The 62,487-nt window shown below is 45.6% G+C and overlaps 1 protein-coding gene across 1 annotated transcript; it reads right to left on the reverse strand.

Moving 5' to 3' along the window:
- Positions 1–391: 391 nt before the first annotated feature.
- LOC146176068 (uncharacterized) lies at positions 392–40,628 on the reverse strand. The gene is made up of 14 exons (XM_084581246.1): positions 40,410–40,628; positions 30,348–30,606; positions 29,194–29,433; positions 27,480–27,587; positions 26,440–26,638; positions 24,674–24,807; positions 22,190–22,353; positions 21,446–21,582; positions 20,651–20,982; positions 14,655–20,028; positions 14,157–14,347; positions 13,586–13,644; positions 4,305–4,419; positions 392–2,235 (listed from the first exon to the last, which is right to left on the reverse strand). The coding sequence occupies exons 1-14, from the start codon at positions 40,626–40,628 to the stop codon at positions 392–394; spliced, it is 9,375 nt and encodes a 3,124-aa protein (XP_084437372.1).
- Positions 40,629–62,487: the final 21,859 nt, after the last annotated feature.

Genomic DNA, 62,487 nt, shown 5'->3' on the forward strand with positions numbered 1-62,487 from the left:
GCGACATGCGTTGCGACCACCAAGACAGCAAGGATGTAAAAACTTGCAAGGTGATGCTGAGTGTACTAGCCTCAGCTAATTCACTAATGTTTACTCGGAAATGACCTTACCATCTCACTGTCCCAAACAATTTTCTGCGCATTTGTCACTCGAAACGTTGTACACGTGATGTGACTCTGTAGCTGGAACGGGCGGTTATTGCATTGCTTATTAAAGATAACAGGAAACATAAAATAGAACCCTGTAATAACAAGAAGAAGTGTGCCTAAACAATGGTCAGATTACTATACCTCTAATGAGTTAAAAATGTGAAATATGGCGTGACTTTACGAAGTGTCAGAGCTTCTGTAGAAAGGAGCTCAGATGCTGGAATGAACAGTGCCACCGTCCTCTACTCGCGGTCAGTCCTGGCGACGATGAAGGTGACTTGCCACTTCTTGTTGTCCCTGATCTTGTTGGTCGGCAGCCAGAAGACATTCTTCTCGCGGCCGTGGCGGATCTCGAACTCGAGCACCCCGTCGTCGTCGTCGACCACGCCGCCATCGCTCACGCTACCGCCGTCACCGCTGCTCGCCGCCGGGCTCACCATTTCCTCCGGTGAAGAAGAAGGGGAACCACTTTCAGACACGTTGTCGGGCCTAAGCTGGACGCAGTTGACCACGATGTCCCTCCGGGCAGCTTCCAGGAACTCGCTCATGCGCACGGTGCGAGTGATGGCCTCGATCTGATCGGCGACTGCGGTCGGCGGCGAAGGCTTGAGTCGCATGGTGACCACATCTTGCGGGAGCACGTTCTTTCGCAGGCTCCGGCTCACTCTCTCAAGAAGGACCTCCTTGACCCTCTGGTCGTCCGGCAGGATGCCGTCGCCCTCGTGACCCGAGTCCGTCTCGCTCGAGTCGCCCTCGCGTAGCCGAACCTCCCGGGCCAGGGCCTCTGTCGCCGTGTCTTCCGCCGTAGCGGAAGCACGCTCGACCGAAGCAGCGCCGCTTCGTTGCCGAGCTTTAATCCAGTCCTTGAATCTTACGGCTTGCTGCTCGCCCAGTGAATCGCGCACGCCCGAACGGTGACGCTCCTCTTGGTCTTTGGCAACAACGTCCGTGCGGGCAGGATCGTGAGGTACCCAAAATGGCACAAGTGCCGAGCTTTTCTTAGGTGTCGCAGCCGTCGCTTCCCTTGCCTTAGAGAATGGTCGCCTCGGAGTAGTAGGTTCTGCTGGCCGGGTCCCAAAATGGGTGTCATACGGCTGAGATGATGACACTTCGGCTGTCTTTTGAGCTGCGTGGGAAGTAGTCCTTCTCTCTTGAACACTAGCTTGCTGACTCTGACTGATGGCAGAAGCCTCGGATTCCCTAGACTCCTGCACCTTGGCCACACTCAGTCGGCCTTCTCGTTTCTTGAGGTAAGGAAAGACAGGCTTGGTGGTGTCGGCAGTTGTCTGGGCCGCTTCCTGGACTTTGGAGTGGGATTTTTCTATGGGGGCAAGTTTCTTCTCCTTCGTTGTGGAACGTAGCGCGGGTGTTTCCCTGACTGCACTAGCTGCAGCGTGTTTCCCAACACGGGCCTCCTGGCCGCTTCGTCTCGCAGCGTCCCTCGTGAGAGAGGTGGACCTATACGTTTTCCTCGCTGACACCCTTTCCTCTTCTGACAAGGCACCGTCCGTAGCGACGGCTCTCTCTAGAGACTCCTCCTCGGAGATTCTGCGCAGGTTTTGCACGGATCCATGCAGGCGTGATGTCACTTCTGCTGTAGCCCTAGATGACATCTCCTCCTTCCTTTTTCTCAGACGTTCTTCCTCTTCCCTCTGCTTTCGAATTCTCTCCGCCCTCAGCCTGGACGCCTGGTTGCTCAACACCTCAGTCGTGCTGGTCGAAGCTTCTTTTCTTGCCCTTACTGTCTTCTTGGGCGACCTGTCCGACTCGGTGAGGTTGACTTTCTGGGCGGGCCTCTGGGGGAACACCCTCGACCGGACGTGGCCGTAGCCCGCGCGGGTGGTAGGCAGCGGCGGGGCACCCCTGACCACGGTGAACATGCTTGTTAGCGGGCTGGGCAAGATGGCTGGCAAGAGATTCTTGCGGCCGACGGGCTGCGACGGATGAATGTGCCTGGTCTTCTGGGAGGCAGCGGTTATCCCTATTTCCGTTCCAGCCTCTTCTCCGGGTGTCGTCGTCGCCTTGCTGATTCTTGCAACGTGTTCGGATTCGCCGCGGTCGGTAACTTCCGCCTCGCCGGCTTCCCCTGAAAAGTGAAAAGACACCAGGAAGCTTAAGTTTTAATTTTCATTCTCTTTTTTTTTTAATGAAAATTCGATAGGTACATGCCTATTGTTATTCCAGTAAAGAAAGGCTCTCAGTCATTATTCGCTGAGACTATCATGCAAATTTAGAATTCGCTTGACTGGTACGAAAGGATGTTAGGAAAAACCTCCGAGACATTTTGTGTCGCCTCCCACCTTTGTGAAGTTTTCTTAACATGAAAATGGCAGTTTCGTCGAACGACACAAATGAGAAGCCCACTGACTAGACCAAGCACGTTACCATCTGTCATGGCTTAGAATTTCGACCATCAGCCAACGTGGCAAAAGCCATATTAGAAAAGTTTAACATAACTGAAACGGTACTATAGCGTAGTCGTTTACGGTTTACGGCAAGCCAGCTGTGCATGTACAGTTCCCCACCTTGCTCCACAGATTACAACTGCGCGCGTGCAGGAGGCACGTTAATTCAGTACATTTCTACGGTAACGCGTTTCCGCTATATCAAAACACTGCATTATGAACATTGCACTGGCCGGATTCGAGTTATTTTGAATCTACGGAGTTCTTTCAAGCATGACATATATATGCAGTTTTCAAGCGTTATTTTTCACGCAGGCTAAATTAAACTGACTGCCAGGGTCGGCTTGGAACCTGCAAAGTCTGCAGGTCTCAGCAGCACGAAACAGCGTGGGGTTGATAGTCTCCAGGTCAGGGTTTGTTTTTTTAAGACAAAAGCCTTTCTAGGCTTATGGGTAATATCTAGCATCTGCGAGATGTGTTCGCGAGATTCCGCGAGGTGTGTCAGCGAGACTTCGCGCGTGTTCTGACGTCAACATAATTTCCCCGATAAGGACGTCGCAATAGGTTCTGACTACGACGCCAAAGAAAAGAAAGTAATGAAACTATAACGATTGCACAAACACGCAAGATAGAGGAAGAAGAAAAGAGGTAGACAGAAGAGAAGAAAAAGGAAACGGCTTCGCCATTAAGCTTTTAACTGAACCTGGGTGTGATCCTGTAATCTTTTTCTCAGCCCTTGCAGTGGTCACTTACTCAAGGAACGAGAGCTGGCAAAGGTGAAGACTATAACGTTCACCCCCACCTCACCGGTATTTATGGAGCTCAAATGGACACTGTGGTAACTTCACCCTATCAATCTTCTATAGTAAAGATGGATTCTCTGTGCAGCAGTGCTTCCTGGTTATATTTACGCTTGTCCGGCAGTAGAAGACGTATCCGTTGGTAAGAAAATATAAGATTATCCCTCTAGTCGGTTAAAACTTGCGACTTCATTATCTGAAATTGCGGGCTGTGATCATTCCTAATTGAATAACCCGTTCCCTAGCCTGTGATATATGTGCCCCTAAACTGACGTCCTTGCAAGCATCGCATAGTCGGATGCAACAAAACTCTGCACTAACCGCATTACACAATTCTTCCACGACAAAAAGTATAGTTCGCGGTTAAACCTTTTCTGGCTGCCTAAATAAAAGCTAACCCTCAGACCAAATTAAAAGCTCAATAGTTTTCAATGCCTCTTGCTTGCTTTTGTTTAGTGAAACATTAAAAAGTGGTATTGTTTGATGTTCAGCGGAGTAATACACACGCCGCGGAGTACTGTCCGTAGTTAGCAACTGCTGTTTTTATAAGTTGTATCCTACTATAGTTACGAAATTGGCTGGCGATGGCGCCAACTGTGTTTAGTTTTTAGTATTTTCTTATAAATGATCAACTTCGGTGAGATATATATTTTGTTAGAACTTCGTGCTCTGTAAATGTCGGCAAACTCCTGTTAAACCAACGTTCTTTTCATAGGCTCCATGAGTTCTACATTATAGGGCTGAAAGGTAAACTATGCAGCGTGGATACTTTTGACAAAGGCTGCACGCTGAAAGTCCAGCGTTCGAGACCACTGGGCTTATGGGAGCTCTGCGACACTGAAATCGGGAAGGGAGCACGCAGAGGCCGAGCCGAAGCGGAGCGATCACGTCGAATGACATACAACAAAGTGATGGAGACAATGTAAGTGCTGTCCGCCAGATGGGGCTACCTGTTCCGGCGCTGTAGTCGTCCGCGGGCCGGCTGCGGCCGTACGCCCGGCTGACGCATTCCAGCGGGCCATCCGAGACGGCTCCGGACTCATACTCCTCGTCGTCCTCTTCCCTCTGCGCAGATGGGTGTGCCTGCTGTTTACACTGGTCATCTCACTAATCTTGCATGGGTGATTTTTTTTTTATAAACACGAAAAATCAGACACAATATGCGAGGCAGGACTTTGGCGTGGCTTCCGTCCTTTACCGAAATCATAGGCATCGCTACTGACGTGAAGGCGGTGGAAGGCCACTGTATTCCGGAAGATATGGAAGTATCGCAATTAGTCCGTAATAGTTTGACGACGCATCATTTGATTCATTATTCTGGCTCAATGGAGCACAGATTCAGAGTCAAATCGTGCATATTTCGTTTATTCAGTGGAATAGTTAACCCGTCGACACGCAGCCGACAGCGAAAGAGGAGGGGGAGGGGAGGAGAGAGACATTCGGGGTTGTCTTCCTGTTAATTATGCATTAAGATAAAAAAAATCCTTTGAGTTCAGCTATTCTTTACAAGTAATTTTTCTATTCCAGCTATTCCTTGCAAGTATCTTCTCATCGTAAACTTATCATCAATCGCTTAGGGTATTTTCCCTCTTAAGGCATGTCGCTACCTTTGAAAAGGCGTTTTTTTTTTATGAAAATGACATTTTTTCTTTCTTCGAGATTTCGAGAATCCCCAAACATATAAAAATGTTTTGCAGCAAGAATCATGTTCGTATCTGATTTAGTTAAAAAGTTATAGCTAACTTTCGAAAGGTGGTGAACAGTTCTGAAACCGAAACTGATGTGGTTTGGTAACCGAAACTGATAACTCAGCGATAATCAGCGGCATATACTAGAACTTTTCTGGTATGCTTTAGTATGATATGTAAAGGAATATTCAAAGACAATTTGTAAGGTTTCGTTTTTTTTAAACATTGCTTTAAATTTCTGCAATGGGGATGCATGATGCTGCAAGTGTCTGAGTTGTTTACTTTGCGCGCTTTATGCTACCGCTTTGGACGCTACCGGATTCGCCTTTTCTATATGTATTATTTTTAGTAGCAACAGCAATAACACAGGCTGGACGTTTTTATAAGAAGGCATGGCCAGATTCAGGGCAAAAAGGCGAACTGAAACGGAAGTTTCTCGGCAATCGCCACACGATGAATGCTTTGGAAGTTGGAGAATAATTTTAGAGTGCCGCTGCAAGAACTTGTACTGCAAAGTAATAGCATTATAGATATGGAGATCCTATCATATGTATTTGAAAAATTGGCCTGCCAGGAATGCAAGAAGACGTCGCTCAGATTGGAAGAATGCTCGCAGCTTGAAGTGTGTTTTTATGACGCTGTGTGCCCCTTCAATGATGGCAACAGAATTAAAACAGATATTTTGATGGAAGCAGCCATCCAACCTGGCCACCACACCTTCGTAGCATGTTGCACCAGTGACCAGCATCGTGTGAAGAAGGCCCAGCGTCAATCAACGGGGGAGGTAAAACATCTCCGCGAGAAAAGACGGGCAGCAATCAAATCAAAAAGAGAGCTTGTGGCAACTAAGGAGAGCCCTAGCTATGAACCTGGTGGATTTAAACTTCTTAGGGCACGATGATCTTGTTTCTACAATGATTGAAAAACTTTAGTCTTTTTTTTTTCTCTCTAAACTTGATTTCTTGCACTTTCTTGTTGCGCAAACAGTCATAACTTCGAAATAAATGAATATTTTTAAATGAAACTTTGCACGCTCGTTTCTTTATTACTAACCTGTGCAACGATCAAGGATTGATGAAATCGAATGGTAATTTTTGATGTAATAATGTTTTATGTCAAGGAATGCAGGCAAAATTACATTTTTTTTGTTTTCTTTGGTATTTTTGTTATAACTTGATTCCCAATAATCAGATGGCAAAGATCCTAGTTCATTGCAGTCTGGTTAGTTTGCTAACTCTGTGCCAAAAGGTTTACAGTTCCTGCGCTCTATTCGCTGGTTATGAATGTTCGCGTAACAGCCAAGTTTGGGCAATTTTTTGTCAATAACAAATTCCAGCATGGCTTTTCTCACTCTTCTTTTGCTTTTGAATATCGTATAAAACGGTGCTTTATAAGGTCAATTTGAAATAAAAATTTAATGATCAAAATTAAAAGAAAAATTAAAAAAAGGGGGCAACATACTAACCGATGTTTGTGATGAAATGGAAAACCTTTTATCCGCTAGCTTCGAAAGCAAATATACGGGTTAGACTAACATCGCATCGGTGATTGTGGGTCCCGTAGCGGCTGCAGCCACTTTCAGTGTTTATTCTACACAAAGTGCATCTTCGTGTATGCGATGAATCAAACATGAAGTATGCATACTGTATTCATTGCATTCATTCTTGGGGCAGCTAACGTGGACAACGAACCACGAAATATTAGGACCGGACGCATCGACTGCTCGCAAATACGAATGTTTACTAATGTCCACATACTGAAAAGAAAAAAAGCTTCAGCTGTATACGGCGAATCCAGCAGTGACCTCAGGTGTGCATAATATGCTGCCGACACACCTTCATATCTGCGACGTGATATGAGCGCTATCCTACACACGCACGGCGAGCGCATCATGATGAATGGCGGAACGCACGCCCTTGCAGCTTTATACTACGCACGCGGAAACACCACGAGCCAGTGATCCATCCCCAACAATTGGCCTCCGACACCAAGTCAGCAACACAGCAGATTACAGCTGGCGCTATCAAAACGCTCACTTATGCAACCGGCACATTTCCCCGCATAACGAGGAAATGCGCGCGCGGAGCGGGCACACGTCCACTTCCGGTCGCCCTTGATTCAGGACGTGTGCACGATACTAACAGTAAGCAGGCCTTTGACAGCAGTTACGTATAAGACACTTTGACCGCGCTCCCCCTTCCCCCCCTTCCGCCTTTTCCGTCTGGACACAGAGCAGCCATCCATTTGTAATACACTGAAGCATGTGTAAGCTGCGACCTCTGGCGACGGCCATAAAGACAAAAGGCGAGGTATTCACTAACGGAACACTGGGAAATGAGGAAAAGAAGGTGTAGGGGGAGGAGAGAAAACGATGGGCAAGCAGAACGAGTGACCGGGTGTTGTTCTAACACAGGCGGCCATTCGCAACGACGCCTCGAAGACACGTATACATACACGCGTGCACATGGCACCGACGATGCAGGTCGTTTGGTGGAAACCTCAACTTTGACCCGTGACCTGCCCTCTCCCCAGCGACGCCTTGTTGCGAGGCCACCGGGGCTTCGCAATTTGCCGAACACGCGCCGAACACGACGCCGAGGCTTCTGCAGTTGCCTCCGCACATGACCGCAACTGAGACGAACGTTCCGCAAACACCGCACCTCCTTAACGGTCCTTGTCTCGGAGACCTCAGTATGTCGCCTCGGCAGTCGGGTCTCCCGGTGCGTTGTGGCCGAACAAGTTTTTTTTCTTGCGCAGACGTGCGGCTGGCCAGCACCACGGCTGTGCGAACGATGCATGCAAGGGCTTGAAGACTCGGCTTGAAGCCTCGGCTGAAGGACGTGCAGAAATCACCGCGATTTTGCAAGAAAGCGCGCCTCTTTTGCTTGTATATCTTTACTGTCGGCGTACGAGGGCACACAGTCTTTTTGAAGCCAGAACTATCACCACAGGACGCCAGCAGTCCTTAGCCTTGTCTGTACACAACACCTGCAAATTGATCTGTGTGCAAATGTCAATGTTTGAGAAGAAGAGAGGAAGGGGGTCTACTTTAATAAAATGACCCTCTTACACTTTCAGCTGAGTGTGGGTCATGTGAAATAACCTCGCACCCTTTGCCCGCACACTTCGCAATACCGATGGCTTCCATGTGCATTTGACACCGCGAAAAAGAGGGCGCCCGTTGGCAGGGCAATCGAAAGAGGACGTGATGTTACGACACTTTAAGAGAAAAAATATCTTTTCAAGTGCTGCTCAGCTCTTCCAAACGTTCTATAATATAGAGTGCCTCGCACTTTTCAGCGTGATCATATCTCCGTGGCCTATTGATTTCATCTCTCTTGACAACAAAACACGCTGCACCCGAAAACCTTGTAGTATAAGCCATAGACGGAAGTTGAACGCCTGTAACTCACTGGCTCCTCTTTGGAAACAAGGTCACGCTCGTCAATACTTCCCACGCGAACAAGCTAATGCTATTTAGTGCACAGCGTACGCAATACATGTTGCATAACTGGGGTTATGTTTAAATTTTTTTTTGTCGTTTACAGATTTATATTTTAAGAAACTATGAAAGATACGGGCGTGCCACCTGCGCAGCCACGTTTTACAGTAAGGCGAGCAGCACTTACGTGATAGAGAATAGTGATTAGAATAATAATTTCTAGAATTAGCTAATGAATTTAATTTTTAAACTTCGGAAGCAATATTACGTTGCGTGGTCGAAATCAGTCAAGGTGAAAGGTGAGCCCAGCCTTTAAATTTTCTTACTTGACAATCTATTTCGAAATATCGGGCATCAAAAACTCTGATTTGAAATTTCGTGCAGTGTTCTCGCCCGCATTGCATATTTTTAAACTGGCGTCGCTCACCTTTGTTACCCATCAAAGCCAATAAAACTAAAGCTATTCTCTTTCGTCCGAAAAATAGAAACGTGTTTATCAATGAAGATATCTGATATAATAATTCAACAGTAGATATCGTTAGCTCATTTAACATACTTGGTGTCGTTTTCACAGAACAGATGTCATGGGACGCCCAGGTAGATTACATTGTACACAAGTTGTCACGTGCTGTTGGCTTGACTAATATCAACAAACACACCTTCCTTACTCAAGTTAAAGTTGCTATATACAATGCACTGTTTCACTCGCACATAAAATATTGTCATTTGGTGTGGGGAACGACAACCCTAAGAAACATGCATAAAATACATCGACTGCAGAAAAAAATGTCAATAATTATATCTAATGTTCCTTATGACCATCCATCTCTTCCACTTTTCCAGAAACATAACATAATGGCGATACATGATATGTACGCTTATCACTTAGCTTTAGCCTATAAAAAGGAAATACGTAACAATGTCAGCTTTTTGAGAACTGGCTTGCCTGCAGAGAAAGGAAGTGCATTACCCTACTCGTAACTCAGACATATGGAACGAATTTCAATGCCGCACAAATTATGGTGAGCAGATGATTCAATGTCGCCTTCCAAAATTGTTAAACTTACTGCATAAGCATGATTTTCAACTCGAACAGTCATCGAAAGATGACGTCAGAGTAGTTTTATCAGCGACTGAACCTGTTTGTCTTTGATATGGTATTTTGAAGCCTTCAAAGTTGTTATCTTGATGTACTACCTTTGTGACGGGAATTGATTGCGATTGTTTTTCTTTTGTGTAAAAACTAAATTTTTAAATGTTTTGCTGTCTTTTCTTCTTCTTTTCTGTGTGCGACAGTTTGACAGTGCTATTATTATTACTGTCACTGCTGCATTGCTGACACTGCTATTATTACTACTGCTATATGGAAAGAAATTGGTCCTTTCCTGTTTTTTTACTTTCCCTGATCATACTGCGATCTCGCTTTTCTTTACTTTGTTACCGACTCTCTGTTCATGTGCAATAAGGTGCTGGTTCTTGTCAATTTTTTTATGCGCTATCATTGAACGCGATGTCTCGTCGAATGCACTTCTATTTATTTTATTTTACTGTTTTTTTGTGAACGCAACACTGCTCTGCCTATGTATATTTAATTTGTATTTTCTTCGGGGGGAGGGAGGGGGGCTTTTTCTCCCTGCCTCCCCCATCACCTTGATGGAAAATAAAGGTATTATTATTATTATATATATAGACAGAGTTTGCGTATTTCATGATTTTCAGGATGGGAATATAGTTTTGGCGCCAATACCACGGGCAGAGGTGCCATCTTATATGCGGGAAAGCCAACTCAAGTACCTCAATAAAGCATGTTGCCGGGCTAGTTGGTCTAACGTCTTTTAAAACTGGCAAAAAAATCCTAGCATCCCTTTTTTTCTCTCTTTTGTGTGCGTAAGTTCCTTGCGCCATGGTTTTTTTACCAGTTAAAAAAACAAACAACTCAAGTAGTTTTCAAATAGGCGTTTTCCGGCGTCCGATATTTTAGGACACATTGCAGAAAAAAAGAATTATGAACTGGGTTCACCGTCGGTGCTAGCGCCCATCGGTTTATAATTTTAATATTACCCCATAAAATAAAAATAAAAAGTTGATTACCTAATTGTAGAAAAATAATCGTCTAATTATTGCATTTATTACGGACTGCACAGACCTCCCCGACATATTTCTCGTAGATTTCAAAATAAAATTATGAACACGTCAAAAAAATACCAGGGCACACTGAAGTCTGCTTAGATGCAGTAATGCGAAAGCATTTACGTGCAGCCATCTTTGTTATATGTAAACATTTTTTTAGTTTTGTAATTTTTAATTAATTTATTTTTTATTTTTTATTTATTTATACATTTTTATGATTTATTCCTTTCATTTGATTTGTTTAGTTCTCCCAATGCTCTCCAGTGTTGTTACACGGGATGAGGACAAAAACTTACGAGGTACTTTAGCGACTTAAGTAGTTAAAGATGAAATCCTGAGTTCTGCATTCTGCTACGCAACTGGCGCTAATCAGTAATGAATTAGGTATTAATAATTATTCATATATTGCAAATAATCATTAAACAGGTAAATATCTAAAATTATTTAATTAGGCATTAACTCGGTAATTGATGAAGCACTTGATTAGTCAATAATTAGCAATTAAATCACTATATAGCCATTAATTTGTAATTGGTGATTGATTGACATATGGCCATATAAGGCACGCATTCGCGCATACCGTGGTGGTTCTCTGTGATTGGTCGACACATTATGACGTCATCCCGCCTCAGCCAATCAGATGTGCCGCAAAAGCGGGACACATTTTGTCCACGACAGCATGAGCCATTAAAGGCTTTCGCCTTAATATGGGCACGTTCGAAAGAAGTTGGCATACAGTAGTGTGATACAATTCGGCATACAGTAGTGGTTAGCGCGCTCGTCTGGGACAGCGAAAGATCGCGGTTCGATTTCTGGCATGGACAGGATTCATTTTTCTTAAAAGTGTCAGTTCGTGCGGAGATGCTCTGGAGACAGGCTCTGCCAACGCATTCTAGCGACACACCCCCATGCAGAACAAACTATTGTTTCAATATTGGTACTCCGTTGGTAATGCTCTGGTATATGCAGAACCTGACATTGCAACATAGCACCAATATTGGGTCATTGTTCGTGCTTCCTGGGCAGGCGACGCCACTTATTAGACAATGAATGCTTTTGCATTGAAATTACATTGCACACTAATGCTTCAGATCAAATTTACACTACATGCTGATGCGATTTTTTGGCCGGAAGTCTCAACCACGAACACACTTATCACGAGCTCTTTGGTCCCTTAGACGACACGCTTTTGCAGACCGCCCACGACATCTCAGTACGTTTCACCAGGGGTGCACAGTAATAAGGGAATAATTTCCCACTGACATCCACCCAAGCGCAGCCATGCGGCTGCAAAGGAAAGCTACACAGCTTTCTCAGAAACTTCGTAGTTAAAGAAAAATTCGTCGTGATCAGGGGATCGAACCCGGGACCACCGCCTTTTCTGGGGAAGTCGCTAAGCAAATCAAATGGTAGGGCGAGAGCGAATTGGTCAATAACTCGAAGTGGGAATGGTGTTGATCTAACATTTAGGAGAATCCCTGAAGATGGAGTAGATTTATAATAAGGGAGTAATTACTCCCTTAATTCATTCCGCATATACAAATCGGCTAATGTGTTTTTGGAATACAATGTAGAGAAGATTCCATCGCTATATATAGCGAGTCCTAAAGTAACAAAACCCTTTCACTAAATTGCGTTTGCTGAAAGAGACCCGTATACATGCTCATGTTTCGACGCTCCACTTGCGTCTCGGCGGATGTTTCGATCCTTCCAAGAGGTTAAAAAAAATTGGCGGTGGCTTAGCTTGGTTAAGCGTGGATATCGGAAGCGAAAAGGTTCGGCGACGCCATGGCTTAGCTTGTGGTTCCCTGGCGTAGTTGGTCCACTGCACACTCTTTCAAATGGATTGTCTGGGAAGCGAGGCTAAAACTCACAAGTAGCATAGCCAAGATCATTCACCCGAATTTCAAGGTCCATTTTTCTTAAACGGTTAACCTCATAGTCACATCCTGTGTTCTTCTCAGCAGCAAAACGCGCCCGTCTTGCTGCGTCACTCATACGTCTCTTTTCCAACCGCTGGGTACGCTGTTCTTAACTTTCCTCAGCCCGCCTCTTCCTCTTGTTTTCATTCCGCCGTGCAACAGTGGCTTCGGCCTGAGCAGCAGCACCTGGCGCCTCGTCTCCTGTCATTCTTCTCGTTCCCGGCATACGGTGCCACGCCAATGGCTTGAAAACCCAGCGCAGCATTCTTCTTCTTCTTCTTCTCCTGTGACGTCACGTGGTTTGCGCATGCGCAGTTGTGGCGTTTTCTAACGACGACACGCGAGACTCGGAGTTGACTAGCCTAATGAAGCTTTTCGTTTCAAAAATTGGATGCTGGACTTCCAGCTCAAGAACCTACAACGGCACTCCGCGGAAGTGGTAACTTACGTAAACAGTCTTCGAAGATCTATTCAGAGACTACGCTCATCGTTGGGAACGGACTTCATCTGCTCTCATGACTCTCTTCTCTCATGCATACGATATCTATGTCCTCTTAGTGGTCATCCGACCATGCGGAGCAGCCAAGCATCTAGGCAGGACAAACCATGCACCAAAGTTTGGGACTGTGTTGGCAATGTACGGTCATACATCGGGCCACTACTTTTCGAACGTACTCAGATATTGGGCCCATGATTTGTGCTGCCTGGGCAGACATTGGAATTTGATTGGCAATTCTTCGGGTCTTATCGTAGTGAGCCAGTTCGCAACTTTTGTACTAGGTGTCGCCGTCAAGCGCTGTAATTGGCGATGTAGATCGTCATAGCGATTGTAACCAACATTAACTCCCTTAGCACATAGAAGCGAAGAGGCGGACAGTATCTGGCACCAATTTTTAGTCGCTGTGCCATGCCCTACCTGCCTGCGCCTTCGATTTGCTTCTTATTGTATACCCAGAATGAACGAATTCTCGAGAATTAAATTTGAAAGTACTATTCCCGTTGATATATCTTGCTCGCATGCATACATGCATGAGTAATACTGCACTTACCTTCCTGTATTTGGCTGGCACCTTCCCGTCGTTTGACGTCGAGAGATCTCTCAACTGACCTGTAAAACACAGAAGAAAATGATAATGAATTCGGGCTTAAATACCATCAAGCCGTGTCACTCCGCCTAATTAATGTCAACCCAGGTGACATGACTAGCCACGAGCGGACACTCTTCCCTTTTTAAAAAAGAAAACCACTGACGTAACTGGCATAACCAGTCGAACAGATAGATAGGGCGCAGTTTATAACTTAACATTACGAGTCGTCGAAAACTTACGGGGAAGAGAGTACCGTATATTTTTATTTAAATTAAGCTAAGCCAATCCAACGAACGTGCGTTTTCTTAGCAAAAAGATAGAAAGTGTGGTGCACAATGTGCACCCAAATGAGATCTGCGAAAACATGAATAGATTGCACAGCAGGTATGGTACCTGGTCCAGCAAGGCCTGTACAACTATTTAACTCTCTTCAAGGTGTCAGCAATATGACGGTTGTTGAGCTTTGAGCGCGGTCTCCAAAAACACCTGAAGTAACCCATCTGTCGAGCGAGGTTAGCCGCTCGCCTCTTACCATAGAGGTAACGCTCGTAGTTGCGGAAGGTGTAGGGCCCCGAAAAGTCTCGCATGCCCGGAGCTAGGACGAGTTCTCGGAAGCGGTCCACAAGTCGTTTCACCAGCACGTTCTCGTGCGTCCGGCCGCTGCGGATCTGGTGCCGCTTCAACTCCTGCAGCTCGCTGAACAGTTGCCGCTCCATCCGGTACCTAAGTTTTGCGCGAAGCATAGCAGTACGGTCAGAGGAACCTGTTTTGTTACATCTCTTTCAAAACTTCTCACATATACTTCGCGGTTGAATAAAATGTACAAGAAAGTCTTCATGCTGTCTACACATAAAAGACAAAGCAGGAAACAAAGGCAACAGATAAAATTATCATGCTGTGTCTACTATATCCTTTTGTGCAGCAAGACGTTTTGCTTTGCTGTAAGCCTTTTATTAAGCTTGGTTTTATTACAGGCGCAGAAGTCTATTATTTTTAGAGCGAAGAAAAATCGGTAATTGCATTAACTCACTTTCTAAGGCTCTCTTGGACGGTCATGGTAAGGTCCTCGGAAACCTTCTTGCTCTCCGAGAGAGGCTGCAGTTCAGGCTTCCCTCGGCGCCTTCGCTGGCCTTGACCGCTGTCGCCCGTGCCGTTAACTTTTACCTTGATCTTACGTGGACTTTCAGGAGCCTCTGTCTGAGGATGCCGCATCTCAGATTCAGGCAGTCTCGCTCTTGTGCCGTCTTCAGCCACACTTCCATCGGTATCATCTTGAACAGGCGACACGTCCTCATATTCATCCTCTCTCATCTTGCGCCTAGAGTGCAGAAGTCTTCGTCGTTGTAACTCCAACTCCTGAGCAGCTGAGTCTGACAGGGCGCCCTGGCGATCAGTCCCGTCGTCTTCCTCTGCGGAAGACCCCCCAGTGGCATGCTTTTCAACGTCGCTGAAGCCAGAGTCCTTCAGCGTCGTCGCTGTGTAGTCAGAGCTGCGTACACTTGATTCTGGAGATCGGTCATGGTCGGATTGCGTTAGACTGTGGCGCTTGATTCCCACTGGCTGCAGGGATGCACTCTTTTTGTCCCTGCCTTCCGGAATGCCGCTTGGGCTGCCACGTTTGCTATCAGTATCCTGCTGTCCTGATGCAGTATCTGGAGGAGTGCTGGCCGTCTTTATTATAGATGGTAGCTTCTGAAGTTGGAGGCTATCGTCCACTTTCAGTTTGTCTGCGTTTGTACCGGCTTCTAGAGGTGATGCGACGCTACTTGTGGATTTTATCCGCTGGGCAGCCCGCGTTGGATGACTAATGTCTGGAAAAAGGAACTCCCTTGGTCGGATGTCGTCGAGGCTGCCGTAACCCATGGCGTCCCATGATTTGGTTTTTCGCAGCGGTCCTGGTTTCCGGAGTCGAACCACATCTTTCAGCATTTTTTTTCCAAGGGATGTTGTGTCCGTAGTCACAATGGGGCTGTTCGAGGCGTCTCTTGTTGGTGCAAACGTTGCAAGTCCTGAGTTGTCAAGCGGACTGGTGCAGCTATCACTCAAAGCAGGTTCAGCTTCTTTACCTTCCGTGGACGTTGCCCTAGTTTTAGCGAGAAATTCCAGGGGACTTGTCCCAGTTTCGGCAACTATCGGCTTTATCTGACTTCCGGCAGAATCACTTCCTGCAATGGTCCGCACTTCACCGATGGGGCTTGTGCCCGTTTCTGCGAATGCTGGAATCGCAGCGATGTCGGTCATAGGCGTCTTAGTGGCCTCTTCTATCGACGATGACCTCACGGCTATGTCTACTTCTGTAGAGCCACTACTGCTACGTGACAAGCGTGAGTATTCAAAGGCAACTGGGCTGCAGGATGCATCGGCGACTTCCACTTTGTTGGTCTTTGGCTCCTCTGGTGAAGTGCCAAGACATACATCGGCTGTGGCAGGTTTTTCAGAAGTGGTTACAGCTTCAGCCCGAACAAGATCTTGAGCGGACTGTTCAATGGGACTGCTGTAGGCGTCTTTCGTGTAAGTCTTGTGAGGGCTGCTTGCCTGCTCAACACCGGGTGTCAAAGGGAACGGACTAATTCCGATTTCTGCCGCCGGAAGGGTCTCGGGTGGGCTTGTAGCCTTGTCAGACGTGTCGTCAGAGATGCGTATTGGGCTCACCGCAGTATTGACGACTTCTCGGTCTTCAGCGGTAATATCTAATTCAAGCGGACTAAGAGCGATATCTCTCGTCTCTCTCCCCAAATCCACAACAATTGGACTGCACTCGTTATCTCTCGTCGGCTGCTCCATAGGAGACGTCGCAATATCAGACATCATTGGCATGCACGAAGCATCCGCGTTCATATTTTCAGATGAACCTGTCCATGTCTCTTTGTCATGGACTTCAACTATCATAGGACTTACCAACTGATCTTGTCGGAACAGGGCGATAAAAGGACTGGAAGCGCTGTCTATTTGATTAACGGTCACATCCAGAGGACTGCTTTGAGCATCAACTGTGGACGTAACATCAGCTGGGCTAGAAGCTGCATCTTCTTTCTTAGCTAACTGGGGGCTGCAGACTGCGTCTTTCATCTCTGGCGATTCTTCAGCTAATTCGAGAATGGGACTGCAGGCTGCGTCTGCTCTTTCTCGCTCCTTTCCCAAGTCTGTGCTAATCGGGCTGCATATTGCGTCTTCCACTGCCTGGACGATAGGCTCCACAGGGCTACATGATGCATCTACCTTTTGAACAGCAGGGCTGCATGCAACACTTTTAGTCTCCTCCGCGATAGTGCTACAAGCAGCCTCCGCTGTGTACTCTTCTTCCTCCGGGCTGACGCCCGTTTCAGCAAGTTCAACAGATGAATGTCTGGTACTGCATGCTGTGTCCACCAGGCCAATGTCATCAGATCCGCACGCTTGTTCAACTCTCTTTGGTTCCAGGACAGGGCTGCATGCAGAGTCTCGTGTGGAGGGTGGTTTGGCTATAGGACTCGTGCTCGTTGACGCAAGTTGCCTAACGTGGGCGAACAGGTCGGTGACTGCCTCAGCCACCAGTGGCGAGATACCTGCCACATTCACGTGTGACCCTTGCTCTTCGTCTTTTGTCGTTGTCTCCTCTATATTAGGTTTGTAACTCTCTCCAATAGCTGTGTCACCTGTGCGAGCGTACTCTGGAGAGGCGTGTCTTGAGCTTGAAGATGCTTGTTTTTCTCTCTCGTCTCGAGGCGACGACCGCTGTACGCGACTGTACAAGTCTACAACAGCTTCGGCGACAGTGCTAGAAAGTCTTCCCTCCTCAACTTCGTTGCTCTTTTCCGCTAAACTGGATTTCTGTGTGATTTCAGACGTGGCAAATTCACTCGATGCTACCGGTTCGTCGCCCTTAACAGTGATTTCGGATGTGCGTTCTGTAATTACTTCTTTTCTAGATTTTTCAATAGTTTCTTCAGAGCTTACGTCCTCTTCAAAGCGGTGTAGTCTAGAGGTTTCCTTGGTGACACTCACTGTTTCTATAGACGATTTCAAGTCTTCTTGCATGCCCTCCATCGAAGCACCACTTTGAACAGAATCAACACTTTCGCGTCTTTCCCGCCTAGCATGGTCACCCGGAGTATTTCTGTTTGCCTCCTTATGACGGCTGTCGTCTCCATTACCTTGATCGGACATCCTTTCCTTGCCATGTCCTTTTCGCCGTTCTTTCTTTTTTGACGACCGCGCAGTTTGGTCGTCAAGCTGTCTTGAGGTTTCATCGGCCTTTTTTGTTTCCAAGACTTCGATGACACTGAGTTCCGTGGCGTGCTTTTCAATTATCTCCTCTTCGCAGACTTCTGTCGTGATCATTTCTTCATCCGAACCGCTGGTTTCCTCGTCAAGGCGCTCTCCACGCTCTGGCCGCTCGGATGTGGGTGGTTTTTTCTTGTCAGGCTTCGTTTTATCGCTGCTTTTTCCTTTATCGCACGTTGACCCTACTCTTTTGATTTTCTTTGAATCTTGTTTCTTAGTTCCCAGCGTCTTGTCCGAAACTGTTCGCTTCGTTGAGTACCTGTCGTCTGAATCAGCTTGTTCACTCCTAGTTTCTGCAAGAGATTCACTGGATGACACTTCTTGGAAGAATTTCTCCTCAATTTTAGAAGAGTGTTTTTCAGTTTCGCCGGCCACAACCCGATCACGTTTTTCAGAGGCACCCTTAGAACTTCGTTCCACGGTGTTACGCGCTCTTGTATCGTGTTCCTGTCCATCCACATCCCCTTTACTAAGCATTCCAATTGGCGTGCCTTTTTTCTTCTTGCGTTCGCGAGGTTGGCTTGCTGCTGGTTCCTTCGCTTTAGCTTCCCGTGAGCTTTTGCGCTCTGTTTTGTCTTTGGTTTTAGGCAGTTCCTCTGCCGCTTCTGTCCTGGTGCTTTTATTCGGCTTTCCTGCTGGGATTTCTACTACGGTCTGAGCGCCCTCTTCCAGCCGGACGACGTGCCTATCACTTCTTTGCTCGAGAGCACTGTCAGACATACTGGTCTCACTAAAAAACTCCGCCATTGTAGCTTGACTCTCGATCTCTTCGTACTCGCGATGTATTTTCACTCTAGCTGCGCTCTCATGTCGCTCGTCTACTCTCACGGGTTCTTCCTTACTGTCACCAGTTCTTGAAGGTGCGCGTGGCACCGCTGTGGGTTTGGATTCAGAAATCTGCTTTGGCTTCGCTGTCCGCTTGCCCTCTTCGTTATGAGCACTATCTGAATCTTCTGCTGATGACGACGGTTCTTCAGTGCTCGCTGTCGGTTGTCGGTCGGGCATCCTCGTTTGCCTGTCGCTTGCTTTCTTAACGGAAATGGCGTCTTTACTTGACCTGGCTTTGATGTGACGTTTCTCCGGTATTTCTCTCTCCTTCTGCTTAGCTTTTCTAACCTTTGCTGTGTCGCTAGCAGAGCTCCGTTCTTGCTCAGATGCAGTGTGATCAACAGGTTCCGAATCCTTGGCACGTTTACCACCGTGTCGTGCGGACTTGTCCGGCTGCTCTCGCTTCACGTCAGTATCATCGGCCTCTCGCTGCCGTCGTTGACTTCCGGACATTTCTCTGGAAAGACTTCGAGGAGGACCCTTTGTCTTTACTCCTTTTCCCTTCGTTTTTGTCTTCTTAGAGGACTCACTTTCCGAGCTGCTACGCCCCGATGAAGAACTTCTTCCCTTGGGGCTTCGCCTCGCCTGCTTAAAAGTTTGCTTGACTTTGTCTTGAAAACGTGAAACCTTCTCCGTTTTCAGCTTTTCTTCCACATTTGCGGTCTCAGTTTTGCTTTCTAAACGTGTGGCTGTCTCCTCCACAGCAACCGTTTCACTGACCTCTCTCACAGTGTGTTCGCGCAAACTGTCCTGACCTTGCAGTCGGCGCCGACGAGCTGACAAAAGAGCAAGAAACCGCTCGGCTGCTCTCATGACGCCCGGTGATTTGAGCAGTTGACGAAATGTCCCTTCTGGAACCTGCCCTAATGCTTGAGATGTCACGGGCTCCTTGGTTCGCATCTTGGCCCGGGTGTCTTCTTCAGAGGAAGCTCGACCCGTCTCGCTGCTCTTTCTCTCGCTGAACGTAACCGATGTGAACCCCTCGGGCGTCGTCTCGGCGTTGTCTCGCACTTCGCCGCTTACCCTGACCTCATCACCTTCACCTCCGGAGGGCCTGCGTGTTATCCTTTTTATGATGTGACCCTCCATGCCGTCTCTCTTCTTGACGATGACTTCTTCGACGACACGCTGCGTCGTGGAAGAATCCAGCTCGACGTTCTTCGTTTTGGACTCCTTGCGTGCGGCGTCCTTCTGGGAGATGCCCTTACGCTGAGAGGCTTCTCGCTTCTCAGCACGTCGGTCTTCACCCGATGAAGAGTGGTCTTCTGTCTCCTCGCTCCCTTCCGGCATGTCGCCTCCTTTTCCCTTCGAACCTGTATGAATACCACAGAGTATTCAATAGCAAGAATATTAATGTTGCCGATGTCTGGCGCCACTGTAATGCAGTGACTGCTAGAAGAAGATCACCATGCTTAGGGAAGGCAATGAGGTTTCGTGATGACTGCATACCTGCCTTCTATATACATAGACAGGGGCACTAAACCTTGTAAATGTCATTTACCGTACTGATAATACTCAATAAAATTTGCTGATGTTTAAACAAACGCGGCTTAAACGCTGTCGTATACTAGAAAAAACTCATTCTCGATGCACAACAAGACACTGCGGGCAAAGCACATTTGAAAACCGCGCCCAGGAGCAGAAATAGGTAGTGACTGAGCGTCGAAAACTGACGCATCGAACTTTGCAGTCGTGGTGTCGGCAGATTTCCTGCGCATACTCATGCACCTGAGTGCCCAGAATGCCACCGCAACACTGGGCCCATATGAACAAGGTGATGGGTACAGTCCCGTTTTGTGTCGATGGGTGCAAGAAATAACTGATACTGCGCAGACCCGATTGATAGATTCTGAAGCGACAGGTTGTGTCAAATCTACCAAGGAGGTACTATACAGCAGCGAAGAAGGAGCACGAAAAAGCGATAAACAGACTCACCAGCTCCCCGTTTCCGCCTCGGCTGGTGCACCCTGGCTCCCCCGGAAGTCCTTACGTACACGTTGGTGATAATGGCCTGCTTAAGCGTGCGGCCTCCTTCGATGAATGTACCCTGTTTCGTGATGGCTTCTACGTCCCCCGGGAGCCGCTCGTTGTTAGCCGCGCCGTACTCTCGTGATTCGAAGTAACCCGAATCAGTTTGTACGGACGACTCGAGCGTCTGCACGTGCTTGACGTCGAGCAGCTGCAGCTCTCCCTGCTCTAGCGTCTCGGCTGGCGGTGCTTCCGAGTCGCAGAGCTGCTCCGTCTTGTGCATGTTGTTGATGCTAAAGCTGCACCCACAACCCGCCAAGCACACTTGATAAGGGCTAGGTATGTATTTGTATGACGATTTAGTCAGCGAATTCAGCATACACAGCAAAATAAGTGGGGTTAGGAACTGACTAAGCTGGTTCTTCTTTAGAAACACTAGCTTAAGAAATTACGAACTAATTAGGCAAGAAAAAAATAGGGCAGTTCGTTGTCATGCAGTTGGTTAATGGCTTTAGTCTCGTCAAACTAAACCTAAAGGCTTGCTTGTTTTCTAGGCAATTAACTTAATACTTGTACATAAATAATAAAATTTGATTTCATAAATCTTGATCAAAGCGCGGGAGTACTGTGGTAGATACTCTGTGCCGGCTCTGTGCATAAGTAGCTTCCTGATTGTTTTGAGCATAGTCTAACGGAATTAGATTCGTGGTTTGTCTTAACTCCAGTGTTGTGCGTCATTCAGTGTATTTTCGGGAGCCGAACCTGTGTTCCAGCCACCGGTCGATGTCGTGACGGTCGGTCATCTTGCAGAAGGGCAGGGCTCCGTGCAGTCGCAAGTACTTGGCACAGCCACGGTTGCCTCGCTGAAGGGACGCGTCCAGCGGAGTCAACAGCTGACCCTGCGCAAAAATCAACAGGTAAAAAAACTGGCACAAGTACTTAAGACATATGGAGGCAGTTTAATTTAAGCATTGTACTATCCTGCTTGCAATCATAGAGTTTCTTACTTAAGGTGTGTAAAAAACTCGATGCTTGCAATAGTTGGATACAGTGCGTAGGTGCCCGCTTCGCGTCTACGAATTTCATCGACGAACACAGGAAAATTGAATGGCATCGCTGGCTGCGTTCGCATGCTTAGTGGGTGTGACTGACAGGGAAAAAAAACGATGTGTAAATTTATTACGTCATTCAGCTCAGTGCACAATACAAAGGTGTAAATTGAACTTACAACAAATAACTGTTTCACGAACATGGGGCGCCGCAAGTAATTGAGTAAATTAAATTGAGTAATCTTTAACTGGCTTTCGCGAGGTGGCTAGGTCTGACTCACTAGTCAGGTAAAGCCTTTCCACATTATAGCTGAGAGTATTTTGTGGTGTGAGATATTGTCGTACTTCTTCAATGGACGCTCAAGTTACGATGGAGTACAATGATGAACGACTCGACTAGTGCGGTACAACTTATAAGCTGCAACATGAAAGTCTGACAAGCGAAGCGGGCAAATACCTTGGAGTTTCTCATGACGGGGTTGACCTCGGCTCCTCGGTCCATGAGCACCTTACACATCTCGACGCTGTTGGCCATGGCCGCAACGTGGAGCGCGCAGCGACCGTTGTTGTTGGGCGAGTTGACCGCCGAAGGCTGCAGCTCAAGCAGCCACTGGACCAGATCTGCGTGAGCAGGAAGGTGTTGTTTTTTTCCTTACACCAGTGCGTCACTGAGACAGACTCGCAGCTTCGAGGTAAGTGGCTATGGTCTCCTACCTAATCACAGCATTACAGAAAAACATATCTCGGAAGTCAATTTGGTCGGAATAGCATAGCTTGATTAATAAAGCCTGACTTAAGGGTAAAGAATCTTTCACGCTCTTTTGATGAACTGTTTCAAACATTTTTCATGCATTTTATTATAATACACTATGTTTCTTAGTTATCCGTGCGTATTCATTTTCACACTCTGCTTTTGCCGATCTTATCTAACTGCTGTTTGCTTTAGCCCACTTCCCTTTGATAGCCACAGCGCTGGATAGTACAATAAATAAATTGATTATTAAATTAACGAGTGGGTGATATTTCATTACGAAGGTACACTGCTTATAGTACGGAAGTAATTACTCATTATCATCTCCTCAAACGTAGCCATACGACCAGACAAGAAAGGTATGCAGCTTTCTCAGAAACTGCGTAGTTGACGGAAACTTTCTCCTGTTCCTGGGCCCTGGTCCTGCAAATCCGCGCCCAATGTCCCCTTATCCTGAGAATGGTCCATTCGCGGGAGCAAGCGAAAGGATTCCAATACGAGTGGATAAAAAAATAGAAACAGCTGTAGAATGCCGGAAGTGACCTCTGATGAGTTCAGCCGTCTATATTGAGGCTTTTTTTTTGGACAGATGCAAGTTTATGGGGCGAAAGTTAAATCTTGAGTATCGGCATGTTTACATGTCTTTTCCGTTAATCCTGTTAAACTTGCCAATGCACGATGCCAGGCGCCGGAGCGGAAGGCTCCATATTAATTTCGACTAGTTGGGGTTCTATAACGAGCCAGTTTTCGCGCCCCCTAGGATTTGATACCACATCCTTCGTGTAAACAGCTGAACACCATGGCTACTCCTCCAGCATGGTTTGTCAAACTTCATGAGAACGCGCTAATTAATTGAAATATCTGATATTCTGTTATGCACGACTTACTGGCTTTTCCTCTATGCTTCAATGAATGACGCGCAAATGAGCTAAACGAGAGAGCGGAAACTCCCAAGGACCGAAATGACCCGCAGTGGCGCCAACATATTAAGCATGACACCTGTTTAATACGTAGTTGCTGGCTTGTTGGTTCATAATTCTGAGGGCTACAGCGCAGTAGCAACGCGGAGGGAACAAGAGAGACGGACGCAAACACGGGCGTAGACCAAGTGACGGGACGAGTCCGCCAAAGAGCATGAGGACATCGGAACTTAGAAGCCTGCAACGAATTACCCTGATTAAAATGGCAAATCTTTCTTTATCTAGTATTCGAGCGATATTAACCACATAGCGAAAAATTTAGGGGACAGATATAGGCTCCGCTTTTAAGGTTATGACGCGAAACCAATAATGACTACCGTGTTCGTCACTCCTCCTTCGTCTATATGTACTTTGCTACACGTTTAATAATTCCTTAATTTTTGCCTGTTTATCTCGCAAATACTTAATGGCGTACAGTCCCAGGATGCCACGTTATGGGGAAGATAACCTGGCACGACCTATAACAACCTTTTAACTAAGTCATATGAATGTACCTGCGTGGCCTACGGTTTGCACGCCTGACTCGATATCCAAGGGTCTCGGGTTCAATTCTCATCTCCTTTCAAGTCGAACATATCACGTGGTCTCGTGACTTTCTTGCAACGCTCCGGCCAATCAGTTACCGGTCATGTCAACTGACTACTAGCACCTACAAGAGGCACGCTAGTGGTTTTTCGTTCACCGGCCCAATGCCGGAGTTTCTGCGGAATAGGACCTTTCCTAGGCAGTGCGAGTCATTGGCCCAGTATTGGTACAGTACTGACAATGTCCGGACCGCGTAAGACCAATTCATTTCCAATGTACTCCAGTATTATGCCTATTGTTTGTGCTGCTTGGGAAATAACGTTGTCGCATTACATGGACGATAAAGCACAAAAAACAGATAATTGAGTTCCACATTAAACTCTATTTTTCCAAATGCTCTGTTTGAAATGGGATTGCCCCTTATAGTCTGCCCCGTAAAGTATTTAAAGTGAATAAATATAAAAACAGAAATAATGAAATACCAATCTACCAAATTTCCACTCTGCATGCTGCCCCTGTTTCTGCTTTGATACTGCATTACATTACAAATTAAATGGGCCATGGGATTTACTTCATGGCATCTTGAAACATAGAAAACTTTTTAATTCTCGGGGAATGTGCCTATCTAATGCTCCAAGTTCGAACCACTGAATATGTTTGAGCAATATGAAGGACTCAAGTGTACCTTTCCGGCCGGACTGGACTGCTTCGTGGAGGGGCAGGTCCCCGCGCTGGTTCCGCATGTACAGGTTGGCACCATGTTGCCACAGGATCTTCAGTGTCTCCAACTGGCCTTTGGCCGCCCCGCAATGTGCAGGTCTGCAAGTCGGAGAAGCACGCCGTGATGCACGTCGTCAGCGACTTTCCACAAGTACAGCTATCTTGGAAATCCCTTTTAATTATGAGGCAGCCGCCATGAAGCAGCTGTCAAGTATCTTACTGCTTATTTTTCATTAAGTACTGTTTTAAGTATAATGCTGGAAGTGATATAATAGCCGGATGCGCAGCGAAACTGTATTTTATTTCACATTTTTGTAAATTGTCTACGCTCTTTCATCAAGTACTGAGCCCCCTATCCTTCTTTCTTGCTCAATCCCGTGGGTTAGTCTCCGCGCCTGCTCAGCGTCTGAGGGGGATAGTGCCTTCTGAATGGGGTCACAAGACGGAAAGCGCAGGAACTCAAACAACGGCCAGCAGCCTCAGTATTGACGACCAGGTGCCTCAGAGATCAGTGATAGAAACCACTTTGTCATTGCAATGACGCGTAGCGGAACCTAGCTACACTGAAGCGTGCTAACCAAGCGTTGTGGTTGGCATTGAATAACCAGAGGCAGTTCTTCACATTAAATCAGTGAGGGTGTGTTTTGAAGCAAAAGCTTCACTATCCCACCTTGAGCCAAGATCAGCAATGGCTCATGTTAGACCTTCAGCAAGCCAGAGGACAAAGTCTGGCTATAAGCAAAGACGATGCAGCCCCCATGTAGTGTCGCATCAAATTTTACCTTTGCCCGCCAAATTTGCCCGTCTGGCGATGAGACTTGCCAGACGGGCAAAACTAGTCATATAATTCAGGGCCAGATAAGAGCAATCAAAGCTCTCATTGGCAGTAGAAATGCGTAGAAACCAATCCTAGTAAGTGAGCTTACCATGTGTGTCACTTTTGCCCTTTTCTCAAAGTCCGCCAGCTTTCACTCAAACTCAGACAACAAGGCGATGTCGTGAACTGTTATCCCGCCTAAGGGTTAGACGAGTCAGTGAACTTCTTTCCAAAGGTTGCAGTCATTGAATTTTAATACCATGGCTGCTCATGAATATAGACATCAAAGCGTCTTGGAACAATACTTAGACTTTAAACACTTAGCACCCTGACGCATGCAGTAGCCCTGACGACTGCAACAGCTCTGAATTCTGTCCACCTTGTCTGTTAAAAAAGGAATGCCGCTTTTAGAGCGCCACTCTGAAAGCTACACCAACGGCAGCTGAGCCGTATCATCCATCGCAGATGCCGCTGCCGGTGTAACTGAACGAAATAGATTCACGAGCAACGAAGGAATCACGAGCCAAAAAGCATTCCTCAGAAGAAGAGAAAGAAGAGCAACGTGTTCTGAAACTCTCGACTCATGGTTCTTATTTCTCTTATTGCATGAAATTCACATTGGCTTGTGAGGAAACTAAAGAGTGCATTGTAAATGCATTTACATAAATACAAGCATCTCTCAAATTCTTTGCATCAATATACCGAACAAACGCTTAAATATCTGATTATAAATTTTGCGGAAGGGAGTATCGTAATCGTCCTTTGAATTTTTTGTGACGCTTTTGCCCTGCGGTTCCGGCATCTAATTTTTTCTTGACTTTGAATGCATACGACTAACACACTCGGATTGTACTTTAGAAACAAGGAGAATGACTACCCTGAAGGTAACCCGTGCGTATATAGGAACGACGTACGTTCTTCCTTTGTGGTCTTGTCGGTTGGGCGCTGCTCCGTACTTCAGCAGCAGCTGAGTGCAGTCGGCGTGCCCCAGTGTGACGGCGTAGAAGAGCGCCGAACAGCCGTTGCTATCCGCCGCATCCACGTCAGCGCCGCACAGGGAAATCAGCGTCTCCAGGCAGTCCACGTGGCCCCGGCTCGCGGCGCAGTGCAGCGCTACGTACACCGTAGTTATTTCACTGAACTGAGTAAACTTGATTGGAGCATACTTAGGAGGAGTGAAACTAAATTAGTCTTGCTGGTTTTTCTGAGTTACTTTCATCGCTCATTTAAATGTGTAAGTGAAAAAGCGAAATTACTCAGGTGCTACGAGCAACCCCCAAAACGACGTCTATTTTGACTCATGACTTGAAAAAAATTGTTGACTGCCCTCTCCTTCTACACACGTGCGCACAAACCCGCCGCAAGAGGTGACGTTAAAGACTGTACAGCACACGCCGTGCTAAGGAATGAGTGGATGAAGGCTCCTAGCATGCGGTATATACTAGTATATGCGTTGTTTTACCACCGAAGCAACGCCTAGCCTATATAATTTGAACTAGAGATTGATACCGAATGGTGTTCATGTGTATAGCAGTGAAGCTGTTGCTGCCAGCGCAGATACGCAGTGACCGCAACTGCCCAATTCTGATCAGCCTCGCATTTCCTCTCCACGAGTTCTTGCACCTCAGTTCTGTAAAAAGCGTAGGACGAACCGAAAGACTCAGTGGAAGTAAGAATTGATTGGTAGTACGATAATACTGCTGCAATTCACTTCAGCCAGATATAAGGTCAACTAAGGTCTTTGTTAAAGGTCATTGTTGAGAAGACACAACGACAAGAGAGAGAGAGAGAAGATGCAGACCACAAACACTGAATTCCGGGCAATGTCATATCGAACTGTAAAGCTTCTCGCGTAGATATGATGGATACCAACCTCGAACGCACCGCTCTTGTCAGAGGGTCAGCGCAAAAGAACAACTAAAATCAATGTGATAAGTCTTACACCGATACTGACCTGTGAGGCCGTCTTTGTCGGTGGCCCCAACGTCGGCTCCGGCATTGACCAGAGCCAGGATAGCATCGCTGCTTCCCGATGGGCAGTAAGTCTTGCTCGGGCGCGTCTCTGCATTTATAATACAGTGACATTCGCGACGGACTACACCTAATGTGAAGAATCAAATGCATCCTGAAGAATTAAAATTGACTTGATCCGTGCTAGCCAAGAGTATAAATGTGCACCATGCAGGGAATTTATTTTTACTCTTCAAATGGTGAAAACAAACTCAAAGCAACCAAATTAGAAAAAAACTTTTCTTTTCCTACAGCTGCTGTCTCTGAGCGAGTTTGACCGTCGCGGCAACCTTATTCGTTTCTGAGAATGAAGTGAAGAACTAATTTTGACTAAGCAGTTGCTAATTACTGCCCGCTGCGATGGCGCACTGGTTAGGGTACTCGACTACTGTAGCCAAGCATACCGGATAGAATCCCGGCCGCGGCTGCCACTTTTTGATGAATGCGAAAAGCAAGGCGCCCGTATGCTGTGCGATGTCAGTGGACGTTAAATAACCACAGGGGGTCGAAATTTCTGGAGCCCTCAACTACAGCGTCTCTCATAGCCTAAGTAGCTTTGGGACGTTAAGTCCCATACGACACCCCCCCCCCCCCCCCCCCCCAAAAAAAAAACAAGAAAAAAAAAAGAAAAAAAAAAACAAGAAAACCATCAAGTCTTTAATCACTTCATATGCAAGAATGGCTGCCTCATTGCACTATATGATTAAGTATTTGGTTAACGCATAGTCAGTGATGGCTCTCTAAAGCTGGTCTTTTTATAGTATTCTTCGTATCTACATATCTAGTCCTGTAGCTTGATGTGTCTCATATAGAAATCTTGTATACCCTGCTTAACGTTAGTTTTCTAGCTACAACGTTGTCATTCACCATGTTGGTTCTAATATTGTCAATTTGCGGTAATGTTCGGTATTTAATAATGCGAAAGCATTATATGACATTGTTCTGTCGGCACCATCGAGCTGCACCATTAGGCCTAATAAAACGCGACCATCACTGATGAAATGAACAGTCTATAGCCATTGCTTACGTTCGGTTAACTTAGCAGCTGGTGCCTTTCGTGCTTTCACGCCAATAACTTTACGAAGCTTTGTTTTGTGCTTAACGTCCCAAAGCTACCCAGGCTATGAGAGACGCTGTAGTGGAGGGCTCCGGAAATTTCAACCACACGGGGTTCTTTACGTGCACTGACGTCGCAGAGTACACGAGCGCCTTGCTTTTCGCCTCCACCAAAAAGCGGCGCCAAGGCCGGGTTTCAAATCCGCATCCTCGGGCACAGTAGTCGAGCGCCCTAACCACTGCGTCACACCGACGGGGCATTTTACCATGTGTAATGTGCACTCATAAACTGGCTGCAACACTGATGCCATGCTGCGCACTAAAGGAAGCAGGAGCCGGTATTTCCGCTTTTGAATTCGGTCCGGCAGAAGCTCATCAAGCTTCAGTATTACCTGCACTGAACATATGCCAAGTCTAGGAAGAAAAAAGCTTCACGAACACAATCCTCATCTGGCCATTGCCGTCTTTCCACCAAAACGTATATTGCATAAAAAGAGACAAGAATTTCACTCAAGTGCAGGATTACAACAGGTAACACACACAACCTACGACAAAGGTAACCCTAGGTGCGCGCAGCCTGCGTGCAGTTAAAAGCCGCTCACCGACGCTGGCGGCCCATAACAGTGGAGGCCTTCCGTCCTGGTCCCTGACACTGACGTCCACGCCCAGCTCGATGAGTCTGCGTAGCGCGGCAAGGCCTACACGCACATCGTTGCCCATCTCGCTGTTGGGGCCGCACATTTGGGCCGCGTAGTGGATCGGGTACGCCCCGTGGATGTCCGCCGTCGAAGGGTTGGCGCCCGCCGACACCAGGATGTCCATACACTCCAGCTCGCCGCACACTGCGGGCGGGCGCCGTATACGGAGGAGCAACACTTCAGCGGTCTGCTTTACTCTCAGAGCACGTACAGAGATGTATTTGCTTCGTTTATTACTCGGTGATAAAAGCCCGAGTCCGCGATGAAGTGCATTTAAAAAAAGTGTTTGTATCAGCCTCTAGGGCCGAACAAAAAACTAGACGCACAAGGTCATGCCTGTATAACTTTATACATTCAGTGTCAGCAGTTACTGAGCAACATTGGTGCAACATTATTTTTGTAGAAAGACAATGCAGTCCTGGATTGAGCAGTGAAACGACCTTCAAACATATCTATAGCGTATACGCAGGGCAAACATGGTATCTGCTTAATCTTGCACTCGCTGAAGCCGGGCAGCCCTTGCGATCAACCTGCTGCCCAGAATGGTGTTTATTTCAGCTCCTAGCAGAGATTATGTTCAATTTCTGCAGTATATGCGCAGAGAGTACGGGTCCGGTGTCTGACGTTAGGCGCTTTTATTCCCTCTTCATCCAGCACTGATTAGTTTTACCGGGAAGTTTCATTAGATCTACCTCTAAGCTCTTCGTGTATACAAGCTTCCTGATGTATACTATTGCTCCAAACACGAAATAATTTGTAATACGTCAAACATCTTCTAAGTACGGGAAAGCAAAAAAGCAAAGGTTGATTGCTTCCACAGCGGAGGAGAGCAGCATGAACTAGAAATTCTGTCCTCTTCCCAGTGCAGAGTAGTGGGCCAGATGTTCAACTTTCCTGTCGACTTCTCCCGCTTTCCAAGCAATAAACGCATCGGTCTATCTGAACCAAGAGCTGAACTGTACGTTTGAAACTCCACTATGATATGATTCACAAAACCGAGTAAAACTGCGAGCACTTGCTTGAGTAGCAGGGGTCCTAACAACTGTCATGTCTCTCACCGGTCGCCCAGTGGACGCAGGAGTGTTTCTCGTTGTCCACGCAGTTGACGTCGGCGCCGCGCTCGACCAAGAAGCGTACCATGGTGCGGTTGCCCGAGATCACGGCGAAATGAAGGGTGGTGTAGCCCTCCTCGTCCTGTACCGACGTGAGGCCCGGTTCATACAGCAACAGCAGCTCTGCGCAGCCCACCGTCAGGTTCTCGGCGCAGTAGTGTAGCGCCGTTTTGCCCGATCGGTCTCGGGCAGCAGTCAGCGAAGGCTGGAACAGATCCCGTAAGTGCACTTGAGTTTCAGAATAGATAGCTCGGCGACCGAAACGAAGTCTTTTAATAACGCAAAAAAAAAGAAAAAGAAAAACGAATCAAATGACCTGAGTGTCACTTTTATAACTTTCTAGAACCCAGAGACATGACTGTCGCGCTCGCCAGGATGCCCAACACACGGGCTAGTCTGCGGTAAGGTTTACTGACTGCTCGTCCGAAGGGTAGTTACTAGTCCACTTGTATGTCTATGCTACTGGTCGCAAGTACGCGATGCAAGTACTGGGCGGTAAATGTATTTTCTATTCATGCCGAAAAAAAAAAACAGATTGAACTGAATAACTTATAGAAAGCTGGTAGATATAGCAGCCTTGGATAGGGTTCAGCAGGATGTGCTACTGGACGTGGTATGGTGAAGTTAGCATGCATGTGTAGAAGCGAGAAATAAAGTAGTCAATCATCCTCTGTGTCTCCTTTCTTCGTCCCTCGCCTGTGTATTCGTACTAACGTTTTCATAACTTGCATATTTTAGGTCCCGTAGCAAAATAACTCACTGATACCTTGTATAAGGAATAAGGAGGAATTATTAAAAATTAAGAGTGGCAGACAATATATAAACAAATAGATTGACTGAACATGAGCAAAAAATGCCAGAAACAAATGTTTATATAAATATATATATATATATAGTTAGCACATAAAACATTTATATACAGGAGTAGTAACCATGCGAATAAATGTATACATCTTTGTGGATGATGCTACATGAAATAAAACGACAGGTGATCAAAAATAATTACAAAAATAAGAACGTAATGATCACTTTTTTTTTACTGAAAGGAATGGTTCACATTTGAAACGGGGAGGTATAGGCTATCCCAGCAACTGATTTCAGCCGTTCCACAGCTCTATATCTCTCTCTCTTTCTATCGAAATTTGTGAGCGCCCACTTTTGGTTGAGCAATATGTTGCACAGAAAGAAGCACGTTCAGATTATTGAGGCCATTTTTTTTTCTTATGATATAACTCGGGAAAGCGTCGGAGACAAAATAAAACTCAGCAATTCAAAATTTAGATTTATTAGCAAAACCATCAAAAGAAAATGAAGTTCATTGAAAAGCGGAGCTACACTGGGGACTACATACATTTATTCGCACAAAACGGTGCTGAGCGTATGACCCGCGCGAACAGTACGCAAACCGTGTGCGACGCCATGAAAAAAGCCAAATCTTGTATAATATTCATAGCAGATTTGTCAGAAGAATGGTATTTCACATAACGCGGTATATTAAGTGCTTCTCATGCGCAGGACACAGAAGTTACTTGAAATTTATTTGTAAGTCCCAAGAAATAATGAAGTAATTCAGAGGGCTATGAAAGAAAACTTAGCTAAAATAGCAATCGTACGGTGACCTTGTTACGTCTCTTGAAGAAAATGCCCCTATGTTATATAAAACCTGTGTTTAATTTCTTTAGTACGAACAGTGAACTTCAGAACTGTATGTCAAGCTCTGCAATGAGGAATGTAAAACGGCTTACAACTTGAGAGTTGATGAAAATAAGAGTTATGCTATAGTGAACTTGCTTCGCGAGATCACACACTTTAAGCTATCGAAAATTGGGGCACTGTGGATATTGATTCATGATGGATACTGTAGATCAAAATGAACGAGACATGTAAAGAAGGCATGCATGACAAGGCGCATATAGCTCGCCATGCATGGAAATAGTTTTACGCAGCCTTTCATGCATAGTAAGTTGTTCGTAGGCATATGCCTCTCGGGACTTTTCTGGCATCAGGAACGCCCGGTATGGTCGCGTATAGAGGAAGGTGGAGTCGAAATGAAATTTCATCTTCGAAGCGCAAGAGCACATCGAGTAACGGAAGAATGAAACCACGCGGACAGCTGTTCACCGTGTGGACGTCGAACTCACTCGCTAATTATAGTTACCTTCAGCCTATTTCAAGATGGTCGCCCTGGACACACTCTTCGAGCGGTGGCAATGCTTCTGCGTGCAAAATAAGGAGGAGTACTGAACTTACACTTTTCTTTCTGGGAAGTCCGTCCCACTTTGTGAGCGCGAGGGTCTCCGGTAGATTGAAGTAGAGTGATTGAAATCCGGAACTTCCAGAGTTCGGCGACATGATCGATGATTTGAGGCAGAAAGGGATGCTTCAGTGACAGCTGTAAATTCTTAGCAGTGAACTAATGGTCATGCACATATTTATGTTTGAGTATTTGCAATGTGAATTCCCTCAGTGGAGAAGCTGAACCTTCAGGACCACATGGGACGTAGTGCTATCCTCGTAGCTGTGAACGTCCGGGAAAAGTGCTTGGCTGCTTGTCCTCATTTCTGATGGGAACATGTACCTCAACATTCCAGCGTTCAAAAAATCTGTCGGTTCACGCAGTGCACGGATGATCACGAAACACTCTGCGAGGCGGATCACACCAAAACTTCACTCTACTTGCCACTCAGTGTAGAGACACAGCGCCACTCATATGCTTCGTGGTAAAGTACGGCGAAGCCTACGCCACCTTGCAGAAAAGGAAGATTCTCGTTGTCACGATCGACATATCTTTCACCGGAACAAGGACCATCACTGTAGCTTGAAACGTCAAATAGTTGACCTCTGTCAAGCTAGGGCAACTAGATCCACAGCATACACATCCTTGTCAGACCAAGATGAATACAATGCTTCTCACCGGGGCCTAAGAGCAATAAATGTTCGCTGCAACCATCTTCGGTGAAGTTTCGCAGCTAGCCCTTAAAACGTTTGAGACAAGACGAGTCCCCCAATATGCGCAGCGCAAGTCTATCCACTACTTCTGGGCTCTTCACTGCAAGAATAAGTTAATCATAGTGGTCCCAGGAGTTCAATAAAAGATCTATAAAATCTTCACGGATTGGGGAGTTTGGGAAGTGCTCGACAGGCAAGCGATACCGGTAAGCTGCCGGTAAGCGGCAAGCCACTGCGAAAGGGTCTTGCCGTCGGCAACAACGATGGCAGCGTTTTCACTTGCTCACGGGCGTTCACCTATTGACCGAAAACATCCTAATGCTAGGCTGTCGACAAGACCCAAGCGTCCCAGGAAAGGACGGGGGACGAAAGACAGCGTAGGAGAGGGAGAGTAGGAAAGGGCTTATGCTAATCACCGCGGGATCCTTTTAATTTATTACACCCGCCTCACTACAGTTAAGCATGCGTTTATAACTTCCGGGGAGCACGTTCCAGCCACCGTCATTAGCGCGCTCGTTGGACGGTCGGCTACTACTCATAAATGATCCGCACATCACCGAGCCTCGGGCATTTTCAATGAAAGCTGCTGTCAGACAGCGCCCTATAGCGACAAAAGGTGCGCAATAGGGATGATAGGTCACTCGTTCCACGCCCACGCCTCGGACGCCGTCTGATCACGGCAAGCTTGCGTTGAAATGAAGGGGGGAGTGGGGGGGCATGTACAGAGAGAGAGAGACAAGGAGAAAGAGAGAAGAAGGGGAAAAAAGAGACTGTTATGACGGGGAGACTCATTCGTCGACGCCATGCCATGCGTGTCTGGCCTAAGGGACGTCTGCATTAAGATCTGTTGTCCTCTTAAGATAAAATATACACCTACGTAACCTACTGTGGTTAATACTTATTTTCCGTTTTCCTGTGTCCATTCCGATGGCACAACTATCTCCAGATGCTGATGGCTTTGACTTCTAAAGAAAGTCTTTTTTTAGCTACAGATGTTCATTAGTATCTCTTGCTTACATTCTATATGTCTAGAATTGTGATGAAGCATGATATCCGCCGCGGATTATGGGGCAAGAACTATTGTAGTCGGTTAGTGGACTACACATTCACCATGCATTTCAGTGCGAAATGTGCAAGATAACGTTCCGAAGTTATCAGCAAGACTTACAACCCCTGTGAAGAAATCGCCAATTGAGCGAATGCACAAAACATTACATCAATATCTGGCTATCCATATTACAAGAGCTTTGAATAATAAATGGTGTCGGTATTTTATATGTTCGTTCAGTGATATTTAAATCCCTTTTCAAGTACTTTTTTTTTTTAAATTTAGCTAACTTTAGGTTACTATCAGACTGCTTCGCGCTCAACTCATGCCTGCGGTAAACAGGTGTTAAAAGTCACCCTCTGTGAATACGGCTCTGTGACATGTGCCTTTGCAAGTTGAGTATGAGAAGAACTTTTGCTTTTAGCACTCTGTAATACAATGATGGAAAGTAACCGCTATATTGTCAATATTTTTCAAGCGAGATAGCCTGGTGCATAACTATATAGAATTAACGTTGTACGTCGCACAGAGCTGCATTAATCCCTTTTTGCTGTTGCGTTTAAAAGAAATCAGGAAAGGTGAAATTGTTATTGCTTTTATAAAATATTTTCTACGCACCCGTATTTAATATAATAAAATGTAGTGCGTGTGTTATAGCCTACGTCACTTTGGGACGTTAAACGCCCACAAACCAACCCATAAAATCATGGCATTGCTGTCAGTCGTAAACCACTTGAAAGTGATCCGTGTGCGTGTACGTTTCTGTGATGCATATTGCCCGCAGCGCACCTCTAAAATTCGCAAGTAGCGCGTTTGTTTATAGCCAGGCGAAAAGCAACCCCGCTGCCTTGAATATAAACTAGCGCGTGCCAGCGGAGATGGCTGAAAAGTGAAAAATACCCCCTTCGATGCCACCGTGCGATGGCACGCGCACACGGCGCACGTGATGACGTCAGTTTTTACTTTTTTCGACTTCACCATTTACTCCAAAGAGCAAATACTAAACGGATATGAGGAGCGTATTGTCATTGCTATGCAAGCTACGGTTTGTAGACGACGCCCAAGCCATTTAGGCCGCACTTTGAAAACCAAAAATGGCCACTTAGGTCTGCCCATTTGTGAACAACGTTAAAAAGTAATTATATGTCATTATCTGGTGCATTTACGGACGTTGAATACAAATTCAGTTACCTTACCCTCAGTTACAGAAACAAAATTAACCGCTAATCTATGTGATACATAGAGTTTACGCTCAGATCAAATTACACGAGAGAATCGAAGATTTCATCAATAATTTTCGCTGTTCTAACGAAAACGCAGCGTCATTAATATTGCAAAAAAAAAAAAAGACCCTACTCTTTAGGGGCAGTGGTAGACGTTGAAAAAATATAACAAAATTATTTTTTTTTCTTCTGGACTTTTAAGCCCCTCGTCTTTAGTGATCGTTGTAAATGGCTGTCTGAGGCAATCTGACATACTGTAGTCGCTGAGTTCACAAATGTATCTTTACGATTCTGGCATCATGATACGTGCTCACTGAGGCTGTTGTTACCATCCTACACTTTCCCGCTCATTAAGGACAATTGTATATCATGAATAAAACATGCTCAACACCAGTTAAAATGCACATATTTTAATTTCATAAGAGGGGTATCATTATTACTTGTATACAGTATTTTACATCTATGTGTAGATATAAGTCGTTAAGTATTCAGTGTCGCAGTACCAATGAACAGGGAGCCAAATGGTTATTTGTGAATATACAGCTCTATCGCCAAAATTTGCAACGCATAATCGAAAGTATTAGCGTATATTAGAAGGACGAAAAAATAGAGAATATACCTCGTCCCTGTCCTATGTGCTAGTCTCTTTAATTAATCATGAGACGTCAACTAGCCCTGCCTTGTGCATTAGCACACTAGTGTGCCAGATGTCGGACTGTTTGTGCAACAATCTTGGCCCAGCGCTTTCGTATCTGCTAGCGTGAACACCAATGTTAACATACAATGCCTTCGCGCCTAGATATTAGCTCCAGCTGCATTAATAATTGCCTCCAAATAAACTGTGAAACACACGGTGGTTCCACTTGCGATAGAAAGACGCATGTATCTCGTGCTCTTCCATGTGACTCACTTTGCGGAATAGATATCTCTAAAAAGTACAGAACTTGGTCAAAAATACGACAAAATATCCTGTAGTTCTGTTGTAACCATCAGATTTTTCTGTAGTTCTGTAGTACTCTTCTGTAGTTCTGTAGTTTTCCTGTAGTAAAATTCTGTTATCTGTAGTTCTGTAGCACTTTTCTGTTGTAACCAGAGAAATTTCTGATGTTACTACTAAATGTTCTGTTGTCACAACAGGTTTTCCGTCAAAAACCGCACAGAAATTCTGTCGTAACATCAGAAAATGTTCTGTAGTTTTTTCCGACTGGGGATCTTTAACAGGCTCTGTATTTACCCAGGTGTATACAAACTGGATTTCGGAACAGCTGTGAAGTATTGTCAGTCGTAGCATGCAGCTTATATACGCAAGGGCGAAAGCGCATTGCAGCACAAGAGGAGGCGTTCGATCGGTAGCCTCTGCAGGCCACGAGATCAAAAATGTCGCAACCGGCACTCCGGAAACCCAGTCTGCTGGTGTCACATATGAGACAGTCTCATTACGCATGCAGTGTAGGGCGTAGCTCGCTCATAATCAGCGGAGGGCCTTCCTTCATGGACACAGCGGGGAAAAAAAAATCAAGAATCTGTCCAGAATGAAAATAAATATATGTAGGGCTTTCCTGCAAACCTATATATCTCTCGCTGTGTATGCCTGAACCCTGTGGCACCGCCTTGATTGCGACACCTCGCTGACGACCGGAGTACAGCTATAGAAAGAATAGTGAGTAACGTGCTGCGAGCAGAATACGATATGCACTCAGCGTACGTATTTATAGAGGGCGTGACATGCGGCAAGAAAGTGGCAGTCTGGTGAAAGCGCGGAAAGTGAAAGTGTATGGAGTGTACGACTCTATTTCAGCAAGGAGCTTCGGTTATCAAAGTCTCTCGTCGAGTCAGCTGAACACTGCAAAAAACACAAAGTTAACACAAGGTGCAAAAAATTACAGAGGTATACGTAACCTTCCACGTGCGGAGAATGCGTAAGCATGCCGAATTTCTGGTGTTCCCCACCTTAATTTTGTAGTCACCACTGAGTTCGCCATGCTCAGATTAGGTTAGACTCACAGTTTAGTAAAATTCGGACGACGTCAAATTTTGGGGGTCGAGGGACCAAATAGGGGGGGGGGGGTGGGGCGGACCATTCTCATTTGGAGGCCGTTACTGAATTGGTCATACCTTGAATTAGGTTAGATATTAAGTTTGGTGATATTCAGTTGAGATCAAATTTTGAGGGTCCAGAGGGCCAATGTTTTGGTGGTGGCCCATCTACCTTTAGAGTTCACCATTGAGTTGGCCATACTCGAATTAGGTTGGGCACCAAATTTGGTGAAATTAAATTTTGTGGCTCCAGAGGGCCGATTTCGGGACGCGGAGAGACCATTTCTGTACACACTTTCTGCACACATGTTCTGCATGACTCGTTCTGCGGACGATTGTTTGCGGCATGAGCTTATTAATGCTTATATTTATGCGCCGAGCATCTCGACAATTTTGATTATATTATAGTTTCTTTCTTGCTCACTGAACATAGTCTGCATGAAGGCATTTTTCTATTTTCATACACAGATGAAATCGAGACATTATCGGACGTCAAACATCACACACAGTACTCAGGAGGGAGGTAATTATCGTAAAACCACTGAGAAACCGGGCTCGGTGCTGTCGTTATTGCAAACCTTGGTTACAGAAATAAACTTCCATATTGACGAGCATCCTTTTTAAAGCCTGCGGGAAAAAATTACAAGGGTTCAACGCTGCTGAACCAAATATTGAGCGAAAGCATTAGCTGCAGGTGACCAAGGCTTCTTCTTCTTCTCTTTTTCTTCTTCCTCAGCCCACATATAAAGCCCCGCTTTAACCAAGCCATATAAACGTGCCTTAGTGTCCTATAGGGGTAACGTGAATCCCAGGGTCCTAGCAGGTTGATTCTGACATAACCGTCCCATGTGAAACGAGAGACCCAAGTTGGCAGCTCCTGCCGACCGCTTGAGTTGGTAGCCCATCTCTCACTCTAGTGTCACGTGAGGTGTGACGTCTCAGCGTCACGTGGGTGGCCGCGCTACGCTGAAGGCTCGAAACCTAGAGTAGTATTGCTTTCGCAATAAAATGATTTTTGATAAGCAAAGATGGAATTTCGAGGACTGCAGTAATTGGAGGAAAACTATGCGACATATACACATACCATGTTTGCTCTACGGTGACCACAGCACCAAACAGTACCCGGAATCTGCAAATTTATATAAACCGTGCTCTATGCTTTCAGTACACACCAGATTGACTCTAAGACCGTGTTGTCTAAGGTTGAATTTTCCATTTCGCCTCCATTTAATCCCAAGGCATTGGTTGGGTGATGAAGCCACGGAATTCAAGCATTTGAGGAAAGCGACCGCACCTCAGAGCTGACCGCACTACGCAGCCGGTGTTAAGGTTGCGCGTGTGGAGATGGCTTTTGTCGAGGTCGGAAGCCGCTGTCTTGTTGCATCTCTGACTGGCCGTTCGCTGATTTCGCCTGTCGCTGCCGTCATGATGATTCCAACCAAAACCAATACCGGAGGACCAAATGGGCCCGAAATGGAAAATGGGGTGTTACAGATTATGGCTTCTGATGTTTTCAGCGCCAAGAATACTTTAGATGCGGCTCGCAAGCTAACAATTGTTATGAAACACCTGAAATGCGTGTAAACTATGGTGTACAAGCATGTTTTGAATTGTAATGCAATCATAAATTATTGTGCCTCTCGATATTATAAAGATTATTAACACACATTTTGATGGAAGTGGAACAAACGAATAAAAAATGTCTAAAAAATTGTAAAAACATTTCATTCAAAGCCACTCGAGCGAGGAGTGTAATCGAATATTCATGATGTTGAACGCGGTTAGGGACGGTGAATTTCAAGCCTACTAGATGATGATGATAGCTGGCTCTATTACTCTGCAGCCTCCTTATTTGTCTCGAGGTAGTAGGAAGGCCGAATGCTGATGCAACAAACGAACGAATTAATGAATGCGACCTTCCGGTCACGCATCTCAGGTGGTGTTGCTGGAGTTATGAGAGAGCAATTATCGATTATTAAGGTCTGAGAACTACGTGCCGCATTTGCTAAAAGCATCCAGAATATGGTCACCACAAAAATGATAGCAGCAGAGGAGCACGATGATGATTTTGAATCCTAGCCTGAACAGGCTGGTAAATCAATTTGCTTGCCATATAGCTCTGCCATGCAACCATTGATAATAATCACTATTACGTTAACACGAGAAGCATTAAGCGCATTTTTGTTAATTTCATGAATGACTGTATACGTATGCTCTATGCTTTGAACGTTCTCTGATCGTTGGGTTTGCTTCCGGACATTGAATCATGGCTAGTATAACATCGGCACCCTTCAAATGTGTTACGACTAATTAAAGCGTACGCCCTTTTTCCTGTCATCTATAAGGACGCTACCACTGCTACCACACAAACTCGCTTCAACAACCGACTTGCTGGCTAGGCAGCCTAAGAAAAACATGGCTAGATCGGCCAAATTAATGCGTGTCCCACACTGCGCACTCAAAGGGACACTGCATTCAGCCCCAGCAGATAAGGAGAGATTACTCGAAGCACCTCGCACGTAAGAAAGACTGGCGACCGGCTTGTATCCGTGAATTCGGCCGTCGTTATAGTCCTGCATATTGCAGTCAAGGTTTCCTTCAAACGTCACAAAATGTTTCTAACATGTGAGCAGCTTTAAGAACGTGCCTCCTTTTTAGCTAACGCAAAATGTAAGTTAATCTTCAGCGCCGGCAAATTCTGCGGTAGAGTGCAGGCCATTGTGGTGGAGACCTTCACGTGGATGTACCTACCTTCCTCTGGAGCAGCGCCTTGACCTCCAGCTCGTTGTTCAGCTGGCAGGAGGACATGAGGGCCGTGAGGCCCAACGAGGCCGGCCTCACATGCTGCTGCTGGGGTTGCTGGAGGTGCTGCTGCTGTGGCTGCTGCTGCAGCGGCTGCCTCCCTCCGGCTCCCCCACCCAGGGTCATGGCGGCGTGGTTCTGGATCAAAGGGTTCTCGGTGCTGGCCATGGGCCGACGCTCTCCGCCGCCTTCTCACATCGCACGTCACCAGGGCTGCTAGGGGAACCCCAGTTCTGTCACTTACGTCGGTCGTCCTGATGAAGAGTCTCTTGTTTGGCTGTATAAGGTGCAACTGCCCATTTGCCTGCGTGAACAAGGTAGAACAAAGTGATGTAGCAAAAGGAGTTGTCAGGACATAAAGGCAGCTGCGGGCTCCAAGAATATGCTTTTGTGTAACCACGTTTAGAGCTGCAAACTGTTTACTCGCGAACACTGCGACGCCTTTTTGCAGAGACGCTTGTTGGTAAGAAGATGAACAAACCCACTATCTGAGTTAACAGAGCAGGTGCGTCACCTGATGGTGATGCACCTATTTTGTAGACAATCTTGTATAATGTTTTCGCAAACGACGAATATATTGTCACGACTGAAGTCAGAGGGAGCCGTGAAAGTACACGTAGCCAAGGGCCCGAGAATGAGGTCGGCTTGTCGTTTCGAACACAGAGTCACAGCGTCCAGCCCAGCGCGCCGCCCGTGCCAACCACCGCTTCGTTGTCGTCGGCACCAAACACGGCTGTCGCGCGGCGCTAGGCACGTGGCATTATTCCCCCCCCCCCCCCCCCCCCCGTGAAAGAAAACATCGTCCCGATGACAAGGTGAGAGGAGAAAAGAAAGAAAAAAAAATTAGGCGTGAGGTGAACTGTACAATGACGCAAGGTTTCACTTGCAGGGAACGCTCAGTCACGCGAAAAGTACGGCTTTAAGCGCACCACATGCACAATTTCAGGCCGCTGGCGTCGAACACTGACGGTCACAGTTCCATCTGGAATGACTTCGTAATTAACGTTGTTTAAGCGGCGTAGGACTTTATAGGGTCCGAAATAGCGGTGGAGTAGTTTCTCGCTCAAGCCTTTGTGACGCACGGGGGTCCACACCCACACTTGGTCCCCTGGTTCGTAGTGGGCCTCCCTGTGCCGAAGGTTATAGTGTCGAGCGTCGGTGGCATGCTGCTCCTTGATGTGCAAGCGGGCCAGCTGACGGGCTTGCTCGGCCTGTTCTGCGAAATGGGCGGCGTCGGGTTCGACCGCTTCTTCCCCGCACGGGAGCATCGCATCCAACATCGTGCGGGCCTCTCTGCCATATACGAGACGGAACGGCGTAAACTTCGTGGTTTCCTGCGGCGCCGTATTGTAGGCGAAGGTGACAATATTTTTTTACTGCCAATACCAGTCTACCTACAATTTTGCTCTCGCAGTTATTACTGGGTTTACTCCTCAGTGGCTTGTTTTTCATGTGGAAAAGTGCACTTGAAGCCATTTGAAACTCGAAGCCACTGTTGTTACCCATCTGGCGCTATGAATATGCAGCTTATGTTCAATTTTTGTTTGTTTCATTTGCTACACTAGCCTTTTTGTCCTTTTATCTATGCAAAGTTTTTTTACATCGTGACCATTAACCCTATCATCCTTAGCCAAGCATTCTGCAGGACAAAAGGTTAGTATATTGTACGCGCGTGGCGTTCGTGCGAGTTTTGAAGATGCGCGTGGGATATTTCACTCCGGGCCATAATGAGACTGCGCATCGATGAACTGATTATTTACCTGGCGTTTGTCTCAAACATATGTTCTTGAACTCAGTCCCGCCAAACTATTATTTAGAAAAAGAAACGACCGGTTATCAGTGGCTGAGTTTTCATCCTACCGCGCTTATCGACTTGCCGTTTTGGAATGATAAGACCTGCACCACTGACTGCTCCTGGCTTTCTTCCAAAATGGGCGCCTGAACTCATCCGTTTAATACTTCTCATTACATTAGCGACTCCGTTTATCCAGTTAATTTGTTACCTTGTGAAACCAGAAAATACCGCGCAGTATCCCGTACACGGGTGAAGCGGAATGAGGCACTTTTGGGTGGTCTACAAAAACTGATTATTTTGTCATCTAGTAGAGATCGATGCATTAGGTATACTTATATATGGGAAAGAGCGCATAATTGACATTTCTGATGTGGCATATAGGAGAACGTCCATTGCTATAGGCGCTGTTATCAAATTATTCTTGACTTCTAGCGAAAAACGCATGTTAGAAAAGACTAAAGCATAAAGAAACGAACGTGAAGCAATATAAGCTGGAGCAGTAAGAAAAATGCTTTCGCATTACTTCACCTAAGCAGACTTATGTGCACCCTTGAATTTTTTGTGCTGGCATTTCTTTTGTAAATCGCGGATGAATGGTGAATACAGATTGTGAACCCTGGTATTCCAGTTCAGTCTGAGCCACCTCGCCGGGTTGCTTCCTGTCCACAATTGCTGCTCGCACCACATATGATGCAAGTAAGACTTCCGATTAACACATTCGGAGCCGTACTAGGTTTCCTGGGTCACAGTGGCCTACGTCCGTCCCGTCGACCAAAGCCGCGTCGTTTTTCGCGGAAGCTCAGGCCGACGTTTGAGCGTCCTTGTACGGAAGCTCTCGACATCGGGCAAAGCGCGTGGGTATGAAAACGGGAAAGGCTAGCCTGAAAAGTACGCCGCAGTATCACGTCACAGTTCGTCTCGCTATAAGCGGCGCGTCCTTTGCATGACGCGATTGCTTCACACAGGCAGTATGGCGCAGCGATGCGGAAACAAGGTTGGTTATTTATTTTACGCACGCTTCACAAGCACTGTATGTGTCGGGGGCATTAGAGAATCGTGCTGCACGGAATGACGTCATAGCTTGTGAACCGCGTCAGCTTTTTTTTACGCCTGACAGCATCGCCACGGCCTATTAGTTTTCGAGCTTCCTCATACTGATTTGATTTTTCCAGGTTGGCTCTCGAACAATATTGTGCAGCGGGATTATCTTCTCTACTTCCGAGTTTTTACAAGGTTGCAATCAGTTAAGGTTTAGAAGGGTGAATACTTACGTTTGTTGGTACATGATCGAAGGGAACAAAGTGTATACCGCATCAAGACAAGGACGGAGAAAGAAGACACACACACTGTGTGTGTCTTCTTTCTCCGTCCTTGTCTTGATGCGGTACAATTGGTTCCCTTCGAAGTTGGTGTTTGTTTCACATTTCGGCAGAAAAATTACGAGCGGGCATCAGCACCACACACACGATGTTCCAAACAGGTAAAGCCTATCTTTATATTGCAAGCGAGTTGCTCTTTATTATAATAGAGTAGCTTACTTTCTGATTTTCTCTGAACAACCCGATTTGAGGAGTAGTTTAAGGTTGTCTAGTTTGTTTCAGGAAACCCATCGGCTAGCGAGTTAAGTTGAAAGGAAGAAAAGCGTTTGAGAGGTAAATCGAACATCAAAAATTAAAATAAGTAAATGGGAAGATTATAGTCATGCCCGCTTTAACGCTGGGCTCGATCGACCACGAAAGGAATGCCCTTATTGTTCTGAAATACCGATATCCTCTGAAACTACTCTTCTATATTTTTACGGAAACTCCCATACAAGTCAACACAATCTGTGGGCCCTACCTGCTTCCAAGTTTATTACTTCTTCCTCTTTATTTTTCTATTGTGAGCTTACCTGGATGCCATAGATTACATATATCATGTGAAGCATATACAACCACGTTCGCAGCGTTCGCAACACGTGGCCTATGTGTACAGCGCACGCGTTTAGTAGCCACGGTGCTTCTTTATGGTTACCCATATGAACTTGTGAGGCCGAGACACAGATTGGCAGGAAAAGGAAAGTCACAGAACACAACACATACTTATTATATATAGATTGCGAAGTAATTGGGTTCTCGCAATTAAAAATAAAGCAGCCATCGGTTGCGGCGTGCTTTGTAGCCGGCGCAGTAGCCGAAATTTGGTTTAACAGCTGCTTTGCACAGTCCCGTCAGGCAGTACGCAACACACCGTTATTAGCTCATCTTTTTGACGCGAACACTGCAAACCGCAGTATAGCGAATGGAAGGCCGCAAAATATGGTAATGAACTACATATTCAATCAGCAACAGAGATTCTGAGTAAAGACTGGTATGAGTTTGATATCTGAGCTGACACCCGAGATTTGTAATTTAGAAGAACGAACTCGCATTAGTGAGAGGCAAATTATGGAAGCACGCGAATGACTTAACTGCAGTATTTAATTCATTGGTTCATTTGTGTCTTTGGTTCATTTGTGTAATTTGGTTCATAGGTGTCTTAAAACCACTCAGGCTATGAGAGACATGGTCAGTCGAGGCCATCAAAAATTTTTGCCACCTGGGGTCGTTTAAAGTGCACTGACATCGCACACCACACGGGCACCTTGCTTTTCGCCTACTTGGAAACGCAGCGTCATGGTCTGCGTCGAACAAACTAGAGTAGTCAAATGCGTGGACAACAGGACTGAAGAAAACACTCTTGAAACAGCCCGTTCCAACAAAAATGACAAGAAGAAAACGCGGCTTTTCGTCATGGAAATTTTTTTCCGCTCTTGGTTGGCAGAGGCGAGGGGATGGTAAATTAGTTGGGTCAGCAGGACGAGAACTAAGTAGCTTGACGGCAACAATTAGCAAAATACGCATCGACCATGACGTGCAAGTCTGCCTATTAAGATTGCTAGCAACGAGAGAGCTTCGGATCGGCCCACGCGTAGCGATTATCGAAGACTGAAACATCTCATGGCATCACGGGTCACTGTGTTGATCCAGACAGCGCAAACGGCCTCGGTCGGGGCCGTAGATTTATGGTAAAGTTCTCTCACCCCGGTGTCATGGAGGTCAAACTTTGACGTAATCCTCCCACGCCGCAGTAAACACGGTGCCATATAACGAAGCCCACAACGACAGCGCGTGAGACCAAATGCCGTGCCACTCTCCTCCGCGGTAATTTCGCGAGCGAAATCAGCGTTTCGCAAAAGAACAGGGTCAAGCAAACCGCACGCTGTTTATACAGAGCCATTTCCCAGATCACCGCAATTAAGGTGGGCTTGGCCGAAAAATCGCATAAAATTTTCGCATCATCTATCGCTCCGTCGTGTCTAGTCGTGCAATGAGCGCGATAGTAGCAACGAATCCAAACTCTTGGCCAGTCACGACCGACCGCTTTTCGGCGAGTCCAATTTCTTCCGGTGTTGAGTAACATTGAATGTAACTGCGCTGAACACTTAGCTAAGCATCTGTGTCGCCATATTTCCAGCGGGGAGAAAACAAATCCACGCTGTTTGACATTCATTCTTAGTAGGCTGCAGACCATTTGTCCCTAGACATGATATCCGCGGAGTGATTCCTGAAAAATATCGCTGCATTCAGGATTATATCCCTAGCAGCATTGTGGGACCCTGCAATCACGAAGGAGACTAAAAAAAGTGCGTCTTCCATAGCCTGAGTCGCTTTTGGGACGTTAAAATCCCACAAACCAAACTAAAACCGCAGATTACACACATTTCTTTCATTTTTCATACTCGACTAATTTCCTCGCGTCGAAGGTCAGCGGGGTTTCTGTGGTCAAGGATTTCATGCGCCTGAGAGGAGAGCTCGCGTAGCTGCAAATGTTCCTGCTTCTCGGCGGCGTAAACAGGTAGTGGAGCACACCTTCCTTTTGAACGCTGATTCGTCTTCCCTTTTGGAATTGTGAAGTTGATTTTCTTTTCTTTTGTTAACATGGCGTTAACGTTTCCGAGAGCTTCCTGCGCTCGTTCGAAAGAGGGAGGCGTCATTGCCGTGGCATCTGCAGCTCCGCACATGCGCAGCGCGTCGTATAGGCTTTGTCGAAGAGCCTTCCATTCCTAGCAGCAGAAAAAAAAAAATGAGACAGAAAAGAAACCGCAGGCGAAATGAAGGATGCAGAGAAAGAAAGGGGAAAGAGGAGAAGGAGAAAACGGAACAGGTGAGGCCTGTGGCCTTGCCACGAGGGGAACGTTATACCGGAGATCTTCTTCGGGAAGTGACGACCATTTGTTAACCTTTTCCTGAATTCGTAATATTTGCGGCACCGTATGGCTCTCCCGCACCCCCCCCCCCCCCCCCCCTCCGCATCACCATCCCCGTCTGTTTTCCTCGTGCTCCACGCTTTCCGCCACGATGTGGGTTATTATGCTGTAATCGCTCGGAGGGTGCCAGAATTGTTTGCGCTCGGACCTTTGAACTGCGGATCTTCGCTAGGGTCTTTTTGTTTCCTTAACTCGTCCTATGCAATGTTCGCCCTACAACGAGACTCTGGTGTCTAAGCCTCACAATCAGCTTGTCTAATGGTTTTCGTTATTATGTCAGAAGAAAACCTATGAATGCGCCGTACAAGAAATGACACAACTCGAGCTTGTGACAGCTACACTGAAGGAAAAAGATTTTTTCTTATGTCACGCAGATGTACCACACTATCCGCAGTGCTCTGTCTTCGCTCCTAATCCGGCAGATGTAAGGGGATGCCCAACTGTAAAGAAATAGGTTTCCAGTTACAACTAAATATTAGGAAATCTGAAAGGGAGTATCTGCTGACTTTCTTAGACAAACTGAGCATTTTTTTGGCCAATCTATATCTATTTTCGTAAGTAAATGAATGCTAGCCTGTGCCGCTTTTTAAAAGAGGATGACAAAAAAACACCTTTCCCGAGGGATTTTATTCCGTTCACCAGACCTCGATTTTGTTAATCATCTCCTTTGATGCTATTCATTTGGATCTTTTCAGGAGAGTAGCTTCCTGTCCTCTCTTCTTTCTTGCACAAAAGGAGTTGTCCGAGGAGTACACTCTTGTTTAACTCCAGCTGATACTCTTGACCCTCTCTCTGCAGCAGGCATTGTTTCGGTATATCGCTGTAGCCGGGAGGTAAATAATGTGTGGGTGCCAAAAGAGTCAAAAATTGCCACTTTTGCGGGAACTTTATGCCCCTCAGAGATAAAACCATAGTCTTTCATCTGTCGTGTCGATCCCCTTCCGTCTTGGTCACTGCAGTGCAGCAACTGCTGGCGATATGATCATAGCGCTGGTGGTTGCAAGTCCATCTTGCGGTGTTGTAAATGCGGCGATGATCATCCTTCATGATCGTGTCCGGAACAAAATGACAAATGCTGCCTTTGTGATGGAGCCCACGCTCAAATTTTTTTGGAATTTTCGTCTAAAACTCAGGAACTACAATTTCAAGAAATGATAGACCGTAGACGCTGTTCGCGACGTAAAGCTATTAAGGAAGTCAAATACATGTGTCAAATAAGAATTCAACGGCAGGCGTGCCAGCCCGATCAGGTGTGCCATTAGATGCATCAACGTCTAAGGTGATAATGACTGCTGTGGAAGCCTGTATGGGTAAAATGGTAGACCGAATAGTAGCTACTGTGTCAGAGTGCTTTACTAATTAATGTCCTGACAGTTCAGTTTACCCAAGCCTTGCAAACAAGAGCGGTCCCTTTTATGTCAAAGACACCTCCGTTAATTATTGAACTTTCTTTGTCTGAAATGTCTCAGACCCAGGAAAAAAACCACTGCTGCGTCTCCTTCTCTCGGGGCTAGTACTTCAGGGGATGTTGGGAACCTTAATGGCGCGGAGGTGGGGGAGTCAGTTGCACGAGTTCTCAAACGGAGTTAATCTCTCATGTCTAACCCTTCTTCTCCGCGGTCTCAGCAAAAATTAAAGAAGCACCAGCTTGACTCTAAGCTAAAGAAAAATATTTTGGAGCAGGCATTTGCGGCTGTTCGGATTTCGCAACGATAGGCGTGATAAAAGTTCTTCAGTGGAAGTATCGATCTTTTCTATCAGCTTCAAGTGATTTAGTTTACGTTCTTCGCAACATAATGCAGGCATAATTATTTCGCAAGAAACTTGAATAACAGCTGATAAGCATTTTCATTTACAAAATTATCGCTCAATTCTACAAGAACGCAAGTCAGCAGAAGGACCTAAAAGGCTTAATTTTATTCGTTTCTACGAAATTTTGTCACTTGGCTAAGATTTCTTCCCAGTTATCTACCCCAGATTGCGAGTTAGTCGCTGTAGACTTAAATTTCAGGGGGCTGTCTGTTTTCTTTAGTGAATGCCTATTTCCCTTGCAGCGTACGAGATGCTAGAGTGTATCTTCTGTTGGAACTCAGTTCTGTTGGCTGGTGACTTTAATTTGCATCATGTGTAGTGGGGCTATAAGATAGATACCTTCGTCAAGCGTCTTTGGGACTGGGCTACGTACAATAACTTTTCCTGCAGAAAATCGCGTTCGGCCACTCTCGTGCGAACACACATCTGTTTTATTTACCTTTTACATGCCTCATAATTTGTGAATAATTGGTCGACAGTTTACTGTGGCACTTCTAGTGGCCATATGCAACTTCTCTTGTTCTGTCTCCTCAAGAAACAATAGACGCAACTGAAACAATTGCGAAGGACTGGAGCAGCTGTTCATATTTGTGCTTCCATTACGTTCAATGCCTGCAGTGCCAGTGGATCAAGTTAAGTATGAACCGCAAATTACCCTTTCAGAGCTTTCTCCAATAGTGATAAGGCTACCTGCTGCTACTCCTGGCCCTGATGAGGGAACTTTGAAAACGATAAAGATCCTTTTTGAAAAGTCTCCTGACTCTTCATTAGAGGTAGTAAATTATTCCAGCAAACATGCTTGAACACCTCCAGAATGGGAACCCGCAAAAGGGATTTCTTCACTTAAAAACAGTGGTGGTGCCTTCATGATAGATACTATTGGATCTATTTCATTGGTATCAGTCATTGTAAAATTACTTGAAAGGGTTATACTTATGCGTATTTTGAACTTAATGAGTCATTAAAATATTCTCAGTCCTTGTAAAATTGGCTTCCGTCTTAATTGTTCCATCTGGAATGGTGCCGACCTCGAAAGTCGAGTTCTCTTTGCACGTCGCCTAAAAATGCGTGCTGCTTTGGTGAGATTACATATAACAAAAGCTTGTAAAATGTAGAATACAACATTTTATTTAAAAAATGACACACTTCAGTTTCCACTTAATTTAGTTGCGGGGATATCTGCATTCTTCCAAAATAGAGAGTTTTTCTTCGCAAGCAAATGCCGTTCATCCTGGCAGACATGAGCAAGCCAGAGGCGTTTCTCCCTGGGCAGTCCTCTCACCTCCGCTTTTAAGCACACTACTGAGCGTAATTCCAATTAATCATTAAGTTCGAACTTACGTCTATGGATATAACAATCGATTGTTACGACTGCATCAGATATCCAATGTCCGCTTGCAATAGTAACTTAACTCTCTTGAGAATTCGTTGTGTGGATTGCGACTCCCGTTAAAGTGAACAAGAGCGCAATCTTTGTTTTTCAAATATAGTATCCCGTAAGTCTATCTTTAGCGTAGCAGCAGCAAATGCTCCTCAGATTAGGTGTTTAAAATATCTTGGTGTCATTTAGGATGATAATCGTACATGGTAGTCACACATTAACCATGTCACCACGAAAGGGACTCGTGCCGTGGACATGTTGCGCAGATTAAGTCTTCCCCGGTCCGAAATGCGGAATGATGCATGTTTAATGGTTTTTTTTTATGTATATCTGTCCAATTTTAGAGTTTGGGTCAGTGTTGTTTTCTGGTTCACAAACTAACGAAATTCGCCCGCTCGTTCTTTTGGAGCGGGAGGTGCTTCGTTAGCGCATTAGGCTTCCCACATTTGTGGCCAAAAACATGCTTTACATTAACGCCCGAACACCACCTTTGTTATCAAGACTTCAATTTATAGCTTTTCAGACATACCTAAGGATATATGAATCAGATTTTTACTGATCTTTGTCTGTTTTCTGTTGCCAACCGACCTTCCTTTTCGGTGTCCATTGGCCTAAGTTTCACACCCCATAAAAAATTCTGGTGCAAGATTTGCTTGATCCTTTAAATGTTCTCCTTCCTAGCATTCTCCCCAGTCAAAGCAGTGGCTCTTCCGTGTAAATTATATTTGACGACATTTTCCCAATGATGCTCAATATTTATCCCCCTTTATTCTAAATGGATTATTAGAACACTATTTTAGATGCATTAATGCTAGATTAACGATAGCAACCGACGCAACTCGCTGTAATGAACAAGCAGGTGTGGGTACATATTGTCCGCATCTAGACTGATCTTTTTCTGTGCGTCTTCCGCATTTCACTTCAATTTTTCAAGCAAAGCTTCTGGCGGTGATACTTGTTCTACGAAAACTAGACTCCTCTTTTTCTGCAGTAGCTGTAGTTACAGACTCTCTATCCTTGTGCTCATCGTCTCTTTGTCAGTGAATTCTGCAATCTTAAACACCTTCCTCTCACTGTTCCCTGCACATTGGAGACTTGTACACATGGTATGGGTACTCGCAACAATGCGACTTTTAATGAAATTGCTGATAGCTAGGCAAGCGCGTCCATCAATGGCCCTGTGTTACCTATCCTCCCGGCTACAGCGTACATCACAGCGACGAGGTTTCAGAGTAGCATTTTTTAAGCATGCAAACTGAACACCTTTTAAAATTTGGTTATTACCTGCATATAATATATACGGGGGGGGGGGGGGGGGGGAGGGGGTATGAAATGATGCTATTCATAGCAACTTGAAGTATGTCTAACAGAACTGCGCTGCCGTATCGCACCGCTCAATTATTATCTTCACAGGTCAGGTGTGGCGCTTCCTACAGCCTGCGCATTTTGTGGTGAATAAGAATTATTCGATCATTTGTTATTGTTTTGCCGCCGCTTCACCACATTGAGAAGACGGTTGATGAAAAAGCCGTTGTAACAGCTTGATCTCAGTTTAAGTAGCTCTACCTTATTATCATTTGTCGCGATCATCCTTGGCCTAAATCATAGGACTGGTTTTACCGCCATGCAAAATTTCTTACTGCAGTCAAATCATTTGCCCTGCTGAATTTTTCTCATGTTATATGTATACAAATCCCAGTGTCGCCTCCAATGTTCATTTCTTTTCCTCTTTCCCTCCGATAATTTTCCCTTTAAATTTGTAAATATGCACCATAAACTCTCCCTTCTGCCCATTGCTTGGCCGATCACCCAGTTTGGGTATACGCCGTAAGTTATTTGGTAAACAACAACAACAACAACAATTAACCTAAACAAAGCTGAAGTATAAATAAGGAATTCATAAATATACAAATAATGAATAACTATCAAGTATAGTGTAAAATTTTCTCTTTGATTGTCCTTGAGTTCAATTTCTATCATAGAAGCAGGAATTGCACTCTCACGGGCACTCCTGAATCCTATAGGTAAGAAACGTAATCGATAATGTCACTACGCAGTTCTTGGGTCTAAGCGAAACAATGTAAATACCTGTCGGCAATGTTCAACCTGACCAGCTTTATGCCCAGGAGACTGCATCACATACTGCGCCTCTGCCATAGCCTATAACGCAATGTAGAGGTTCACTCATTGAAGAATGGGTTGATCGAGGGTGGGGCTCTCTTCTCGCAATAACGTATTGCACGATGTCTGCTGCGCTCCTGTTTGCGTCTAGATAGCCGGGCACCGTCCACCCACTCGAACAACGTGGACCGCGTAAAGGAATCGCGAAGTGACCGCCGGCATAGCCTCTAATGCGACACACGTCCGAAGTTTTGCGTCCGCACGCACGCACTAAACGCTTGGTTTCCTCCCTCGAGCAGAAAAGGTCAAAGTATCACGAGGCGGCGTTAACTACAGAGACACATAGGCGGACGTGTGACTTGCATAACGTGAGGGTCTACACATTGCTCTGATGTACCTATAGTTCATTCCGGCCAGTATTAGTTCATCAGCACGTTTTGTTCGGCGGTTAAGCCGACCTTGACGGAGCAGTGTAGGCGAGTGTTTTTTCCCGTTATATAAGGACTCGAGAACTGCGAAAGAAACATATATTTATGGTCTTGGTATGGTCTTGGTACATCTACTCAAGGACTCGTTATGAATTCATATGAGCTCGACGGAGTGATGGCTTTTTATAGGCTTTCCGTAATAGTGGCTCTATCCGTAATGAGGTGCAGGCACACATATATGGGACGGAATCTGTGATGAGTCCGGATCTTTTAGACGGCTTCGTTCATGGCATGACATGGGTTTTGAACAAAATCAACATATAATTAAAAAAAAGCTTGAATAATCAGGAAGGCCCTGACAATAACCTTTCAGTACCTTGTACTGTCTTAAATCCATAAGAAATTTATTCCGGCGAAGCTATATGATGCTTCCAATAAGGACGTCTTCATCATGGCCCATCTCCATTGTGCAAGTTCATATGATGCTGAAGTCTCGTGAAGGGGCATTCTTCGGCCCACGTGATTGAAGGTTAGCTCAGATCTCTTTTGAGAAGAGCGTGTTGCCGGGCTAGTTGGTGATCCATTGGGTAAAAAATTGCGCAAAAAACACAAAGGACAAAGAAGAACACATAAGACGTATGACAAGCGCTTGTCATACGTCTTATGTGTTCTTCTTTGTCCTTTGTGTTTTTTGCGCAATTTTTTACCCAATCAGATCTCTTTGACTGTACTAGCCCGAAACTCTCATTATAACCCGGATATCAAATTCCGGACCTAAATTCGGAGGTTTTCAGACTCTCTTGCCATCTAAACATTTGAATCAACTGCTTAGCGCTGCTCAGTGGTCTAACCGAAATTTCAGTAGTTACCAAAAGCAGGCAACGCAGTTCTTAGCTGGGGCCACCTCCAGTAAGCATAAAAATTTTGGCCATGACGAAAGGATGTATTTCGAAGCAGAGTTCTTCAGCCGGCATAATCAACGAACTTAGGTTTGTCATTTATTACATAATAGCGTAAGGGTCTTCTGGTGCAGAAAATACGGCGTCGCGTCGACGGAGTATTTAGCAGCAAACGAAAAATCCTGATTGGTCAATAGGTTCATGACGTCACAGACACATGACCACGCGCGGGAATCTCAAACACCCCGCAGCACTCATGTTGAATGTGACGACATGCGTGAAAAAAAAAGTGATTGAAACATGACATGTAATGTGAATTAAAGACTCCGCATGTCTGAAATAATTCCAAATTTCAAAGTAACTGATTGGGCGTAAAGAAACATTTCAGGCTCAAGGCTGGGCTCATACTCTCGGCCTTTCGTTTCCAAGAATAACAATGACCCAATGAACGCTTGTAGAACTTGATAATAAGAGGGGTTTATATTTATCTCATGTGAACATTCGCGTCAAAGTGGCATTTTATAGCTGCATGGTAATGAATATGTGTGCAGTTAGATAAGGTCACAGGCCGCAGTAGAGTCATACCTTTTAGGCGAAGTTTAAGTGTCCCCATAATTTTATATGGAAAATGCCATAGTTTCTGCTACCACACACATTGTGACAATACGATTGACATTTCGATGTATTCGGTTTGGTTTGGTTTGAGGGGTTTAACGTCCCAAAGCGACTCTGGCTCTGAGAGGCGCCATAGTGGAGGGCTTCGGAAATTTCGACCACCAGGGGTTTTTTAAAGCGCACTGACATCGCACAATACACGGGCGCCTTGCTGTTCGCCTCAATCGAAAAGCGACAGCCGCGGCCGCTATTTGATCCGGCATCCTTGGGTACAGCAGTCGAGTGACCTGACCCCAGAGCCAGAGCGGCGGGGCAGGTGTATTCGGGTCTGTCATATTGGCCCCTGCGCTTAGATGGAAACAAGCACGGCTAAGCAGAGAGAAGGCGACAAAATGCCACTGCGAAGCACATCTGTAGCGCGGCGGTCGAAATTGGGTTTACATTGGCGATAGCACGTTCTTTGGCTCGGAGAAAATTTCTAGTCATGCCAAAATCATAGACCGAAAAGCAGTGACCGGTTGTGAAAAATGGAAACGAAATCGGGACGTCTTCTAAGAGAGTTCCGTATAGTAGTACCCCGCTGTTGAATGAAGGCGCTTCTATTGAGCGGCCGTGGTAGTATGCCCGGAGGATCCCACTAAGATTAAGAAGTATTCTTGGTTCACGTGAGCAGGATAATAAGCTAAACGCTGAAAATGCAGTTCCGATTACCATGAATCAATATGTTTGGTAATACACCTCGTACGTTTTTACTTAACGAGCTTGTAATGATTTGCGCTCTTTGGTTAGCAACGTTAAAATATTGCAGTCTGGTGCCCGCAAGCTTTATTTGCGAAACAATGAGCTAGAAAAAAATAATAAAGAAATATCACAAGTATCAAGGCAATGGCTATGCGTGACAGGAGCGGGTTCAGCCTTGAGGCACCAGCGTATTTGGGTCGAAGTAGAGAAGGGGAAGCTGCACAGCACATGAAGTTGTGGAGGGGGTGCAAATATCGGTGTGTATCGTACCAGAGGCCGGTGATATTCAGTGACCTTATCCATCTAGCCTATCTTTTTCATCTCTATTTCTTTGATTAAATGGAGTCGAGGAACCACTCTTGTGTCATTAGCTGAACGCCCGTTCTGCTGATGACAGATACACACGCGGGTCAAGCCTTCGCCGTGCGGCGCGGCCGGATCTCTCGGCAGCCAGTTCAAACACGCCGATATGGCAAGGGTGCGTACAAGCGCAAGTTCTCCTAGAGCAGCAGTATGTTGTGCTTCTACAAGTACAAACCACAAGTAGGCCTCAGTGACATACTGCGCAGCAAGTCGGTGAGGCGCCTTTGAAAACTGTCCGCGCCTGGACAAGTTGACATGCAGACATTTCATACAAATTTGCAAAGATGGTGCATTGCCATCGGTACATGAACAGTTGACTAAGTGTGAAAAAGACCTAAACAGCTGCCCAAAAGCAATTATCTGCTAATGAGCTCGATAGATGTGTAGAGGGACCAAATAATATAAAGTGAGATTATTAGAAGAACATCTTTCGCTACAGGGATGCGTTGCGAATAGTAAAAAGTCAATACACATCTAAAAAAAATTATGAATAGAAGCCAATCAAAATTTTCATGAAAGGAACATCAAAGATGAAAATTGGTAGGAAGGGGGAAAAGAGGGACGAAAGGAGGGAGATTTACCCCCGTAGTGACCACAACCGAGATACAGTTCATTTATGCGATAAACAACCATAGAAAGTGCCTTTAAGAAGTTCATGACCAAGACTTCCAGAATGGCAAACTTTAATTCAAGTTTGCTATCTTAATACCTACAATTAAACATCATGGTCTAAGTATAACGGGAATTTATCAGCCCCTCTAATGAATTTTCTTTACAGCAAATTAGCGGGCATGTATCGCTCTAAGCTACAGCCATTTAGTTCCCTTGTTAACCAAGGAAAGTCAGCGGCCGGGCTTCAGCTACTACAATGGTTGTCACTAGGACGTTGTACGATGCGGGAATGGGTAGAATAGGACGCCCATATTTCTCCACTTCCATCTGCTGGGAGGAGACATGACGTGTAGGCTACCACTGCTCTATGTTTTGTAAGCACCTTCGAGCAAACAGTCTCAGGCAGGTACCTTGTTTGTATTAAGTGATTTACAAATGTGCTTTTCATACCGTTGAAAGTCGAGCTAGTTGGTCAGACGACATGATGCACCACGCAACAGAGTAGGCGACGACACACAGGAGAGGCACACAATACACACATACACTTAAACAACATAAGCAGCATTGTCCTTGTTTATGTGTGTGTGTGTATTGTGTGCCTCTCCTGTGTGTCGTCGCCTACTCTGCTGCGTGGTGCATCATGCTTTTCATAATCACCACCACGGCGGTCTCAAAGGGGTATTGCATTGTCATTGCAACCGTACTGTGATTCCGAAAAGTGAGTAGGCTTAAGGAAAAGCTCATTACATGAATAATAAATACGCAATATGTAAGTCTATAAAGCATGATTTCTGTGGAAGTATAGGTGCTCGCATTCAACTCATTTTAGTCACATGATGTGGAAACACATTTTCTGGGCCTACTTGATAACAGTGCCATTTACAAAGGGAGTCCTTAAATTTCCTGCATCTAGTGATTACGCAATGTCGGCCAATATATCCCACAGAATATACTCATAGGCGCATCTAATATCTGTAGTGTGTCTGTCTCATCCATGACTTATGCACTAAGCATTTACAACTGTGCCGCCGCCAACACTCGCCAAAATGAACCTTTCCTTTCACGGTTAAGCAAAAGCCTCTAATCCCTCGCAAATGAATTAGTCTCCGCTCACATTTCTGGCCTCATCTCCATCCGAGAGAGAGAGAGAAAAAGAAAGACTGCTACTCAGGTGGAGTAATCGTTAAAGAGCGCGCGACTCATATGTCCTCGGGTCAGGCATCCCATCAGGCGCCGTTCAAGCGTCTATAAACATAGGGACCGAAGGAGTCGGACGCTTCGAATGAGGCTTTCGATTACTTCCTGCCCGATTTACGACGCTTACGAAGATCCAAATGCGAGGAGCTAGACGACGAAGGGTGTATATAGCGTGTTATGGGTACGCCCTGCTTTATAACCTGTGATCTAACCGGTAGATGAAACTCCCATGTCAAGGACGCCCAGACGTTTTCGGACACATTGAAAACAGTTCCTCCTCTTTATGGGAAGACCTATGCGACCCCCGGCTGACGCGGCATCAAATTATATCTATCCCGACACGCTCCCGCCTACCAGTCTTTACTATCAGAAGGAAAACAGGCGAAATTATGCGAGTGGCGCTTGATCAAATGCGAAGCCAAAGCTAAAGGGAGGGTCAGGTCAACCTGCTGTAATACGTGAAGGCTTGCGTAACGCTTTGCACAGGGATAGTCAGGCGAGCTTGAAAGGTTGCGAAATCTTCTAGCGGGAAAGAATCGTTTCTAGGAACGATAACACGAAAATACATCGAGCGTTTTGCGTGTACTTGTAACAACTATTGTCGATTTTCACAATCAAGTAGGGTCGATTCAATTTTTCCAATATGGCGGCGTTGTGAAGGACTGCTTTTGGGGTTAGCGTTGACAAAATTGCGTTTGTTAAGATTTTCAACCCCGCGCTTTTTTGTCGATATGGGCAGCCTCTCGTTAGTCACACAATTTTTTGTTTTTCTTTTTTGGTTTGTTTTGCGGGTGTAAATAAATAAATAAAACATGAGGAGAAATCCCCTTCTGCTTTTTGAAAACTGGCGGCTTAAAAGCGGACAGGTGCACTGTCAACGTATGCCTTGAAGATAATCTAATAACGATGGGACCTGCGATGAACAATTTTATACAGGGGTAACTGGCAAAACCAAAACGAAACTTTTCTGCATTTAGCTGTACCGAGGAACAAAACCAGGCGATTGTCAGTTTTTCACGCTTTTTAGCAGAACACGAACTTAGTTGGACAGCCACCATTGCAGAGTTATAACTGAATGTTATGTGCCTCCTGCAAATTTTTCTTTCTTATTGCACATATTAACAATATAATTCTATAAACATGAATAAATTGACTGTAGACGGACAGCGAAATTTAAAAGGTCACCTTTTTCCACGTACTTTTTTCAAAGCATCTAAGCGCGAATTGAACATACCATTTGTTCCTAAGCTGAGGAGGGCCTCCATGTAAAGAATGTAAGGTCACTGTGATCTAATTTCAATGATAGCGAAGAGATCGGGCAATCGCAGTAAAAGAATATAAATAAACTGAATTGCAGTTGAAATGAAATAACCCTCTTCGTATTACACCAAAGAAAAAAAAAACGAAATAATGCACTAAGCATTATTTCATGCACTATCTACTAAGCATAACAACAGCGATTACAGAAACCATTTTGATTTGTTGTGGGATATCTATCGGCATTCCTCCGAAATAGAGAAAGGATTTAGGAACCTCATGAAAGGGCATGCGGATAGATACGCAATGCATGGAACCTTGATGCAGGAAGAAGAACAAGCAATTTCAACATCAAGTACCTCACTGCATGTCTATGTCATGGCTGTATTTCTTGCTAAATTTATTGGAGAACAGCGCGCTCTCCCGAGGCACTGAGGTTTAATGACGCTCGTAAAGTTGCATTGCCTTTCTCATGAATGGGTAGTTTCGTGAAACAGCGCAAGCCACCACTGATCTTCCTATCGCCATCAGCAAATATATTATTAAATTCTAAAAAGTAGCGGGAGCAGCCCCTTTAATTTTGTTTCGTAGGAAAATTCGGATATATGACCTTCTACAAAGATGTTTATATGACAGCAATGGTGGCAGTTATTCGTTGACAAAATTTAATTTCAAAATGGAACGTTGTTTTCCTGCTACTCGATTCAATCTTGCGAGGTCAGGAATGAAGAGGACTCTATGATTATCGATAGGAAGTCAAAAGCCTCGTAACCAAGGCCATGCCATTCCGTGATGCCACCGTAGTTTGTAAAAATAGCCAGTTCCGTTTACACCTCCAATTCATTTCTTGGCCTTTACCTTCCTACAAAACTTCGTTCTGTGTGAAAGTGGCAGCTTTATTGGTTAATGTTATAAACTAATGACCATGGTAAATTCGATTTGTACTCAGTATTCTTTTATTCTCCCATAACAGTTGCTTAGCGTAGCTTATGTCGATAAGGGATAAGTTAAGCAACTTTCAGTTCCCCAGTCTGTTAAGCCGGGGGCGGTCAATGCAGCCCCTCTCTTTAAGTGATGTTTGTGCATCCACTTTCTTGCATGTTTCTATCCCTTTACGCATCCGCATTGCAGAATACCATCTGTTATTTCTTCGGAAGAATGGTTAGCAGTGCTAGTTGCCGCGAACCTAGTTTGGCTTTCGCACTAAGCTCTCTAACGATGACATTCCCAGATGAGTCAATGGACCCGAGACTGGGCCACCAGGCGCCAACAAAAATATCAAGCATGTCGAACCAGGTGGGGCAGCAGGAGAGGATGTGTGGGAAGGGTAAGACTTTGGTGCTGTGATCGGGGGGCGGGGGGGATGCAGGGGGGAGGGCAAGGAGAGGAAACGGTGTGTGTAATCGATTTGTGACCGCAGTCTGCGATGTGCCTCACATGGTCTTGTTGGCTGTGGGTCAGCGAGGCCACTGAACCCGCAGGGGCCCATGTCGACACCAAGCACGTCGCATGATGCGGCCCGCTCTCGGCAACCAGTCGATGGGAAATAAAGAAAAAGAAGTTGTGGGCCAACACACTAGAAATAAAAAGTGTATAAAATATGATAAAGCTAACCCATCGGGGCTGTTCTGAGCAATAACGAGTAAGAAAGTACGAATTCTCATGTGGCGGCATTTCGCTCGCTCTAAAAGCATCGAAACTTTGAAAGATGCGAAAGTTCTCACATAAGATATATCAGGTTTAGTATGAGCTTTTAAAACCAGATTTTCAGTCCTTGCTTGGCTGCACGCCAGTGTATTGTAAGTAAATGCACAGACTGTCTCAAATTTACATATACTTCCAATGTGACCAACGACGAAATGCGGAAACATATGGGAATGACGTACAAGCTGACACAACACAAATTAGCCCACATGGCTACCCTATTTGTTTATACCTAGAGTGCCGCGGTATTAGAAATTGAGAATCTGAATGCCTGAATCACTGCTCGGCTATCGGTACGTCATTTTCCACGCTCCCTGATAAGAGGGAATAAATGATTTCTAAATGGGAATCCTTGGGACATCTCGAAAATTATTAGGAGCTGTATGGAAACATGGCTGATACTTCCCAGAAGCATTTAATGCTAGAAAATTTTTTTTTTTTCACTGGGAGCTAAACCAATCATTATCTACCATTAACAGGAAGCCTTGCAGCATCTCCTACCCAGGTTTCTGGGGCCATTTTTGATTATGTGGGGGTCAGTGGGATGTTGTAAGATATACGTGTTAATATATATTTTTCTAAGCATCCGATGTGTGCCACAACATTGTTTGTAAGTTCTTCAGAACTCACAACAAGTAATCAGGACTATCATATAAAGCCAATGACGTAGGTTTTTGAAAATAAGTAGCCAATAACTACAAGCCTGTACAAAGAGTATCTGCATATATATTGATTATTATGGTGAATTTACATATGTGAAGAACTAAAATAACAACTCTTTCCCAGTTGTATAAAATTTCTTGCTACTTGTATCTACACAGATCGCTGTTTAAACATTCTGTCAGTGAGCACGTTGCTTGCGATCACGAAACAGCCGCAGCGGCCTCATTTTGAGGAAAATAATATACAAAATACACGCACATGATGAACAGTGTCAGTGAATGTTAAAGGAATTTGGGTGGCAAAAAATTTGCCCGGAGCACTCTGCAATGGCGTACCCCATAACCCGTGGAAACACATCTTTGCAAGAGAAAAATCCTCTCTAAGCTACCATATGCATGTTTTCAGAAGGCACTGCCGTGGTGGTTCAGTGATTAAGATGCCTGAATACTGTGCCGAAGTTCCCGGGTTCGATCCCGACCGCCGGCGGTTGCGTTTCGATGGAGGCGAAACGAAGAGGCGTCCGTTGCTGTGCGATGTCAGTGCGCGTTAAAGATCCCCAGGTGGTCGAATTAGACCGGAGCCCTCCACTACGCTCCTCTTTCTTTCTTTCCTCTTTCACTCCGTCATCCTCCCTTCCCTCACGGCGCGGGTCAGGTGTCCACAGCGCAAGTGTGACAGATCTGCGCCCTTTCCTTTCCTGTGAACCTATTATTAATATTATATTGTCAGAATTCAACTACTTTGCACCTTAGGATAACGCAAGCCTCGTATAAGAAGCAGGAGCAAAATACTCAGATGGCGGTGACTTCAACCTCAGAGGCATTAATGTTGTTCTCGGGGTGGCGCAGTGGTTACGGCGCTCGACTACTGCTCCCAAAGATGCGGGATAGAATCCCTGTCTCGGCGGCCGCTTTCGATGGAGGCGAAAAGCAAGGCACCGGTGTGCTGTGCGATGTCAGTGCACGTTAAAGAACCCCAGGTGGTCGAAATGTCCGGAGTCCTGCACTACGGCGTCTCTCATAGCCTGAGTCGCTTTGGAACGTTAAACCCGCAACCAAACCAAACCATCGCGACAAAGGGCGTCATGTTTGTGCTGTTAGTTGTGACTTTCCCTGACACATGTACTTAGGTGACGCTTTTTAACTTTAAACGAACCATCCTTTTCACCTTTACATTCCACTTTTTGCTTTCCCCCACAAATATTATGAACTATAACACTATTTCGGTTAATATATGTGAAACATCGATTTTGTAGACAGATAGAAAACAAATCAACATAAAGACATTAGCAAAAAAAAAAAAAAGCCTCGCTGGCACGCTACCTGCTAGAGGATTACAGAAAAAAAAAACGTAGGTTCTCCGGAGGACGTAGCCCTAGTGTAGCGGGTCAGTACGGAGTCAAGCGAATTATAATTCCCGAGAGCTTCCTGTATGACCGCCTGCTAAGGGATAAAACGGGGCCGTTCGTCCTGGGTCAATTCACCGGTATTCATTGATCGCCTCCAGTGTAGTGCCCCGTGACGTAACCTCCCCTCTCCCCCACGTTTTCTTCGACCAAGGTGAAAATCAATAAGGCGGTCGTATGAATCCTCCGCCACGGTTGAAGTTTATTGGTAATAGGGAAAGTTGCGACAGTTCGTCTTCTAATGGTTTAGCTCTAGCGTCGTTATAGAATAAAGAACTCAAAAGTGCGGGGGAAAATTAAGAAATTAAAGCTAGGGGGTTAAAGAGGGGCAGACGAAACAGAACTCTGGACTGGCTGACGTCTAATGCTGGGTATTGTTCTTGCTCTGTCAGCGCAAATGGTATCAGAAAGTTTTATATATGAATATAGAATGCAGAAAAATCAGAAGCGATTCCTATGCATTCTTAATTTTTCTAAGGTTATTAACAAACACTTTTATGTTGCATAGCAATCCACTGAGCAGCATTGATCGTTCTATTCTGTTACATGCGTTTACAAGCCCTGCTAGACAGCGGTGAAATTGCGGAGCCTAGCATTGCCTGGCCCACGCTTTGCGTGGATTCGCACTAATTAACGCACAGTTTTATGCTAGGAGTTCCAGGTGCAGATGAGGTCCGCCGCGAGCAAACGCTGCCCTGGAGCGGGCAGCAGTACACCCTCAAAAGAAGATAATCATGCAGGGGGCA

This window comes from Amblyomma maculatum, chromosome 10, assembly GCF_055883805.1.
Source record: "Amblyomma maculatum isolate TAMU_Amacu chromosome 10, ASM5588380v1, whole genome shotgun sequence".
In the NCBI taxonomy this organism is placed as follows: Eukaryota; Metazoa; Arthropoda; class Arachnida; order Ixodida; family Ixodidae; genus Amblyomma; species Amblyomma maculatum.

Bases quoted from the DNA above. Each gene is read 5' to 3' on its own strand.
- LOC146176068 (XM_084581246.1), bottom strand. From the start codon at position 40,628: ATGGCCAGCACCGAGAACCCTTTGATCCAGAACCACGCCGCCATGACC. The intron at 27,588-29,193 runs GTGAGCGGCTTT...TTATAAATGCAG, and splicing joins GTTATGGGCCGCCAGCGTCG to AGACGCGCCCGAGCAAGACT. The intron at 21,583-22,189 runs GTATTTGCCCGC...ATTTTTGCGCAG, and splicing joins CCGTCATGAGAAACTCCAAG to GGTCAGCTGTTGACTCCGCT.